General features: G+C 33.6%; 5 protein-coding genes and 2 pseudogenes across 7 annotated transcripts; 6 read left to right on the top strand and 1 right to left on the bottom strand.

The window, feature by feature from the left end:
- The window catches only part of LOC142626119 (glutathione hydrolase 1-like), a 4,765-nt pseudogene extending 4,558 nt beyond the window's left edge, over window positions 1–207 (top strand).
- Window positions 208–9,572: 9,365 nt separating this feature from the next.
- LOC142624608 (pentatricopeptide repeat-containing protein At2g22070) lies at window positions 9,573–15,600 on the top strand. The gene is made up of 4 exons (XM_075798255.1): window positions 9,573–12,322; window positions 12,825–13,298; window positions 13,394–13,655; window positions 15,308–15,600. The coding sequence occupies exon 1, from the start codon at window positions 9,701–9,703 to the stop codon at window positions 12,056–12,058; it is 2,358 nt and encodes a 785-aa protein (XP_075654370.1). The 5' UTR covers window positions 9,573–9,700; the 3' UTR covers window positions 12,059–12,322; window positions 12,825–13,298; window positions 13,394–13,655; window positions 15,308–15,600.
- On the top strand, window positions 12,075–15,600 carry LOC142624610 (glutathione hydrolase 1-like; annotated as a pseudogene).
- Window positions 15,601–18,383: 2,783 nt separating this feature from the next.
- LOC142624609 (alanine--glyoxylate aminotransferase 2 homolog 1, mitochondrial) lies at window positions 18,384–24,325 on the top strand. The gene is made up of 9 exons (XM_075798256.1): window positions 18,384–18,933; window positions 21,085–21,315; window positions 21,563–21,733; window positions 22,309–22,452; window positions 22,556–22,735; window positions 22,897–23,122; window positions 23,662–23,775; window positions 23,897–23,983; window positions 24,205–24,325. The coding sequence occupies exons 1-9, from the start codon at window positions 18,676–18,678 to the stop codon at window positions 24,246–24,248; spliced, it is 1,455 nt and encodes a 484-aa protein (XP_075654371.1). The 5' UTR covers window positions 18,384–18,675; the 3' UTR covers window positions 24,249–24,325.
- Window positions 24,326–27,120: 2,795 nt separating this feature from the next.
- Window positions 27,121–30,389, top strand: LOC142625254 (uncharacterized). The gene is made up of 4 exons (XM_075798942.1): window positions 27,121–27,335; window positions 28,456–29,174; window positions 29,439–29,563; window positions 29,790–30,389. Exons 1-4 carry the CDS (start codon window positions 27,121–27,123, stop codon window positions 30,387–30,389), a joined length of 1,659 nt encoding a protein of 552 aa, XP_075655057.1.
- A 6,929-nt stretch (window positions 30,390–37,318) lies between these two features.
- LOC142623284 (uncharacterized) lies at window positions 37,319–38,596 on the top strand. Its single transcript, XM_075796672.1, has 2 exons — window positions 37,319–37,764; window positions 37,850–38,596. The coding sequence occupies exons 1-2, from the start codon at window positions 37,384–37,386 to the stop codon at window positions 38,447–38,449; spliced, it is 981 nt and encodes a 326-aa protein (XP_075652787.1). The 5' UTR covers window positions 37,319–37,383; the 3' UTR covers window positions 38,450–38,596.
- An 11,868-nt stretch (window positions 38,597–50,464) lies between these two features.
- Window positions 50,465–58,211, bottom strand: LOC142624560 (transcription factor TGA1-like). 3 transcript variants are annotated; one of them, XM_075798169.1, is made up of 9 exons: window positions 57,914–58,211; window positions 56,222–56,385; window positions 56,065–56,139; window positions 55,439–55,498; window positions 55,278–55,355; window positions 55,099–55,162; window positions 53,025–53,296; window positions 51,742–51,975; window positions 50,465–51,091 (listed from the first exon to the last, which is right to left on the bottom strand). In XM_075798169.1, exons 2-9 carry the CDS (start codon window positions 56,375–56,377, stop codon window positions 50,939–50,941), a joined length of 1,092 nt encoding a protein of 363 aa, XP_075654284.1. In that variant the 5' UTR covers window positions 56,378–56,385; window positions 57,914–58,211; the 3' UTR covers window positions 50,465–50,938. The 3 variants fall into 3 exon arrangements, with proteins under 3 accessions (XP_075654284.1, XP_075654286.1, XP_075654285.1); XM_075798171.1 differs by having other exon boundaries at window positions 53,025–53,287; XM_075798170.1 differs by having other exon boundaries at window positions 56,222–56,418; window positions 57,914–58,142.
- Between the last annotated feature and the right edge of the window lie 13,878 nt (window positions 58,212–72,089).

Genomic DNA, 72,089 nt, shown 5'->3' with positions numbered 1-72,089 from the left:
ACAGCTGTGAGTGGTGATCACTTTGAAGTTCTTGCTGATATCAGGGCAGCTCTTCTAAAGAAGGGGCATGTCCTACAAAGCCTCACTGGAGGAACTGCTTGCCAGTTTATAGTTCAAGATGAAGGGACTTTGAAGAAAAATGGAGGCATTGGAAAGCTTGTGGCTGTGAGTGATCCAAGAAAAGGTGGGTTTCCTACTGGTTATTGAAATACTGTAGTATTAGGCAATTCATTGAGGTTTGTGTCTTTTGTTTATTCTGCTGGTGTTGGGCTTTGTGGAACCTAGTTGTATTTGATCCGGTTGACGACCTGACCAAACCCGAAATAATGTTTTGTGGTTTTTAATGAGAGATTTTTTTGACGCTTAGGATATTGACGTAGGACAACCACAATAGTATAATAGAACAGAAAATTGATAGGATAAACCCTAGGAGTTAGCACCTAAGGGCTGCTTGGAATCAGCACTAAGCAAACTAGAGTCGGCACTAGTGTAAAAGAAAACAAATGTTTTTTATAATTCTCAAAAGCTGTGTTACAATAATCAAAAAAGTGTTTAAATAGCTAACAACACAAAACTCTAATTATTAAATGTTCGGGCTTGCTTAATCTCAAGCCCAATAACTAATAGGCTCCATCCATAAGGCCACAGGTTGGGCCGTCTTCTTTTTGCTCTTCCTCCCATACGTGTGTATAATTGGGGACCTATATCTTGTGTCCGCACCCACTCCCCCTGGGTGAGAGGAACTCGACTCTGTCGAGTGGAAAGCTGAAGAGCTTTGATAGTACTCCAGTAAGTTAGGATCCAGTCGCTGTAGCTCATCTCTAGTAATCCATGTGCAATCAGAATCTGGTCGCTCGCGCCACCGAACTAGGAAACGGTGAACTCCTCCATCCCTGGTAGAAACAATTTGCTCATCTAAAATAGCATCAATAGATTCTTTATGTGCATAGGGCAAATTTAAGGGTAAATGGGTAGGCATAGGGGCATCAATAAGATTAAGCAAAGGCTCATCAAAAGGAGTATCAGGAATAGCTGTAGGGCTTTTATAAGCAACTAGATCCTCAATATTAAAGGAGGAGCTAATACCATAATCATGAGGAAGGTCAATGACATATGCATTTGGGCCCATTCGTTTCAATACCTTGAACGGACCGACACTACGAGCCTGCAATTTCTTAACGGTCCCAGAGGGAAACCGTTCAGGTCGGATCCGAATCATGACATAATCTCCTACCTGAAACTCTGCATGACGCCGATGAGTATCAGCATGAATTTTATATTGAGAATTACTTACTTGAATTTTTTTGTGAATCTCAGTATGCAAATCATGAACATGTCGTTCGAATGCCTCAGCAGATTCAGAAATCCTAACATGTGGGGACATGGGCAAAAGATCTAAGGGCTTCCTAGGTATATATCCATGCACAACCTCAAAATGACTAACGCTTATAGACCTATTGACAGAACTATTATATGAAAGTTGGGCTATAGGAAGAATTGAATCCCAATTCCGATTGGCTTCACCCACTAGACACCGAAGAAGGTTCCCTAGGCTACGATTAACCACCTCAGTTTAACCATCAGTTTGAGGATGAAAAGCCGTGGAAAATTTCAATTTGGTGCCTACTAAATGCCACAAGGTCTTCCAAAAATAACTCATGAAGCGAACATCCCTATCAGACACTATGGTTTAGGGGAGACCATAAAGCTTGACAATCTCATCAAAGTAAAGCTTTGCAATTTTAGAAGCATCAGAAGTCTTAGAACATGGTAGGAAATGAGCCATCTTAGAGAAGCGATCAACAACTACTAGGATAGAATCATGCTTCCTAAAGGTGCGGGGTAAACCTAGCACAAAGTCCATACTCATGTCCTGCCACGGGCGATTTGGCACAGGTAAAGGCGTGTACAGACCAGTGTTTTGCTTGCGATGTTTGGCTAGTTGACATGTACGACACTGACCAACTATCTTGGCAACGCCCCTCTTAAGACCAGACCAATAGAATTGACGTTCTACTTCCTCAATTGTCTTATCTCGGCCAAAATGACCTGCAAGGCCTCCTGCATGTATCTCCCAAACTAGGAAATCTCTCACTGACGACCGAGGGATACACAACTTGTTGGCTTTGAACAAGTAACCATCTTGAAGGGTATAATCATCCAAAACGGGACGTGAAGCATTACTTAGGCTAGTGTAGAGCTCCCCAAAATCTAGGCATGACTGATAGTCATCCTTAAGTCGTTCAAACCCAGTGACCTTAACACTCATGACTGATAGCAAAGACACTCTTCGACTCAGTGCATCAGCAGCCTTATTCTCAACTCCCGCCCTATGTTTCACTACAAAGTAGTAGCGTTGCAGAAATTCAACCCAACTACCGTGCCTAAAATTTAGTTTCTTTTGGGAATTGAGATAGCGCAAAGCTTCATGATCAGAGTAGATAATAAACTCTCGAGACAACAAGTAATGGCGCCAATGCCAAAGAGCTCGTACAATGGCATAAAATTCGTTGTCATATGTGGAGTACTTTTGCTTAGCATCATTCAACTTCTCACTGAAATAGGCAATTGGATGGCGCTCTTGACTAAGTACTCCCCCTATGCCAATACCTGAGGCATCACATTCCACTTCAAAAGGCTTGGTGAAATCAAGGAGACGCATGACAGGTGCCTCGGTCATCTTCTGTTTCACCTCCTTGAAGGCCTTAGTAGCAGCCTTTGTCCAAGTAAACTTCCCATGTTTCAAACAGTCGGTGATGGGGGACATAATGGTACTAAATCCTTTGATGAATCGGCGATAAAAGGAAGCGAGCCCATGAAAGCTTCGAACCTCATGTATAGTTTTGGGCTCGGGCCAATCCATAATTGCTTGAACCTTTTGGGGGTCGGCAAAAACTCCTTCAGATGACACTATAAAACCTAGGAAGACAACTTTATCTGTAAAGAAAGAGCACTTCTTGAGGTTACCATATAAACTCTCCTTCCTAAGGGTTGTGGAAACTTGAGTTAGGTGGTCTAAGTATTGCTCCCTAGACTTACTATAAATGAGGATATCATCAAAGTACACAACCAGGAATTTTCCCATAAAAGGCTTGAGCACTTGAGTCATCACTCTCATAAAGGTACTAGGAGCATTGGACAATCTAAAAGGCATAACCATCCACTCATATAAACCATCTTTCGTCTTGAAGGCAGTTTTCCACTCATCACCAGGACGAACCCTAATTTGATGATAGCCACTTTTCAAGTCTATCTTGGAGAAGATTGTTGCTCCAACCATCATATCCAACATGTCATCCAACCGAGGGATAGGAAAACGATACTTTATAGTGATCTTGTTGATGACACAACTATCAACACACATCCTCTAAGTCCCATCTTTCTTTGGAGTTAAGAGTGCAAGGATTGCACAAGGGCTCATGCTCTCACAAACAAAACCCTTCCTAAGTAATTCTTCTACTTGCCTTTGCAACTCGGCATGTTTTGCAGGGCTCATCCTATAATAAGGCAAGCTAGGTAGGGTCGCTCCGGGCACAAAATCTATGGCGTGTTGGATATCACGCATGGGTGGTAAATGATCGGGGAGTTCATCAGGGAAAACATCCTTAAATGACGTAGGACAACCACAATAGTATAATAGAATAGAAAATTGATAGGATAAACCCTAGGAGTCAGCACCTAAGGGTTGCTGGGAATCAGCACCAAGCAAACTGGAGTCGGCACCAGTGTAAAAGAAAACAAATATTTTTTTATAATTCTCAAAAGCTGTGTTACAATAATCAAAAAAGTGTTTAAATAGCTAATAACATAAAACCCTAACTATTAAATGTTCGGGCTTGCTTAATCTCAAGCCCAATAACTAATAGGCTCCATCCATAAGGCCACAGGTTGGGCCGTCTTCTTTTTGCTCTTCCTCCCATACGTGTGTATAATTGGGGGCCTATATCTTGTGTCCGCACCAGATATAGCCCATTGTGGATCCTATATGCAGGATATAGAAACTGCTGTTTTGGTAATTAAGGTTCTTATTGTTGTTTTTGAGAGAGTGAAAAACTGTATGGCCGTACTCTATATTTTTCCCTGATAATAATGAAATCCCTGCAACTCCGTGGATGAAGGCAAATTGCCGAACCACGTAAATACTGTCTGGTGTATGTGATTATTTTTCTTTGGCATGTGTTTCTTCTATTTTTATTTCTCATAGGTTTAGGAATTTCGTGTTAATTCCCTACAGTTGGCAGATGGTTTTCCTTCCAATTTGGTGGAATCAGCCAATGTTCCGCTTCATTTTTTTTTTTAAATTGATTGTATTTCTCTCATGTATAGACGGTGTACTAGGTTTGCTTTTTCCTAATAAAATTTTTCGTTACTTATAAAAAAAAATGTTATAAATTCATTTTAAAATATTTGATAATAAATTATTTATATGACCAATTTATAATACTCATTAAATATTACTATTTCAGAAATAAATTTCAATTACTTTGAGAAAGTGTAAAATTTTAATATTAATATAATTTGGAAAAAATGCTCATACACCCCCTAAACTTTAAACTAGTGGTCAGAACACCCCCTAAACTTTTATTTATGCCAATTTACTCCATAAACTTTATACAACTGTCAAATCAACACTTCTGTTAATCTTCTGTTAAAATCACAAACGGAATGCTCACGTACATCATGTGAAACTTTTAAATGCCTTGGTAAACTGAATCGGGAGAGAGAGACGATCAAACCAAAAGAAACACCATTGTCGGCCAGCTTACCTTTGACTACCACCATTGTTACCGTTGTTCTGCAAGAAAGGGAGACAATGCAAGTGCATTTATTCTGGTTTTGGTGGCGATTTACTATAATTTTCCCTGATGGTTGGTTTGTTCAAATTTTTTGTTGGGATTTGGTTGATTTCGGACTTGGTGGTTGACTTCTCTTGCTAGCTATATACTGGGTTTTTGTTAAAGATCTTGTGCTTACTATATGTTTGTCAATATTGCTTTGCAAAAAAGTGTCCACTAAACTGTCATTTTGATATCTGATTTCATCTTGATTTTATGCTTTATTTTCACATTGTTTCTTACGGGTTTGGTTTGATTTGAAACGAAGTGGGTTTTCCCATTTTGTTTCTTTATTTTTAGCATCAATATTATTATTCGTTATTTGTTTGTGGGTCGTGGAGGATTGGGAAGACAAAGAGCAAAACAAAAAAAAAAAATTAAATAAAAAAAAGAGGATTGGAAAATAGAGTGCGAGAAAAATAAAAAGGCATACTAGCGTCTATACGAGACGGTAACAACGGTGGCTTTTTGACGGCGAGGCGGTCGGCGATGATGATTCTTCTTGTTAGATCATCTCTCTTAAGTCTCAACTGAACCCTTGGTTTCTCTCTCCTCTCAACTGGTTCAGCCCTTGCTAATTTGGTATTTTTGAAGTTCACGTGAGATGCACATGAGCATTTCGTTTGTTATTTTAACGGATATTAAGAGAGGTGTTGATATAACAGTCATGTAAAGTTCATGGAGTAAATTGGCCGAAATAAAAGTTTAGGAGTGTTATGTCCATTAGCTTAAAGTTTAGAGAGTGTATGAGCATTTTTCCTATATAATTTAGAACTGAACCTATTGTAATATTGATAATCATTCTTTTTATATTCTTGATTGTGTGTTAAATATTTTTTGTTAGATTTTGTTTAAATTTATTTTTTTCTCTAAGAATATGTCACAATCTCACATGGTATAACCTTAGGCTAAAGGCATTAAACGGACTAAATGCTAAACTTTGATATAAGTAGAAACTTTTTTTTTTGACTGAAGAAATTTCTTTTTTTGAGAAGATGATAAAGTAGAAGCCTAAATGAAATGAAAATAATGTGATTGAATGGGCCACATACATGGCAGAATTGAAAATTTGGCTCGTCATCACATGTTATTCAGTATAACATAGTTTTTTATTTAACCTGTGCAATTGGTAGCATATTTGACATTTCCATTTTAGAAAGTATATAAGAGCATCCGTTGGAGCAAAAATTCCTATCTTTTTTAGCATAGAAATTTATTTTTTCTATTTTATATACTTATTTAACAAAACACCCTACATTTTATCTAATTTACACTACATTTCATTAAAATATCAAATTTTATTAATTTTTTTAGTTGTTTCTCTTTCTTCACACATTTGACACAACAACCACCATCCACACCCTCTTCCTTCATCCTCCAAATATGCTAAAAAAGAATAAAAAACTTAATGCAAAATGAATATTGCTAGTATAAATTTACATGATTGTTGTAGCAACCATATATTTTTACACAACTTTGCACGAGCTGATGTGAGTGAATTTCAGGCTTAGAGCACTTACAAGTTACATCAATGCTTGTTGTATAATATAAAAAAGGGAAATGCTAACAAATGCTCTTAGGACATTGGTTAACAATTCATATAAAAAAATTTATAGGAAAAGAAAAAAAAATTAATGTTTTGACTGCTTTTTTCATTTCACATAAAAGTGATGTCAAAACTTTCTTAAAATAGATTGTTAACCAATGCTCTAAGAGTACTCGTTAGCATGACCCAAAAAGGTAACTAATGCTCTAAGGGTACTCATTAGTATGACCCTATAAAAAAAACCACATTTAGGCAACCAACCCAAGATTCACGCACATTAGGATATTAAAAATTGTGTAAAAATATATGACTGTTATAGTAACCTTGTAAATTTACATTGACATTATTCATTTTATTTTTTTCTTTACATGTCCTGACTATGAATGAAGGGAGTGAATAGCAGTTGTTATTGTGTGAAAAAAGAGAAACAATTAACAAAATCAAGAAAAATTAATTTTTTAATGAAATGAAGTGTAAAATAGATAATCTGATGTTGGGTGTTTTGAAAAGTGAATATATAAAATAAAAAATAAGTTCTTATGCTAAAATAGGCAAGAATGTTTTTACAAGCTAATGCAAAATATGATATTTTTTCCATTATACAAACATTAACGCAAGTGCTCTTGTCCAATTTAAGACACCTGCGATGTTGACCTCACTACTATCCTGGAATCGCATTGAAATACAACAATTCCATGATTTCAATAACAATTATCTTTTTCAAGTTGAGACCTTTGATCTGATTCAACCATATTGTTCAACTAATTAAACTCTCAGAACAATAAAAACTCCATATGGAAATCATTCGAGCACTATGCCTATATGTATCCACATGTGTCTGCGTGTGTTTACGCCAGTGCCTCAGCTGTGTTTTAAGCAACTGTTAAACTCAAGCTGCTTTTATGAACGATTGTTTGGTTGAACAGCTGCCAGAGCTTTCTAACTTCTTGATATCGGTTTCAAGTTGGGAGTAATGACAGGTCTTCTTGTGAATGCACTTGAACTAGGAAAAATTTCAGGTCTAAATTCAACACACACACACATATATATAATGTTTTTCGGAAGCTGAAAAATAGAAAAAAATCATAAGAATTCAAAAAAAGCTCTGAATGCCCAACCAATTGCTGGAAACCCTCTCTAAAATCTTGGAATGAATTTAGGAATATAATTTGGGAAAAAGGCACGAGTCATTTTAACTAGCGGGCAAGGCGAGGCGATGTAGTGTGCACATAGGCATGCCAGTGAGTACGCTAGCATACCTAAATAACCTCCTTTGGGCATGACATGGCCTAGGCAGCGTGTTCATGCCAGACTGTCATGCCCTTGGTAGCGTGCACATAGGGCTGCCATTTTCTACAATACTTTTAACAAATAAACAATTAGTCTCTCAAACACACTCAAAAGCATCTACTTTTATGATACTAGAATACATTCTTCTTTGAATTTTCATATTAGGGTTTAGAGAATCAAAAGTACTTGGGTGTGGCAAATAATGTCTTAGCAATAACTTTTAAGTTAAAAATGATTAGCTTTGAGCAGCTCAATCAGCAGCTTGAGTGGTCTTTTGCTGATGTAAATCAAAGAACTTTGACCTAAAGGGGAGCACTTTAACAAGACTAAAATGTTGTATCAAAAAAAAAAAAAAAAGATTAAAATGCTTAAAAAATGATGTTGACAAGTGACATGGTAATAGAAGCAAACATCACAAAATTCATGTAGGCAAATAAAACCCCGAGTTTCTAACTTATTAGTTGTTAATCCAAAAAATAAACTCCCGAGTTTGAATACAATTGGAGCTCTGCTGCCTCAATCTTGATCTAATTTTATCCAATTTAAACACCAACAACCAACTCTAATTTCAAATTAGCTCCCTTGCAATCATAGTTATAATGTTGAATATCTACATAAATCGTGGAAGCTACCTAAATAGCAAAAGCAAACTGGAGTGAGCAATTTACTTCTAAAACATACAAGTAAATTATTTCATTGTATAGAGGAAGAATGTTGTGGAATTGGACCTAATTCAGCCGACAAATCCTTAATATTTTATTAGTCCAAAACCAAATCCGGTATTGTTTGGCTGAACTTATTTTATTTATAGAATAAAGTATGTAACATAAATAAACCTATTTGCTCCTCGAATAGGTTTCTATGAGGAGGAAAAATAGACATTTAAGATTTGATTATTAAAAAATTAAAAAAAGATACGTTCTACTTCAAATTGATCCATTTATGATTTAAATTAAATTTAAAATAATATGATACCATATACTCTATTAAAAACCTAAAATAAAATTTTTAAGTGTCGTATAAAGTTTGAAATATAGCTTGTTAAGTTTTACACAAAAAGAAACCTAAAATAAAATTTTTAATTGTAAAATGAAATCTTAGAGAATTTTAGCCTCTAACATCTTTAAAGATAAAAATTGATGTAGGTCGACTAGTTTTCTTGTCATTGAATAAAATACTTAAGTTTGAATCTTGCGTACATAAATTGGTGTCGGAAACCTACCAAAAAAAAAGTAGAAAAATAAGCCAGTTGATTTGTTATATAAATTCTTCTAAAAAAAAAAATTGTTATATGGAGCACTTTTTTTTTTCAAAATTTTTTATTTTTATTTATTTAGATACAAGTAAAACTCTAATTTTCAAGGTAAATATGATTAAAAATCTCATGGTTCAGCAATACTATTAGATTCTTTAATTTAATAGATGACAATTGAATGTATTATGTTTTGAGAACACATGATTTATTGAATTAGAATCTAGATTTAAATCCCTTCTCTCCCTCTTTATTAATTATAAAAACAAAAAACAAAAATATTTTAAAACAAAATAAAATCTTTAAGACTTTCTCTCCCTCTCCCAGCATATTAAAATAATTATTATTTTTAGGAAAACAAAATATCAAAACAAAATAAACTATGCATGTAGGTAGTAGGTTAAGGGCTTGTTTGGTACATATGTTTAAAAATTGAAAATTGTTATTTGAAAATATTATGAAAATATACGCGAGTGAAAAAGTATTTAAAAATGCTTAAAATATTATTTAAAAACTGAAAATAATTGTTTGGAAACAACCACCAAACACCCCAAGACTGCAGTAGTTTTGCTGTTCCCAAGTTCCCACTCCTTTTAATTCACTGAGCCACCGTTTCCTTTTCTCAATTTAATTGACCGTTGCTAAAATAAAATGTCCTGGTTCTAACGGCTTTTTAAGTTGACTCCTATCTCAATTTCCCGCCAATTTATTAGTAATTCGAAATTCCAAAACCCAAAGACAATTGGGTTTAAAGCTCCACTTTATAGTAAGTCTATAATGGAGGCCCCAAAACCACCCTCTCCTACGTCTACTTCAGATTTCTATGCTTATCTCCTCCAAACAAGCCTGAAATCCAAAGACCCATTTGCCGGAAAATTGATTCATGCTCGAATTATCAAAGCCGGGCTTCACCTCGGCGTGTTTCTGATGAATAATCTCATGACTTTCTATGCAAAAAGTGGGTTTGTTTCCGATGCACATCGCGTGTTTGATGAAATGAATGTGAGGACTATATTCTCTTGGAATACAATACTATCAGCGTATGCGAAACAGGGTAGGTTCGATAAGGCACACCGTGTGTTTGAGGAAATTCCTGACCGTGACTCCGTTTCGTGGACTACGATGATAGTGGGTTATAATCAAATGGGTCGTTTTGAAAATGCGATTCAGATGTTTTTAGAGATGGTTGGAAGTAGAGTTGCGCTAACACAGTACACAATTACTAATGTTCTTGCTTCATGTGCTGCCGTTGAAGCTTTGGATATTGGTCGGGAGGTTCACTCATTTGTAGTTAAACTTGGGCTCAGCAGTTGTATTCCTGTGGTGAATTCCTTGTTAAACATGTATGTGAAGTGTGGCGATCCGGTAACGGCAAAAGTTGTTTTCGATATGATGAGATTGAAGAACACATCAAGTTGGAATGTTATGATTTCATTACATATGAAGTCTGGTCGGGTTGACCTTGCTCTTGCCCAATTCGAACAAATGGAAGTACGAGATATAGTTTCGTGGAATTCAATGATTGCAGGTTGTAATCAGCATGGTTTTGATCTTGAGGCGCTGGAAATTTTCTCAAACTTGTTGAAGAATTCTTCATTAAGGCCCGATAAGTTCACATTGGCAAGTGCTTTGTCAGCTTGTGCCAATCTTGAGAATTTAGATCCTGGGGAACAAATCCATGGCTATATCATTAGAACTGAGTTTGGTACGTCTGGGGCAGTGGGGAATGCTCTGATTTCAATGTACGCCAAGTCTGGTGGGGTTGAAATTGCACGAAAGATTGTAGAGCAAAGTGGGTCTTCAGACCTTGATATTATAGCTTTTACATCATTATTGGATGGCTACATCAAGCTTGGGAATATGAACCCAGCTAGAAAGATATTTGACTCACTAAGAGACCGTGATGTGGTTGCATGGACGGCGATGATTGTAGGTTATGTGCAAAATGGCTTGAATAATGATGCTTTGAAGCTCTTCAGATCAATGATTACAGAAGGCCCCAAGCCAAATAGCCACACACTAGCAGCCATGTTAAGTGTCAGTTCAAGTTTGGCATCTTTGTATCATGGCAAACAAATTCATGCAAGTTCCATAAGAACATGGGAAGTATTATCAGTTTCTGTGAGCAATGCTCTAATCACCATGTATGCCAAATCTGGAAGCCTTAACAATGCAAAGCAGGTATTCAATTTAGTACGGCAGAACAGAGATACTGTCTCTTGGACTTCCATGATTATAGCTTTGGCTCAACATGGCCATGGAGAAGAAGCCATTGAGCTTTTTGAGCAGATGCTGGCATATGGTATGAAGCCTGACCATATAACTTATGTTGGTGTGCTGTCTGCCTGTACACACGTGGGATTGGTGGAACAGGGTCGGAGATATTATAATTTGATGCAAGATGTACACAAAATTGAATCCACCTTAAGCCATTATGCATGCATGATTGACCTTTTTGGGCGTGCTGGATTGCTACAAGAAGCACATGATTTTATAAGAAGCATGCCTATTGAACCAGATGTCATATCTTGGGGTTCACTTTTATCTTCTTGTAAGGTTCATAAAAATGTGGAGTTGGCAAAAATTGCAGCTGAAAGATTGCTTCTTATTGAGCCTGATAACAGTGGGGCTTATTCAGCCCTTGCTAATTTATATTCAGCTTGTCGTAGATGGGAAGATGCTGCTAAAATTAGAAAGTCAATGAAGGATAGAGGGGTGAAGAAAGATCAAGGATTCAGTTGGCTTCAGATACAAAACAAAGTCCATGTCTTTGGGGTCGAAGATGGTCTTCACCCACAGAAAGATGCCATATATGGTATGATGGAAAAGATCTGGAAGGAAATAAAAAAGATGGGTTTCATTCCAGATACAGAATCAGTATTGCATGACCTTGAACCAGAGGTGAAAGAGCAGATCCTTAGACATCACAGTGAAAAACTTGCTATTGCATTTGGGCTAATAAGTACCCCAGAGAAAACTACATTGAGAATCATGAAGAACCTTAGAGTTTGTAATGACTGCCACTCTGCCATAAAATTTATCTCCAAGCTTGTGGGCAGAGAAATTATTGTGAGAGACTCCACTCGTTTTCACCATTTCAAGGATGGTTCCTGCTCATGTCAGGATTATTGGTAGGAACAGGAGTGGGATTTTAAGAAAAATCTCCTGTTATCATGGTGCTGTTGCCACTGATGATTGTCGATGTTCCAGAATAGGAATGTGAGTTCTTCGTGAAGGAGATCATTCTATTGATGCATCAGTGGCTGCTGCTCTTTGCTTGGGATCGTAAGCCCAGCATCAAGTGGCATTGGTGGAAAAGCCTTTATGCTTCTCAGGTTAGCAATTGGGAAGGCACAAGCCTTTGATATGAGAAAAACTGCCCCCTTGAAAGCTTCTGAGGTAGTCCAAATCACTTTACTCAAATCCTCTTTGGATTGGTTTTTGAACTTGAGTGCAAACAGTTCCTATTTAAGCATAATATTGTGACTTGTGCCAGAAGAATCTTTTGGGGTTTCTTTCTTTTTATACTTCCTTACAAGGGTTACATTACAATTGGCACTTTTTAGTAAAATTCTAATTTATCAAAAAAGAAAAATCATTATATTTTTATTTTTTCTACCTCATTCATGTATAATGTTGTGGAGCAATTGAGTTGTATGATTTGGTTCAAAAGCTCTTATTAGCCAGTACTCGATTTATATTACAATAATTGGCAATGTTTACTCGGTCAGAAGCTTCTACAAGTGTTTGGCTAGATAAAATTCTTCACTTGGAAGACCCAAGTTTGAGTAATTTTTGTAATTATGAACCTCATATTGCTTGTTGAACTGTATGGTCCATGTAAACTATTCTTGAAATCATTCTCTTACATGGTTATTCATTATCAAAATATGTATGCCAGCAATGCTGCTCTGAAAGCAGATGGTGCCCTCTCCATAGCACTTTCAAAGCTTGGAAACAACATGGAAGGCTTCCTTGGAAGAGGCTTGAAGGCCAGCTGAGTGTCTCACTCAGTTGGGATTTAAGATATCACCATATCTCCGCATGCAGATGGTCATGACAGAATGATCTTAGCAGATAAGGGACTCCGAGATATATTTACTTCAAATGGAAGTCTTTTGCAGCCGGGCAAAACCTGCTGGAGTGCGAAACCAGCACATACACTAGGGAAAGTTTCAAAATTTGGTCCAGTGGCCTTGTATAATGCCTCAATTGAATTATATTTGATTAGACATGTTCAGAAGGTTGGAGGGTTACTGAAAACGAAGGATTTGCAAAGATATAAAGTTAAATTAACAGAATCAATATCTGCTAACATTTTAGGGCTTAAATTGGTTGCTGTGCCTCCTCCTTCAGGGCCCCCCCAATGGTACTTGTGAGTATATCTCTGATCTGCTTTGGTCGTAAATTCTTCTTTTAATATTTTTACGGATTTTTTTTTGACCCAGCTTTCTTTGTCCACTGCCACAGATGCTAAACGTTGTTTCTCATGATGCAATTCTTTTGGGTGTTTCTGGCTCCCGTGGGTTCCATCGAGCAATTGAAGCTTTGAAGCATGTGTTTGCTGTGAGGATGAATCTTGGTGATCCTGTCTTTGTTGATGTGTTAAAATTTCTATCCGATATGCTCTCTCCTATGTTAGCTAAAGAACTAAACAAAAAAAAAATGACAATATGACATTTGATTTCAGTCATAATGGCAGTAGATAAGCTGCTTCATTGATAGAGACTCGGTAAGTCTATAAGATTTTAAAGAGAAATAATTCATAGCCAACCATAAGATTTTAAAGATTTTTTTTTTTTTTTTTTTTTTTTTTGAAAAGGAAATTTTTTTTTTTTTTGAGAGCTTGAGAAGGAGATTTTAAAGATATATAATATCCAAAAAATTTTATATTAAATTATAGTATATTGATTATTTGAGAAACTTACCTTTATGTTGTCCCAAAATCTTGTATGTAATTTAACAGAGTCCAATCATGTTGTGTCATGTTAGTGCCAAAGCTGAGGTCTTAATTAGTTCACTTTTTGGTTATTGAATGAAAAAAAATTAAAGTTTCTAATCTGTAAAAGCAACAGTTACGTGTCAAATATTGAAGTTTCTCTAATTTATTTTATTTTCCTGTTGATGGTCCTCAGACACTGAATTAATCATCAAAATTTGTGGTCTGCTTTATTTGCGTCACAATTCAACCGGTGACGAAAGTGTACATTTATGGTTCGTTTGGATTGAGAGGGAAGGAGGGGGAGTAGAGTAGATTTTGCACAAAATTAGCTCATTTTTAGCCAACTCTACTCTACTCTACTCCCCTCCACTCTCCCTCTTCCCCCTCTATCCAAACAGACCATTAAGCATACATAGATTAGTGTACATCTTAACACTATGCATACAATTTATTCTAATTAGACATTCAATGTTTCTTATATAGAAATGTTTTTTGCCTCAAGATTCAAATTGGTAGGGTTTGTTTTTTCAAATGGTCACTTCTCATTCATTTGAGTGACTGAAAATTGCATGAAAATTTTATAAAAAAAGGCTGCAATTTAGATATTATGGGCAGAAGTTGATGTTTAACTAGAACTGTGATTTGTCCTTACCTCTTCATGTCTATCATTTTTGGTTGCAGATGACCTATCATATATATTCACAATTTATAACCCAATTAGTTATACTAAATGCTGTTTTCTAACAGATGAAATGAGATCCGCGATCATGGCACCAGTTATCTGCCTATTATAGATCGCAAGTGAATTGCCGTAGCCAGGACTGCTACTGTAAATGGCTTATTTTGGTTCACTAGCACTTTCACCAAGTACGGGAATACTTCTAAATAATAAAATGGATGATTTCTCGATCCCTAGAAATGTTTCTGCAGATCTTCCACCACCAGCACCAGCTAATTTTATCAGCCCATGAAAATGGCCTTTCATTATCTTCCATGTCTACTACTATAGTCTTAAAGGTTTGCTTTAAGAGGGTTCTCCAATCAAGTTAGGAATGGGACCATTTTCAAACTACTAGATTAATTGCCTAATGGCCAAGACTTCCTGTTGCTTGTTGAGACCTTCAGAACAAACAACAGAATAGTAGAGTAGAATACACTCATACAGTACAATATTAGGCAGATATTTTAATTTTAGGGAATGTTTTTTAGTGTCCATTTGGGAACAATTTTCAGTAGTTTATTTGCATAATAAGAGACAAAAAATTAAAAGTTAGCTTATTTTTAGATTATTTGAAATAAAGTTGAGACAAAAAACATGCATAACTTGTCTACAGTATGAGCAAGTGCAAGCTGTTATTCTTTATATTATGCATAAGTGCATAACTTATGGAATATATTCATGTGCAACAAATGATGTGACCTTTCTTCTATTCTTTCTACAGGATGGGCAAGTACAATCTGTGGTAGGTGCTTGTGGGGAAGGCATGTTCATTGCTGAACTGCAGAGTTTCTCTCGAATCATTGTGCCAGGGGAATGGATTATAATAATGCATGCATAACTAATGGGTCTCACACCTTATCAAAAAAAAAAAAAACTTATGGGTCTCACATTTGTAGAGCCCGCTTTAAGCTTATGAGAGGTAGACTCCATGTAACAAGAGTAAGTAATACTTAAGGGGTGTTTGATTTATGTTTTCAAACAATAATTTTCAGTTTTTAAATAATATTAAATGTATTTTCACACACTTTTTCACCCACACTTATTTTCACAAATGTTTTTAAATAACAATTTTTAGTTTTTAAACACATGTACCAAATGACCCTTAAAACTCTGGAAAATGATTTTAAAACAATGTTATTTTTCCTTTTAACGCCAAGGTTTAGGTTAATGATTGTTGAAGTCATTAGTTAGACTTAAATATTTTTTTTTATTGAAATTGAACATTTCTTTTTATAGAGTCGCACAACATTAAGTTAAAGAATTATTTATTTGCTTATACCATTTTTTCAATACGGTGGTATCTGGTGACTGCAATTGAATCACCTATTATCGTATTCCTAATTTTAAAACCTTGCTACTTTTGATGGTACTACTGATAATGTTATCGAAATTTTAAGGTCACAAAAAAAAAAAATGTCACAATTAGTGTTGACTATTATGAGCAGTAGCAGACAATTAATTACAATTCGATGAATAAGATAGTTGTGATTTTTTTTTTTTTTTGAAAAGGAGCTTTTATATCCAATAAAACCAGCATAAGGAACAACAGCTTACAACAAACCCAGAAAACTACGTCATAAGCAGAGAGTCCATTTGAACCCACATAAAAACAGCGGGGGGGGGAATTCCTTTCCACAGGCCAGAGGACTCATTCCTATGCGCAAGCTGTGCAAGCTCATGCGCTACTACATTATACTCTCTGCTCAGGTAATTAAACATACAGCTTACTGGTACACCCAGTAGTAGCAGGTACCTAAGCTAGGGGCCACAAAATATTCTCCTACCCCTTTTGTCTTCGTACGGCGGGTGAATGACAAAATGTAAAAGCATCCATTTATATATATAAATAGGTGAGATTAAAAAAAAAAAACTCAAATTAAAATATTAAATTAGAGTTTCAATTTTACTGCATGTGTTATAAATTATTTATTCTTAAAAAATTTTATTTCTAAATTTTAGAATCAAATGTGGGACCATATCATAAATATTCATTATTATATATAAAATCGAAACTTCTGAAACTCTCACAATTTTCTACATCAGCATAATATTTAAATAAAATTATTTTTTTTAGTCCAAACTTAATCAGAAGTGAAACTCTATCTCTCTAATAAGTCCAACTTAAACTCAAATTCATCATTATTATTTTTTTAAAATAAAATTATTTTTATTTAATCAAAACTTAAAAAGAGTGAAACTCTATCTCTAATAAATCCAACTTAAACTCAAACTCAAACGTTGATAAATTTATATAAAAACAAAAATTATGATAGGACTAAAAAAAAAGACTCACGTTGATAATTGTGGGTTTGGTTTCACAATTTTTTACACAATATTTAAATAATTTTTTTTTTTTAGTCCAAACTTAACTAGGAGTGAAACTCTGTCTCTCTAATAAGTTCAACTTAAATCAAGCTCATCATTATTATTATTTTTAAATAAAATTATTTTTATTTAATCAAAACTTAACAATGAATGAAATTCTATCTCTCTAACAAGTCCAACTTAAATTCAAACTCAAACGTTGATAAATTTATATAAAAAAAAATTATGATAGGACTAAAAAAAAAAACTCACGTTAATAATCATGGATTTGGTTTTGGGTTGAAATTTCTACTAATTTTTTTTTTATTGTACATGGCAGATAAAGCATCTCTATTGTTTTGAAGAAAAATCAAAGATGCAACTTATGTCTTTCAGCTTAGGAAACGATAAATTTTTATTTGGTATGTTATATATAAATTTTTATTTGAAGTAGAATTTGAGAATTCTATAAATTTTGAAGTTTTAAATCTTGGGGTTGATCTTAATTCTCACCTTAAATGTTTTTTATTTAGGTTCATGTGATTTTTTGTTTTCTTATTAAAAGTTATATTTTTGGTTGATTAATTATTTGTTTGGATTAATTTCAATTAATAATTTTTTTTCAAAATGTCTATTTACACATTGTTGGATTTTTTTTTCAGAGTCAATAGTTTTTCCATGCATCGCACAGGTTAGCGACTAATTAAAGACAAAAACTAAAGAATCTAGAATAAAAAAATCGTAAAATAATAAAGTGCTTCACAATAATTTTAAAAAAAATGGAAAATTAATATTTTATACCTAATAATATCCTTACAATTTTTTTTAAAGAGTTAACAAAATATAAAAATGTCTATCAACAATATTTAAATTATATATATAAGAATTATATTATGCATCTTATTGTATATTTTTAAGTATATCTATACATATGCATGAGTTACAACGGGTTTTATTAATGCATAAGCATTGGTTTGTTTCTCAAAAAAAAAAAAAAAGCATTGGTTTAAAAATTATTATAAGAAATTTTTTATTAAATAAAAAATTTAATTTTTTTTTACAACATCTTATATTTATTCTAAAAACGGTATGAAAGATTTTTTTTTTAAAATAATTAATTAACAAATATTTTAAGAATACTCATTAGTAAAATTCATTGATTTATAACAAATTTTATAAAAATAATCAATTAATAAAAGCTTTAAACTAAAATCATCTATCCATAAAATCCATTTATTTATAACAAATTTTGTGGAAAAGAATGGGAGGGTGAGAGTTATTTTAAAAAGTAATATTAAAGGCACATAAAATTTTACAATTTTTATTATAATTTGTAACATAATAAATTATGAGTGGTGAAGGAACTCACTCTTTTACCTTTACTATTCACGACTCACGTTAATACGCTATTGCAAAAATTACGAGAGTTGATGAGTCCCTAGCATTTTTCTTATTTTAATAGTATTTCTAGTCTGACTGACAGGCATTGAAAACTAGAAAGTAGCGTCAATCTTTTCCTTGTCTTTTATGCAAAGCTGTGTCAGCTAATAAGCTTGCTCACCTCCTTCTCTCCTTGTAGTTCCATGCTTTCTTTCTAAATTTCCACCCCCAAATCAAACAAACAAACTCTCTGTATGGTATAATATTAAACGCCAAACCCACCACACATCTCTATACTCTATCCTCAGAATCAAATCTCTAAATAATAATCTGTCACTAAACCCTCCACTTCCATTTCCACAACCAAAAAGAATCAATCTCTGTGAATTATCGATCAGCGTAGCGATGGCCTTACAGAGGCAAATACTGAAGAAATCACTTGGAGAAGCCAAAGCAAAAGCAAAGTTATGTAATTACCAGAATACCCTTCCTCTCTTCTTCTCTACCGCTCCTTCTTCTTCAGCCGATGCCGATGATCGTTTGCCTCAATTGCCACCATTCGATCACGCGCCGAGGCCGTACAATGGCCCACGCGCCGACCAAGTCTTCCAGAAGAGAAAGAAATTTCTCGGTCCTTCTCTCTTCCACTACTATCAGGAACCTGTAAGTATTTCTTTTTTTTTTTTTTTTTACAAAGCCTTAAAATGACTGTTGGATCGGATTCTTTTTGTTTAATTTTCTTTGATTCTCATTCTCTTCTACCTTATCTTAAATCTTGTTATATACAGATGCCAATATTTGGAAAGTTTAATACCGCTTCTATAGCTAAAATAAAAAGCTGTAAAAAAAAATTTTGTTATTTTTTTCTCTTTTCATTAAAAAAATTTATCAAAATAGTTCATAAACATTATTTTTTATAGTTATTTTGGTTAATCATAACGAGGGACATATATATATATATATATATATATATATATATATATATATATATTTCCTCTAAAATATTTATCCTTTAATAAAAAAAAATGTTTTCCTTTGACAACTCGTGATTAACGGGTTAAAGTTACTATAATTGGTAAAATTTTTAACAGTTGAATAAAAGATTTAGAATTTAATTCCAACGTACACTAAAACCAAAAACCAATTAGTGTCTTGATATGATGATAAAGAGCATCATCAGCGGATGCGGACGCCACGACGCGTGTCACATGAATTATTAAATATAAGTCATTTTAACAAAAGTACATGCGGATGCGGATGGATTTATAGATTGCTCTTTCTCAAAAAAGTAGAGAAAACTCAAAATAACTAAAAACTTAGTTCTTTCTCAAAAAACTAAAAAGCTAGTTTATCATCAACCCACTAAAAATACCCCCAACATTTTGCTATACTTATAAAATTTTAACTCTATGGCAGCTCACTGTAGCTTAAACTAAGAAAAAAAAAAGTACATTGCTGTCTTTCTTTCTTTCTTTCTTTCTCTTTTTAGCGTTTATTAGGTAGAATATATTATTTTAATGTGTTGTATGCTAAAATAGAACATTTGATGTTTGGTGTACGTGAGTTGTTAAAATAGATAATGTGACTTTTTGAGTTGTTTAAATCTTTATTTTTTAATTGTTTTGTTGTGAATGCTCTTAAGGAGTCAATATCGATTTAAAAATTAAAAAAAAAAGTAGAAGAAGGAAAAAAAAGATGATGCTATGAACACTACAAAATTCACTAAAGAAGGTTTAGAAATTGATGAGTTATGAATCATAGAAAATAATTTACACATTTATTTATTATGTTGACGTTGATGAGGTTCCACCAATTACGTAACCAAATAGTGTCAACCAATATTTGCCTTTTGTATTAAAAACATGGATCCTATTTAGTATAAAAAATGGGTAAAATATTATTTTGGTCCCTAAACTTTACCAAAATTTTTTTTTTCTCTAAACTGTAAAAAATTCTTTATTCATCCTTAAACTTGGTGAAGAGTTTTTTTAATAGTTTATAGAAAAAATAGGGATGAAAAAAGAACTTTTTTCAATAGTGTAAAGGTGAAAAAATGTAATTTTTTAAAGTTTAAGGACAGAAAATAAAACTTTTTCAATAATTTAGAGACAAAAAACAAACTTTTCAATAGTTTATGGACAAAAACAAAATTTGAGTAAAGTTTAGGGATCAAAATAGTATTTTTACCATTAAAAAGTCACACTCTGACCTTTCTTCTTTATGGTATGTATTTTTTGAGGTCCATGCAAATTATAATATTTTGTAATACAATTGGTTGGAGACCATGCCTCGTGAACTAGAGATCACTAGTTCAATTCTTTGAGTAACTTCAATTCTTGGTCCTAAACTAGGAAAAGCAATATGTCCAAACATGATTCAATTTCTCGCATATCCTTGATCACTTCTCCTTATGCAGTAAATCATGGTTTGCAGAAGCAATTAAGTCCATGTTCTTGTACAATTTATTGCCTGTGGTAGTACCGTACTACCATCAGATGATTCAGATCTTACTTTCATAACTAGTAACCTGTTTTTTAGTCTCTTGGCCAAAATAACATTCTTCTCCCATTTGTACCTTCTTTTTTTTTTTTTTAACCATCACCCTCTCCTGATTGTCATTTAGCGTCCACTGTTATACTTAGCTAATATATGGATGCGAAATTAGCACAGTCGAGTTATTGAAGAATACCACCTAAAGCTGATAAAATTGGTGTATTTGATGATAAAATTGGTGAATTTGATGGTTAACATCCAAATCTTGCAAGATTTAATGATAACTTGCTTTACGTTTCTAACTTTAAATTTTGTGAACAGCTAAATATTGTTGAAGGGAAGATGCAATATTTGTTTGATGAAAATGGGAGGCGTTATCTTGATGCTTTTGCTGGGATAGTTACTGTATCTTGTGGGCATTGCCATCCTGAAATTTTAAATGCTATCACGGAGCAGAGCAAGCTTCTGCAGCATGCTACAACCATATATCTACACCATGCAATAGCTGATTTTGCTGAGGCATTAGCATCAAAAATGCCTGGAAACCTTAAGGTTCTTTCATAATTGATGTTTTATTCATTTCTCTCTTATGCGGTTATGCCTACCTTTTATTGTGTCATTCAGTCTCTCGTTTCCTTTTCCATTGTAATTGAACATTTAGATCCCTTTTTATTTTTTGCTGAAGAATATTTAGATACTTTGATATTCTAACCTTGTGATTGGTATGTTTAGTTTATGGACTGTAGCGTCTTCTAGATTAGATTGTGTGGACTGTAAGTTGAATATTCTCAAAATGCAGGTTGTATATTTTGTAAATTCTGGGTCAGAAGCAAATGAATTAGCAATGATGATGGCTCGTCTATACACGGGTAATCTTGGTATGATTTCATTGAGGAATGCATATCATGGGGGAAGCTCTGGTACCCTTGGACTGACTGCTCTGAACACGTGGAAGTACCCAATACCACAGGTTTGTTTAAGTAATATAGCTTCACAGAATGCAGGCAGGATCATATCATTTTAATTGCCTGAGGGTAGGCTGCTTATTAGTTGCATGTAAATCTCAGGTAATATACCTCTGTTTGACTCATGGCTGTAGCAAATCTTTCTTTTTGACCTAAACAATTGGTATATTTTCTCTATGAATTTCAATAAGATTAGGTTGAATTGAACAATGGACAATTAGCAATGAGTGTTCTATTCCATATCTTTATTTTAAATTTGTTCTGGTATTGGTGAAACATTCACAAACTCACAACAAGTTTATTGTAGGAAATTCAAAGTTGGTAATCTCTTATTATCAAACACTTGCTGAGACTAATAATGGCAATGTCTTTTCCCAATTCTTCTGCACATTGACCACAAACATGTAGAAAAACTCACTGAAGCTCTGTTGTTTGCAAGTAGTTATAGCTATTGTAAATTATCACTGTCACAGTGAAACTAGTATGTGAAATTCATCATGTACACTTGTGTAAAAGATATTTGTCAAAATATGCCAATTATTCTGATCAATCTGCTAAAAATTACCACGACATTTTGCAGGGTGAAATTCATCATGTTGTAAATCCAGATCCATACCGTGGAGTTTTTGGCTCCGATGCCAATCGTTATGCCAAAGATTTGCAAGATCACATTGATTTTGGTACTTCAGGAAAAGTTGCGGGATTTATAGCTGAAACAATTCAGGTTATCTTCTTTTCTTTTCGTTTCTTTTCTTTTTTGGTGTTACAACCACCATGTTAAGGACACTGAAAATTTTCTAACTGGTTGTACTTTCCACTTACTTTAGGGAGTTGGAGGAGCAGTTGAATTGGCGCCTGGATACCTGAAACTGGTTTATGACATTGTACGTAAGGCTGGTGGTCTTTGCATTGCAGATGAAGTGCAAACTGGCTTTGGTCGAACAGGAAGCAATTACTGGGGCTTTGAAACACAGGGCATCATTCCTGATATAGTTACCATGGCAAAGGTCATTACCCATTATCTATTTTAGGAAGACATGTAAATCATGTTAGTGTTGCAAGTGTCAATAGCTTTTTCCTTTAAATAACTTACAATTTCAGTTAATCAGTTTTTGTTTAATAATCTTATGCAATCATTACATTAAATCTCACAATTAATATCTATCAGGGTATTGGCAATGGTTTACCATTGGGAGCAGTTGTGACAACCCCAGAGATTGCAAGTGTACTGGCCCAGAAAATTCAATTTAATACTTTTGGAGGAAACCCTGTATGTTCGGCTGGGGGGCTAGCAGTGCTGAGAGTTATTGACCAGGAGAAGCGTCAAGCTCATTGCGCTGATGTTGGTTCTCATTTGCTCAAGCGTTTGAGAGCTCTTCAGCAAACACATGAAAGTAATTACTCTTGAATTTAACATTCATAGAAAAATCATCACATTTTTGTCTGTATACGGGTATCTATTGTAATTTAATAGATAATGTAGGCCTTGCCCTTTTAGAGCATTTCTTCTAAGTCTCCAAATTACATTGAAATGTGAATCCTGTGAAACAATTGTTAGGTTTCTTTGCACTAGTGGACTTTCTTTCCTGAGTTCTAAAAACCCATATACGTAATATAGTATTCCCATTAATCAATGAATGCAAACCTTAAGAAAGTCACTGTTAATTTAATATTTGTTTTCAAGCATCATGCTGATGAAAATTGCATGAGGATTTTAGTCTTCAGGCAGGAGCTTGCATGTAAACTTAAACAGAGTTTTATCAAGTTTTACTTGATGTCATGGGCCTCAGTCGGTACTTCCCTGTATCTGTTAGAATCAGTTTTTAGCGGTAGCTGATGTGTTATCTATATGGGTTTCCTTTCCAATTCAATATCTTTAAACTGGTTTTTTATGTACATGGTTCTCATCTTCCATTTTTATATTTTGTTTCAGTCATTGGAGATGTGAGGGGCAGAGGCTTAATGGTTGGTATAGAACTTGTGACGGACAGGAATGAGAAGACACCTGCCAAGGCTGAAACTGCAGTTCTATTTGAGAAACTTAGAGGTATTAGGACACACCTCCCTATCCAAAAATTAATGGAAAAAATATCGTACTTAACATTTTACTTCTTTCTTCATTTAAATTCCCTTTGGTATGCTAATCATGTAATGATTCCTGATCACAGAGCTCGGTGTTCTTGTTGGGAAAGGGGGACTACATGGAAATGTTTTTAGAATAAAGCCACCAATGTGTTTTAACAGGGACGATGCAGGTACATTTTTTTTGTCTCATACAGTTTTGACGATTTATGTCTATTTTCTTGAATAATCATCGCCCGTTGATCAGAATGAGTGTTCATCTTATAACAATAAGAAAAAAGATTCTGAACTGAGAAAGAAAGTCCAATTTACAACAATTTTGCTGTCTTAACCAAATGTTTTTTTCCCCTAGAACAATATGTGGTAACACTAATACATGTTTGTGTATGTGCAGATTTTCTGGTTGATGCCTTGGACTATGCAATATCAAAGTTGTGAGGATACATACATGACATGAGATGCTTATGTACTCAACAAAAACTTATTTTCAATAAAATCAAGTGAATTTTAAGATATTTGAGCCCATGCTTAGGAAAAAGTAGCTTGTTTTATGTTGGATTTAGATGTTGTCTTACAATGTCTGCACCTACAACCCTTTAGGCCTTGACCCCTTAGAATTTCCGTATTACCCTGGTGAACTTGAATTGCTAGAAAACATGTATATGGAGTATAGGTAAAGAGAGGCTGGGCTTACCATTGAAGGAACAATGGTGCTGCTGGACAATAGTGTCTAGAGAGAGCAACCATTTAGAAGGAACTTCTCCATGAAAATTATGCAGGATGCCACACTTTCTAGCGTGTGTGTAAGCCATTCTTTGTGACAGGTCATTATTTTATTACCAAAAAAAAAAAATGCAGAATGGATTTACCGGGCAATCCTTTCTTCCTATTTTATTGTTATTCTAGCTGCCATTATCAGGTTCTTGGAATTCATCAAAAGGAGAGAATCCTAATTACTGTTTTTTGAAATCGTTAATAGTAAATCATTTAACAATTTTAAATGTAAATCGTTTGAACTTATAGAGTAATTTTAGAATATTAAATGTACTCTATAGGTTCAAACGATCCAATTAATATTATTATTTTTTTTTTTTTAGAGTTTCAACCCATGGCGTTTACTTCTGATGATAGCTCTTTATCATCAAATCAAGATACCAATCAATTTTTGGTGTAGACGAGGATTGAACCACAGACTTCTTATTCAACTATCAGAGACTTTACCAGTTGAGCTAACTGGAACCCACATCCAATTAATATTCTAAAGACAAAATCTGAGCACAAATAATTAGTGGAAGAGGCTTAGGATGGCCATGCATATGGATAATGGACCAACAGTGGACAGAAAATAAATTGAGAATGGTGATTCTATCATTCAATAATATTACCTTGTTCTTGATTATAAATTTTAGGTTAAAATTATGATCCATCACGACAAGAATGAGAATGTTTCTCTGTCAATAGTGAAAGTTTCTCTGTGAACTTCCACTAGGCTGTATAATATTGTGTCCCTAGTTTTGTCCCTTAGGGTAACAAGTTTATCCTTAAGGTTAGTGGTTTTTTTTTTCTTTCGGGGGTTTGGGAAACAGTGTAATCATGGATGAGCTCACAAACCATTGTAAAGGTTTGTCAATTTCTGATAGAGAAGGGCCAACCTTCAATCTTGAGGAGGAAATGGCTATGCCAGAATTTATCATTGCTGGCAAATTCTACACAAGAAGGGCTCTGAATATGGATGCTATTGCTTCGACTTTTATGCCATTGTGGAGATCAAAGAATGGTTTTAAAGTAAAAAATATGGGCAATCACATAGTCCTCTTTACGTTTGATAATAAACAAGAAGGAGACTCCATTTTCTCAAATGAACCTTGGAGCTATGACAAACACCTTTTGGTGTTGCAACGGTATGATAAAGATACTCAAATTGAGGATTTGAAATTCAGTAATACAACATTTTGGGTTTTTGGGTGCAAGTACACGACATCCCAGTGAGATTCATGAATCCAAAGGTGGCAGAAGGGATTTGTAGTACTGTTGGCACGGTCATCCTGAAGGCTAAAATGGAGATGAATGGAGGGAGTTTCATGAGAGTAAGAGTCAGTGTGGATGTCACTCGTCTACTAAGTCAAGGAAGAATGGTGTCAGTTGGACAAGGCAAAGAAAAGTGGGTCTCTTTCAAATATGAGCACCTACCCAATATTTGCTACTGGTGCAGCTGTCTTAACCATGACGATAGAGCCTGTGAGGTGTGGTTGGACAGTGAAGGCTCACTCAAAGTTTAAGAACAGCAATTTGGACCTTGGCTTCACGCACCACCTGCGAGTCGTATACAAAAAAAATGTCATTTCAGTGCCAGGCTTTTTTCACAAAAAGAAAGGAAGTTCGGCCACCCAAAGGGCTCCGTTTCCTCCAAGGCGAGCTCAGGCAAACTCCACGATGGTCCCTCCATCTCCAACGGCACCTGCTGACGTGGAACAGAATAGAGGGGAGCAGTCAATGGATCAATTAATGGGATCGGTTACAGCTTCACAGAATAATTCACCCTTGGTTTTGGCGCAAGATAATGATGAGGTAGAGTCATTGGTGAATCAATTAGAAACCGTGGATTGTGAATTAAAGAATATTGAATTGCCACCTGAACCGGTCCTGAAGAGACACGATCTGCTAACCCACCAGCAATGAATCCGATTTTAAACTCTGTCCCAAAGGACCCATTGCACAATAATACTTTCCTTTCTAAGTTCGCTGAAATTGATGTGGGTTTGTCAACTTAAAGGCCGGGCCAAGCACAATTAATGACCCATTGAATGCTGATATCTCAATCAATGAGCACGTGATCACTGAAGGAGCAAATGAGGTGGCTAGGGTTTCTCAAGTCCAAGGAGCCGTAACACATGCAAGCACACGTGTAGCCACAACTGAAACTCAGAATACACAACCTCCACGGCAACAAGGATCATGGAAACGTTTGAACAAGGCAGATGCACCTAGTAAGACGGACAGAATCACAAGCACAGTAGAGTCCATGCTATCGACCAAAAGAGTTTATGAGGAACTCTCTCATCCCAATCGTTTACCAAGGAAAAAACGTGTGGTTTCCGTTGAGATTAATTCTTCTACTTTGGCAGAGACTGATGTTCAGCTAGTGGCGGCACCACGTTGATCCCAGGGCGTTCTTAGGAACACCTTATATTGAAAAAAAAATTATATATAATAATTAAAATTATTTTATTTGTTTACCCTTAAAAAAAATGAGGAACAAAATAAAAAAACCCAAACAAACCAAAACCCAATATACTGAAATCAGAAACCAATGGATCGCCGGATCGGAGAAGGAGATCGCCAGATCGGGCTTCAAACTCGAGCTCCAGAATGGCAGAACACATCGGATTGGAGATTGGATCGGTCTTCCTTGCCTCAACGTGCTGCCCAAGTCCCGATGGCACCGCCCCTCAGCCTCAGGCCTCCCTGCTCCCTCAACCTCAAGATATTTCATTTCTGTCTCAGTCTCTCTCAGTTTCACTCTCAGTCTCTCACTCTTCATCTCAATCTCTCTCTCTCTCTCTCTCTCTTCATCCCAGCCTCTCTTTTTTAACATTTACCCTGTTTGTTTTTGGCTTTATCCGGTGTTAGTGTTGGTGTTGGTGTTTTTTTTTTTTTGATACAATGTTGGTGTTGGTGTAAGTGCAAGGTGTTCGTGTTGGGGAGATTATTAATTGTCTTTTAGTGTTGGTGTTGGTGTCTTTTGGTGAGATACAATAAATTGGCTTTATAAAAGACAAACAAATTAATGAAACAACTAAACAACAATACATTTGGGAAAAATTTTTGGAGCCGCCATTGAGAAAAATTATGCTTCTTAAGGAACACCTTGGGAAAAATTCTTGGAGTCGCCACTGTATTCAGCCTCGCCCAACACAATGAGTCTCTTAGTTTGGAACTGTTGTGGACTTGGGAACCCACGTACAGTGAGGAGCTTGGAGATTATATTCGGGCAAAAGATCCTGCTGTTGTGTTTTTAGCTGAGACATGGACAGACGATGCAAGGCTAGATGAAGTGTTACGCAATTTTGATTTCAGAAATAAATGATCAGTACCCAGTGACCATAGAGGCAGTGGTTTGGTTTTGTTGTGGAAGGAAGATATTCAAATCACAGTGGAAGATTCATCAAAGTATTGTATTGATGTACTTATTGAGAAGAATACACCTCAAGAATGGCGTTTCACAAGTTTCTATGGTGAACCAATGACAACCAAAAGGCATGAGGCATGGACAAAGCTTTGAACCCTAAATGATAAGCCACATATTCCTTGATTGTGTGCTGGGGATTTTAACGAAATCATAAGACATAAGAAAAGATTGGAGGAGTACATCGTGAAAATAGTCAAATGCAAACCTTTCGGGATGTTATAGACGAGTGCGGTTTTATGGATTTGGGTTTTATTGACCCAAATTCACATGGAGAAGACATTATAATGAGGGACACTCGATTTGGGAGAGACTAAACCACGGATTAGCAACCAACCCGTGGTTCTTAAGGTTCCCTAGCACTCGAGTTCACCATCTACCTTGTCTTTCTTTGGATCATTGCTCGTTGCTTATAAACCCAACAAGAATTAAAATTCCCTCCTACAAAAAACCCTTCAGATTTGAGGAGATATGGCTGTTTGATAGTAGGTGTGGAGAGGTGGTTGAAGTAGCATGGAGATCATGTGTATCACTAGATCCGAATAAGGAAATCCTTGGAAAAATAGAAAAGTGTGGCAAAGATTTATCATGGTGGAATTACAATGTCTTTGGCAATGTAAGGAGGGAGTTAAAAAAGAAGAGGGACATGCTAGTTGAAGAGGAAGCCGCGTCATTGAGAATTGGTAGCAATGTACAGATTAAAGAATTGCTAAGAGAGATAAATGAGTTGTTGGACCGAGAAACAAGGATGTGGAATCAACGCTCCTGTATTCTTTGGCTGAAAAATGGAGATGGAAATACAAAATTTTTTCATAGTCGTGCCTCCCACCGGTATAGGAAAAATGTGATTATGGAAATAAATGACCTCCATGGAGTATGGACGGAAGGGCCGAATGATATAGCAGATGTTCTCATCCAATACTATAGTGAACTTTTCACTACCTCAAGTCTGACTATTCACCAAGAAGCTCTACACCATATCCCTCAAGTGATCACCGAAGACATGGACAAAGAATTGACAAGTAGATTTGAGGAATGGGAATTAAACCAAGCTTTGAAACAAATGGCACCAATGAAGGCTCCTGGACCAAATGGAATGCCCCCTTTGTTTTTTCAGCATTTCTGGCCAATGATTGAAGGTAATGTTACTCACTCGGTGCTATCTTGGTTAAATTCAGGTACTCTCCCAAACCCACTGAATCATACCTTTATTACTCTAATCCCAAAAAAGAAAAACCTAACCTTAGTGTCAAAATATCACCCTATTAGTTTATGCAATGTACTCTACAAAATTTTTGCAAAAAACCTCGCTAATAGGCTGAAAAAGTTCCTCAATTCTGTCATAAATGAAAACCAATCAGTTTTTGCTAAAGGCTGCCTCATATTGGATAATATCCTTATTGCCTTCGAAACTTTACATTGCATGAAAAATTATAATTCAGGTGCAACGGGTTTTATGGCTCTAAAGCTTGACATGAGTAAAGCCTATGATAGGGTTGAATGGGTGTTTTTAGAAAATGTGATGAGGAAGATGGGTTTTTCTGAAAAGTGGATTGGGTTTATTATGGTGTGTGTGAAAACAATCACCTACTCTATACTAGTGAATGGAGAACCAAAGGGTCTGATTCATCCCTTAAGAGGTCTTAGACAAGGAGATCCCTTCTCTCCTTTTCTCTTCCTCCTATGCACTGAGGGCCTTCATAGCCTAGTCAATAAGGCAACAAGCAATGGTGATATCCATGGATTCAGTTTGTGCAAAAGAGGACACAAACTAACCCATTTGTTTTTTGCAGATGATAGCCTTCTTTTTTGTTGGGCCAATTTCAAATAATGCAGCAAGGTTTTTGGACCTTCTATCATTGTATGAAGAAGTCTCAGGTCAAAAAATAAATAGGGAGAAGACATCCTTATTCTTCAGCAAAGTAGTTATTGAGGCAAACCGCCAAATCATCAAAGGGATTTTGGGGGTTTGTGAAATCCACCACTATGAAAAATATTTGGGGTTACCATCATTGACCGGAAGGGGTAAAAAAGCAAGTTTCAATTATCTTAAAGAAAAAGTGTGGAGGAAGTTGCAAGGATGGAAAGGTAAACTCCTTTCCCAAGCTGGTAGAGAGGTGCTCATTAAGGTGGTCATTCAAGCAATCTCAACATATGCAATGGGATGCTTCAAATTACCATTAGGGTTGTGCAATGAAATTGAGGTAATGGTAAGGAAGTTTTGGTGGGGACAAAGAGGAGAGAAGCGAAAGATTCATTGGCTAAAATGGGGTGAGATGACAAAAGCCAAAACGGAGGGTGGTATGAGATTCCGTGATTTAGCCTTACACAATGATTCCCTCTTGGCCAAACAAGCTTGGAGGTTGATGGAGGATAAAAATTCACTATTCTAGAAGGTCTTCAAACCACACTTCTGTCCAAATTGCACGATTATGGAGGCGGCGGAATCAGTTGAGGTTCATATGCTTGGAAAAGCATAATGCATGGTCGTGATGTGATTAAACGGGGAGCATGTTGGAGAATAGATAATGGGCAGAAAGTCAAGGTGTGGCATCATGCATAGCTACCAACTAAGCCCACTATCGCCTGTTTTGGAGGGGTGGGAGGAAGCCACGGTTGACAAACTCATTAAAGAAGACACAAGGACTTAGGATGAAGATGTTATTGATGGTATATTTGTTTCTGAGGAAGCTGCCCTCATAAAATCAATTCAGCTGTTAAGATATCCAACCGAAGACAAATTGTTTTGGCCGTGGACACAAACTGGGAAATACACCTGTTAATCCAGGCACCGCTTTTTGAAGTGCGAGGTTGAAGAATCCGGGGCTCTGGAAACACAGGTGGAGGAAAGGAATTTTTGGCATAGCTTCTGGGTTTTGAGAGTTCCAAATAAGAAAAAAAATTTTGTGTGGCGAACTTGCCGTGAAGCTATCCCCACAAAAGCTAACCCGAGTCTGCGGCACATTGCTGAAAACGCACTGTGCGAGCCAGTGGCGGAGCCAGAGGGGGGCGAGGGGGGCACCTGCCCCCCCTGACTCCACCTCAAATTTCCTTCTATATGCAATTGTAATATTAAGAGACTGACCATCTGACATAGGAAAAAGAAAGGAAAAAATGACTACCAATCACTTGAAACTTAGTGATTCTGACACAAGAAAAAGAAGGTAAAAAAAAAAAAAAGTTTTCTCAAACATCAAATCATATCCCCTTTTCACCTATTTTATTGTTCTTGTAAGCTTTTGTCTTGTCCCACGTTTGACACCTATTTCACAATTTTTTTCTTTTTTAATTTCCATCATTATTTTCACTATTAATAAGTATTTTATTTTTAAATAATGCTAGAGATATTGCAAATTTTACTATTTATATCTTACAAATTGGCGTGTCACCAATCACAAAAAATAATCACAAACATATATTCATTATATTGTTTAAATAACACTAATTACATTTTTACTACATCAGTTTGTAAACTTTTTGTTGTAGATTTTATAGTAACTATGAATTTGTTATTTTTGTTTATTTATTTTAATGATATGAAATATATTTATTTTCTTATAATTTTTTTTATTTATTTTGTTATTATTATTGATCAATATTTGTTAGATTTATTTCACTTTAAATGTTGTCTTTTAATTTTGCCCCCTCTGAACCAAAATCCTGGCTCCGCCGCTGGTGCGAGCGGTGCCTGTTGGAAGAGGAGACCACGTTACACGCACTATGGTCATGCAGCAAGCTCAGTTCTGCATGGACAGCTTCGGAGTGGAGTGCTTGCCAGAATATAAGACCCACAAACTTCAAGGAACTCTTATCTTGGATACTCAACAACCATGGCTGTCCAGAGCTTTTTGCGATGATGACGTGGGGCATATGGCACCAGCGGAACCAGGCTCGGCTTCACAGACCGTTCTGCCCATCGGACCTGATCGCAGTCCAGGCGAAGGAGAGGCTTGATGAGTTTAATGCCACAATTCCTCCTCAAACACCAGTGATGCCACCTGAAGTAAGCGGTTAAATTTTGACGGGGCGATCTTCAGACAGGAAAATAAGAGCGGGATAGGGGTGGTAATCCGGGATTACTCAGGAGCTGTTATTGCATCTTTAGCTCAACTCACTGCACCAACACTTCAACCAATTGAGATAGAAGCAATAGCAGCTGCACCGGCTCTGGAGTTTGGACAGGAAATAGGCATCACAGAAGTAGTACTTGAAGGCGATTCTGAACTTATAATTAACTCACTCAAGGCAGGCGGTCAATCAATAGCGTCAGTGGAGCCACTATTTCAGGACACCATTGTTTTCTCAAATTGTTGTTCAAAATTGCCATACTCTCATTGTAGAAGAGTAGGCAATAGATTAGCACATAGTCTAGCACATTGTAGGCAAATCCAATTTCAATAAAGAACCAAGTTGCTTCTCAAAAAAAAAAAAAAAAATCATTCAATAATATTTCTAATAGATAAATTTTTGGGTAGGCCCATTGTTAGAGTATATTAGATTATCTTGTCTCCTTCTTTCATTCATGAATAACGCATTATGCTTGCAAAATGCCAAGAAGATTAGAATCAATAACTATCTAATCTAGAAAAATGTTTAATTATGTAGTTTTTTTTTCTGTTTTAAAATTACACACAAAACAAGAATTAATGTATAAAATAGTAAATAATATTTGATTAATATAAAACAAGAATTAATGAATTGGCTGGAAAATAACATTCATATTAATATGAAACTAGCCACGGACCCGAGCGTTGCGCGTGGTAATTTTTATTTTATGATCGGGTTATTATTTGAAATATTTACTTAAGCTGCATTATATATTGTCTTGGAATTAGATGTGGAAAGGATACAACTATAATTGGCCTTGTAGTCAATCCAGAGTTGATCAACCGTCTTCCTAAGTTAGTAAAATTTAATTAACTTTTTTTTTTTAGAAACAAAATTTAATTAACTTAAAATTAGATAGAAAGGATTTTATAATTTTGAAGTTAGCGTCATGCTAGGTGAAAACTTTAGAGGATTGTAATTAAGTTGTTGCAAGTGTTTTTAATAAATATTAATAATAAATAAATATCTATTCCTTTAAAGATGGAGATTAGTATTATAAATAGGATGGGGAAATTTTATTGTATTATGTTTTTTGGAAACATAATTTCTACCAAACTCGGTTGGCTAATTTGTACATTTCCAAGCCAATTGAGCACATTTTGCATGTTACATGTAATTCTTCATTTCCATAAGGGTAAGGGTATTCACGATTCCAATGACCCACTCCATTTTTCTTGCATGCTTGGTTTTTTGGGATGCAAAATGAGTTTGTTCCAAAAATTGTATGTCGAAGGATTTGTCGATAGTCTTGCAGCAATTTTTTTCCATTTGGTTGGTTTAGAATTGATAATAGTAGTTGTATTCCTTCATCATTTGATTCGCATAATAATGCAATTGCCAGTCCATACTTTGCATTTTTGTCTCCTTCTTTGTTTGCTTGAAGAAGGATTTCTTTTCCCACTTTAGTTTGATCTTGTACAAAATATTTGTGAGCTCCGACCCAAAATAGTGCTTGTTTGTTTCCAACCCTAAAGCATTGATGAATGAGTTTTTCTTCATCGCTTCGAAGGAATAAGGGATTTTGGAGTAGTCCAGTTAGATTGATGTGGTGAAGAACTTTTTTCCTTTTGGTTAGCCGATTGAATCGCTTGTAGCTGATTTTAAAAACGAAAACACATATTAAGAAATCAATGTGTTAGAAAAAATCAGCTAGTGACAAAACATGACAATAATCATATACTAAGAATTATAGATGAACATTATTATCATCACAATTGCAATATTTGATTGATGAAGTTATAATTTTTTTTTTCTTTTAGAAATATAACAATGACTAAAGAATTGCGCACTACTTTATAGTAAAAAGTTAATGAAAAGTTAATATGGACTCGTTGCACTTGTTCCTAAGGTATTGAACATGCCCAGATATTTACACCTCTATTTGTCCTGTGCTTCCAATTAATTCTATATCAAAAATCATATATAATTATAGTAATAAAATTTAAGAAGGAATCCTGAGTCTATGCGGTTAAGCTGTTCCTAAATAAATAAATAAAAGTCTCTGATTTTTTATTACCAGAAAACCTAAACAAAATACCAATTCAATTATACCAGGGCTGAATATATATAATATTGTTTCTATAAAGAATAGAATTCGAAAAAGTGTCTAATAGAAAAACTCTGCATCTGTTCAGCCCTAGGGAGTGTATAAACATTTTTTTTTAATTGCAATATTTGATTGATGAAGCTATAAATTTTTTTTGTTTTAGAAATTTATGTGGCGTTTGGTATGGGGGAATGTTTTAGGATTCCCAGGAATGTTTAAAGATTCCTATGTTTGGTTGCAAATTACGCTTGGGAATCAGATGCCAAGGGAATCTGGATTCCCCTCTTAAACCCCTCTCAGTGGGAATGTGAATTCCCTTTAAAACAGGTAGGAATCCAGATTCCCAAGCTTAAAAGAAATTATATTTTTTATAAATTGACAATTTTAACCCTTTTTCCTTATCATTTAAACAATTAAGATAAACTATAAACAAATTATCAATATCTTTTCTTTTGTCTTTATCTTTTCCCGCCAAAACAATATAAGGATAAACAACCCTGTTAATATATTTTTTAACAAAGTTCTATTTAGATTTTACGTGTGAAAAAAAAAGTTTGAAGGAGACTCTCCATTATTGCCAGGTATTCAGTTTTACTTTTTTTTTTTTTTTTGAGAAATCACATTTACTGTTGTGTGTATTGTTCAACAAACTTTAATGAATTTATTTTCATGAGAATTTGTTAATGTTTCTATCCGTATCTCAGATCTTAGTTTTGTTTAGTTTCTAGAAATATAGATCTAATTAGTAGCTTCATGTAGTTTTTTTTTTTTTTTTTTGGATTTATAGCTTTGTTTCTAGATTCATATGTTACAGTACATGTCAATAATTTGTATCCTCTCTAGTGCTTTTGATTTTTATTTTACAATGATACAAAATGCATAAATTTTTAACAACCCATGAATAAAATTGCATTCATATACTATTCACCAAAATGGTTTTTAAAATGGTACTATTCAACAAATTTTGGCCTACAACGTGCTTCTAGATGATACACGGTCCTTTTTTTTTTTTTTTTTTTTTTGAGTGAAGAGATGGAACATGATACACGGTCTTAAAGTCTAACTTCTCCTCCACTTTTCCAAAAAAAAAAGAGTCTAACTTCTCCACCTCATCACCTTCCCTGAACCTTGCGTCTTTTGCACCTATTCTATCACGTAGCACCTGTGACTCTCTTTCTTCTAGATCTGCCACGCTGGTATATGACTCTACGTGTGCAACTAATCTAAGACAAAATAATTCTCTGCCGCTATAATATTAGTAGCTGTTTTATGATGCTTGTAATTTCGTTTGTAATTAATTGTTCAGCTGTTTTATGATTCATTGGTTTGATATTATTGTGAGAATATATAATGGAGGAAAGTCATTTTACTCTTTTTGCACTGGTCATTTACGGGCAATAGCTAGTCTAAGATTAAAAACAACAGATTTTTTTAGCTAATAAGAATTTATTAGTAAGTATCCCAAGTAGTTTTCTTCCATTATATTAGTTATGTCACACTGGTAGCTAGTTTAGTAGCAGTTGTTTTCATAATTTGTAATTTTCTTAAATGTCAAGTTTTTATTTCTTGTGTATGATTGCAGTGATGGCTCGACCACCAAGGAATCATAAAAAGAAAATTTTAGTTGTGTTGCTACATCAATTAGATTTACTACGTCAAATGTGGATGATGTTAGTGCACATGTGTGCAATAGTGATTCTTTCTAGGAATAGGAGAGTTGGAAGAATTGGAGGTTGGGGTGACCAAATATTAGAGAGAGCAAATGTGAGAGTTGTGAATATGAATCAAATGGTTTGGATGGATGATACAACATCCATAAACAATGTACGAATGGATAGGAGAGCATTTAGAAAACTTTGTGACATGCTCCACATACATGGGGGTTTGAGGCCATCTAAGAATATGGAAATGGATGAGATGGTAGCGTGTTTTCTACATGTACTTGCACATCATGCAAAAAATAGAGTTATAGCACGGAAATTAGCTCGGTCGGGTGAGAGTATAAGTAGAAACTTCAATGTTGTATTGCATGCTGTCCTTCGTCTTCATAGCATCCTTTTTAAGAAACCGGAGCCTATACTTGAGAACTGTACTGATGAAAGATGGAAATGGTTTAAGGTACATTACTATTTAGATTAGAGTGTTTCTATGTATTTCTTATTATTGATTTAAATTTAATGAATAAGTCCTATAATAGAATTGTCTAGGTGCACTAGATGGAACCTATATTCCAGTCAATGTGTCAATTGAAGACAGGCCTAGATATCGAACCAGGAAAAATGAAATAGCCACCAATGTGCTGGGAGTGTGTTCGCAAGATATGCAATTTATCTATCTATTGCCTGGTTGGGAGGGTTCAGTTGCAGATTCTAGAGTTTTGAGGGATGCAATTTCTAGGAGAAATGGATTGAAAGTCCCTCAAGGTAAATAAATACTTATTAATCAATTTTTTTTGGACACGTCTATTTAAATTCTTATAGTTTAAAAATGGTGTTAGGTTACTACTACTTGTGTGATGCTGGTTACACCAATGGTGAGGGATTTCTTGCACCTTATAGAGCACAAAGATATCACCTGAATGATTGGAGGTAGGGCCACCAACCTACTTCTCCTAAAGAGTTTTTTAATATGAAACACTCTTCTGCTAGGAATATCATTGAGAGAGCCTTTGGCCTACTAAAAGGAAGATGGGCAATACTTAGGAGTAGATCATTTTATCCAATCAAGACCCAATGTTGGATCATTTCAGCTTGTGCACTACTCCACAACTATATAAGAAGAGAGATGTCACTTGACCCTAAAGAGAACTCTCCCTTGTCTGACAACTTAGGTGCTCAAGAGTTGGATGGTGAGCATATAAGGTATGTGGAGACATCTGATGCATGGAGTGATTGGAGAGATAAGTTGGCTGAAGAAATGTATGAACAATGGAGGGCCTCTAGGCATTGAATTGGAGATGATGTTTACTTGGTATTTTTCATTCTATTATATAGTTAGGTGCTCCTCAATTTGACATTACAGTTACGTAGTTTGTAATTTTTTCATTTACAATTTATGTTCAATTTGGAATATGGTTTTTGTTATTTATTTAAAAATTCCAAGAATTTGTTTTATAATATAATTTCAGTTGGTGGTATTTTTTTGTCATGTTTTTTGTTCCTTTACACAGTTTGTTGACCTTAATTACCATCATGAATGCAGTACTTACATTTTTATTTGGATAATTATGTATAATGTTCAACTTTTGCATAGACATGGAAAATACATATAGTGAACCTGTCAATGAAGGAAAGAGAGGAACTAAATTCCAATGGACAGCTGAAGAAGATGATAAGTTGGTTGAGTGTTTATTGGAACTGGCTGGTGATGTTAAATGGAAAGCAGAAAATGGTTTTAGGGCTGGTTTTACAGCTAAATTAGAGGAATTGCTGGAGAAAAAACTGCCAGGATGTGGTATAAAGGCAAGTCCACACATAGAATCTAGATACAAAACTTTAAGAAAACAATATCGGGCAATAGCTGACATGCTTGGTCCAAATGCCAGTGGTTTTGGTTGGAACGATAATGAGAAAATGGTTGTGGTTGAGAAACAAATTTTTGAAGATTGGGTCAAGGTAATTTTTTTTTTGTTTGTCATTCATGTTTTAAAGACCAATTTTTATTTTATTATTGAATTTTTATATTTTTGTTTCCTATCAGGGTCATCCAGATGCTAAGGGATTGCGGAATAAGCGCTTCCCTCATTTTGATGACTTAGCACTTGTGTTTGGTAAAGATAGGGCCAGTGGGGATAGAGCTCAACATGCTATAGATGCAACAGAGGAGCTAGCTAGAGGTCAAGAAAACCAATCTCCTACAAATGAAGCTGAGACAGAAAAAAATGCTGGTATAGGAGAGATCAATGGAAATGATTCTGGTTCCCAAACAGAAATACCCAATCAAGGTTCTAGCTCAAAGAATCTAAATAAGAAGAGGCCAAGATCCAATGATGAACTAATTGAGACCTTAATGGAGACAATGAAAGACTTTGGGAAGAAGTATGAAGAAACTAATGGGCATATGGCCACCATTGCATCTTGCTTCAAGATTGAGTCAGAGGAAGCTGAGAGAAGAATGAAAGTATTCAATGAGCTATTGAAAATCGAAGGACTTTCTATATCAGAAAGAATCAAAGCTGGAGAATTGCTTACAGCTGATACACGTAAATGTGATTTTTTTTACTCATTGCCTGGGGATGTTAGGTATGACTATGTTATTCAAGTACTCACAGATGCAGGGGTGAATACATTATATATGTAATAGGCATTTTTTTTCATTGTTGATGAACTACTTTTACTTTATTGCTGCTTCTATGGTCTTATAGACCTAAACATTGTTAGGTTGTTTTGTTATGGATTAAGCTTTTAAATATTATTATTAAGAATAAAGCATTTGAGGATTTAAATAGTTATTTTTGTATTGTTCTTGTCATTTTAAAGGAAGATTTTTTTTTAAAGGACTTGGTATTTGAGTTAGCTTTGGAAAATTTGTATTTGAGGTCTAAATATTCACAAATGTCATACGTAGCACAGCTGGAAAATAATGTCAAGATTAATTTATAGCAATATATAAATTAAAGTATAATATGATGAAGTTTCTAAGGTTTGATATGAACATCTTTATCATTTTCTTTGTCCTTCAATGGAGGCTAGAAAAAAAAAGACAAAATTGAAAATGAAGCTATTGTATGGCTTATATCAATGCTTTGCGACTTGTCTTAGGAAGTGAAGATAGTGACTTTGGAAAAAATGAGGAAACAAAGGATAGAAGGGCACAAAAAAAGGCGAGGCTCCTAAACTAAGAGAGTCCAGCCTCATTCTGAACAACATTTACAAAAGAAGGACCATCTTGCTAAGTTATGGCAGCCAAATTTCCAGCTCTAGGCATTGAAATTCCAGCTAGATTGCTCCGAAAGGTCCGAAGGGCATCCTTTGCAAAAGTGACAAGCCGCCACTGTGAGACAGGCTTTGACTTACTCAAAGCTTCAATGCAGGCCTTAGAATTCCCTTCAAACACCATCTGATCTACATTCAATTGTCTAGCCAAACTAACCGCCTAAAGGATTGCTTTTGCTTTTGCTTTAGCTTGGACATGGATGTTGGTTTTTTTTTTTTTTTCTTATTTCATAAAAAAAAGTTTTGAAATCTATGCTCTTAGTTAACTATTAATTTTTCCCAATTTTGTAAGGAAAAAAATTAATGGAAAAGAAAATTTTAAATTTCTAGAAACTTGTTAGGAATTTTTTTTTTTTAAATTGATTTTTTCTGCCATTTTTTTTATACATTTCATAAAAGTAGTGTCAAAATAATTCATTAACAAAGGGGTACCATTAATTAGTTCAAATTAGGTGACACCCTTGTTTACCTGTCGATTGAGCAAATTACAATATCATTGATTAAAAACGTTAATTTCATATTAATTCTAAAATATTTTTTTTATCTATCTATTTAGAGGAAGATATTTTTAATAGTTTATATATATTTTTCATCATTTATTTAAAGGAAGTTTTTTTTAAAGGACTTAGTATTTCACATTCAAATCTAAGGACAAAATGGGAAAAATAAATAATTCACTTAAGATTTCTGGGAATACACCAAACATTATCATCTCACATTCCTAGGAATCTCCAAATGAAACCAAACATAGGAATAAATACATTCCTAGGAATGTGATTCCTAGGAATCACATTCCTAGGAATCTGGATGCCAGAAGTAATGTGGATTCCCCCGTACCAAACGCCACATTAATGATGACTATAGAATTGCTCACTACTTCACAGTAAAAAGTTAATAAAAAGAGAAAATTGAAACTTGGGATATATAGATCAACATTGTAACGAGAAAGAAAAAAAAAAAAAAATATATATATATATATATATCTGCATCACGCTGACTATGTAACATCATTCATGTCATGACTTTGGAATACACCATCTGTCTAATGCAGGAAACTTTAATGTGAAGGGTCATAGCCGTAAAGAAAAACTATGCATTTGTTCGGCTCTTAGGGAGTGTATAAACATTTTTTTTTAATTGCAATATTTGATTGATGAAGCTATAATTTTTTTTTTTTTTAAAGAAATATAACAATGACTATAGGATTTCAATATTTTGTGCCACAATTTTGGATGTGGTTGATTGTGATTAGTAGAGAAAAAGTGGGGAATTCATGTGAAAGAAACAAACATGAGATTTGAATTTAAATTTGTGTACATACCTGATTTCAATGTTGCCTAAAAATTTTGGCGATTGTCTTCCAACATTGGAAAATATTTCGAGCAATAAATCTATTGGTAATTCATGTTGCAATCTCATTTTTGTGATTGTGGAGAGTGTATTTTTATGCTATTTTTGGTGTGTATTTTTTGGTTGTTTTGTTTTGTAATTTATAGTGTTTTGATTGTTGTATGGATGAGTGATTGTTGAATTTATTTGCAATTATTTTTAATTAATTTTTTTTTGGTTTTTTTTTTAATAGAAGCCTTTCATATACCCTTCTCTATAAATCTTAAATCCTGTAAATTATGTTTGACTGTTCAGTGTTCATTTGTTTTTTTTTTTTTGGCATATATATATATATATATATATATATATATATATATATATATATATATATATATATATATATTTATATTTATATTGTGTGTGTGCGTACAGAAGATGAAGGTGTAAAGGTAGAAGCTGAATTAGGGGCTCCCTCAACCTTCTCCTTTTCTTTTCTCACAATTTCTAATCAACCAAATAGATAAAAGAGCAGAGTAACTGAGTAATATACTGTTATCTTATAAATAAATAAATAAATAAAGGCACGTGGAATTTGAGTGGATCTCAATTTTTTTTGAAAACAAACAAAAATCATGGAATGCATGGGACTCCAATCTACCAAACCTTGTAAACCTTAGTTCAACAAAACAAAATATAAACCGCATCAGATCCTTTTATTTAATAGCAATAAAATCACCAAATTATTGTTGCAATATTACTATTTAAACGGAAAAAAAAAATCAGCAATACAAATACATTCACTCCGTAACTGATAAAAGAGTTTAAATTTAGCTGTCATCTGAAAATTATAAGAAAATAATAGAACACTGAACAATGAACGTTACTTTTATTAATTACAGTCATAATGCATAATCTTATCATTGTCAATATTATAATAATTGAAAACATTATTTGTGACGCAGAGTGAACCCTTATTGAATAGCCAAAACGTTGCTTGGGAGCAACTTCAAACTATATCTGCTCCCACGTTTGGTATTTCAAGTTCAGCTTCTGTTTTCCATTCCAAAAAAAAAAAAAGTCAACTATTGGTTTCAGTTTCCTTGTGATCTATCTTCCTCTTTTTTCTTTTTTCTTTTTTCCTCTAGATTCCCCTAAAGTGGCTTCACTTGATTGCATTACTGAACTCTCACCATTAGTCATGTGTGAACTTCTTGAGATTATAATTGAATAATAAGTTAATATTGCAATGTGGAATAATTTGGCATCCTAACAATATTTTTAAAAATATAAATGAAGCATGTCAGTATGATGTTTTATGTTTAATCGTTATTACTAAAATGACTATTACCTGGAGGAATTCGGTCTTCAGATACATTTGTGGTGACATCACCATTTTCATTTAAAGTAGTGCGTATATAGATATTAGAATTTTTGTTCGCAGTCTCACTATTATAATCATGTCGTCTCTATCAAGTGCTCCTCACAAATGAATCATCCTCCATATCTCTTGAATGGCCTAAAGAGTAATCAAATATAAGTAAATCCATAATTTATACACACACACACATGTATATATATATATATATATATGTTAAATTGAAGACTTTAATAATATATAAAAAAGAATGTAACTTTTTGAAAAACCTACCTACAATACGATGTGAAGGTGACACAATCATAAATGAAGCAGATCCTTTTTCTACAGAAACCTCTCCTCTCAAAGCATCAACATTGTTGAAGTTAGCATCTACTAAATGACTTCTATTAGTTGTCCAGTAACTCATATTCATTTGCCTATCCAACACAGTACCCCTATTCAACTGTAAGTCAGTACAAATACGTTGAGTTGCAAGAGCATGAATATTCGATGGATAATTGCGATATCTCCTGGATGCAAGAATCATCCTTCTTCTCAATCGTGCATAATAAGAAGACTCCATAGTACCTACAAACCATCAGTTACTAACTGTCATTATAGTAAAAAATAATTTGAAATAAATGGTGGATAATATGAACAACATACACTACCAAAAATAATATGACGATAATTTTAGAAAAAACATTTCATTTTAGTTACAATTGACATTTGGACATACCAGAAGAAAACTTCCAACTTTTGAACTTGCAATTTGATAGATAATCCGCAATAATATGGTAGACAATATGAACAGCCTACACAACCAAAAAATAGTATAAAAATAATTTTAGCATACCGAAACAAAATATAAAAATATTTTACCATAGCCTTTTCATTTTATTTATAATTGAGAGTTGGACATACTTGACGAAACAATCCAACTTTTGAACATTTAATAGAAAATCCGTAATCAACTGGTAAAAAATATGAACAACCTACACAATCAAAAGATAATATAAAAAATATTTTAGCCTTCGCTTTTGGGGTGCATTCATTTTGCTGTCATCTATTTATAGTGTCTTCCTGGTTGGTAAGTAAGTTCACACATGTAACATGAAGGGCATTTTTCTAAGACTATTTGGAGATTCCTGCGTTTATGCAATTACATTCAAAATGTAAATATAAATAAAATATTAAGTATTGTGGTTGCAAAACATAAATAAAAATTATGTGATATTTTTGCACCAGTCATGTTTTTCAATAGAAAATATCTAATCTTTGAACATATTACAATCTCATCTGACTGTTTTCTCAAAATTTGAACAAAATGTGGTTCTAAAAAATTAGGAATTTTTACTAAATTATTTTACAATCTCATCTGACGGTTATCTCAAAATTTGAATATCATGTGGTACTAAAGTATTTGGAACATTTTTTATTTATAAAATTCCCCCATTTTCCCAATTTGTCTGGGTTTTATATTCTTTTGTATCATGGGAATGTAATTTAGTAAAATTTCATATTGAAAGATAGACACCATAGTTCCTTACGTGACTCCATAGTACCTACCAACCATCATTTACTAACTGTCATTATAGTAAAAGATCATTTGAAATAACTGGTGGATAACATGACACCTTACCAATAATATGAGGACTATTTTAGCAAAGCATTTCATTTTAGAGAGACCTGAAGAAATATTCTAGCTTGTGTGAACTTGCAATTTAATAGCTAATCCATTATAATTTGGTAGAAACCAAAAGTTAATATAAAAATTATTTTAGCACACCAAAAGATAATATAATCTCAATTTTATAATAGCCTTTACATTAATTGAGAGTTGGACATACTTTACGAAACAATCCAATTGTTGAACTTGCAATTTAATAGATAATTCGTAATCAACTGGTAGAAAATATGAACCACCTACACAACACAAAAAATATATAAAAAATATTTTAGCATAGCCTCTTCATTTTATAGCTGTTCAACTTGCAATTTAATAGATATTCAGTAATCTATTGCTAGAAAATGTGAACAACCCACACAACCAAATAAAAATTTAAAAAATATTTTAGAATAGCCTTTTCATTTTATTTATAATTAAAAGTTACAAATACTTGAAGAAACAATTCAGTTTAAAAATGTGTAAATTAACAGGTAACATGTGAGTAACTGGTGATTAAAATAGTAATCAAAACGATGACAGGTGTCCACATCATTCAATACCAAGACCTTTTATGTGATATTTTAGCACCAGTCATGTTTTTCAATAGAAAATATCTAATCTCTAAACATATTACAATCTCATCTGATGGTTATCTCAAAATCTGAACATCATGTGATTCTAAAGAATTTGGAATGTTTACTGAATTATTTTACAATCTCATCTAACGGTTATCTCAAAATTTGAATATCACGTAGTTCTAAACTATTTGGAACATTTTAGTATTATGTGTGGTTCAAGTTTATTTGTACCTACCAACCATCATTTACTAACTGTCATTATAGTAAAAGATCATTTGAAATAACTGGTGGATAACATGAACACTCTACCAATAATATGAGGACTATTTTAGCAAAGCATTTCATTTTAGAGAGACCTGAATAAATATTCCAGCTTGTGTGAACTTGCAATTTAATAGCTAATCCATTATAATTTGGTAGAAACCAAAAGATAATATAAAAATTATTTTAGCACACCAAAAGATAATATAATCTCAATTTTATAATAGCCTTTACATTAATTGAGAGTTGGACATACATTACGAAACAATCCAGCTGTTGAACTTGCGATTTAATAGATAATTCGTAATCAACTGGTAGAAAATATGAACCACCTACACAACCAAAAAAAAAATATAAAAAATATTTTAGCATAGCCTCTTCATTCTATAGCTGTTCAACTTGCAATTTAATAGATATTCAGTAATCAACTACTAGAAAATATGTACAACCTACACAACCAAATAAAAATTTTAAGAATATTTTAGCATAACCTTTTCATTTTATTTATAATTAAAAGTTACAAATACTTGAAGAAACAATCCAGCTTAAAAACGTGTAAATTAACAGGTAACTTGTGAGCAACTGGTGATTAAAATAGTAATCAAAACGATGACAAGTGTTCACATCATTCAACACCAAGACCTTTTATGTGATATTTTAGCACCAGTCATGTTTTTCAATAGAAAATATCTAATCTCTAAACATATTACAATCTGATCTAACGGTTATCTCAAAATCTGAACATCATATTATTCTAAAGAAATTGGAATTTTTACTAAATTATTTTACACATCTGACGGTTATCTCAAAATTTGAATATCATGTGGTCCAAAAGTATTTGGAAAAATTTTTATTTATAAAATTCCCCCAATATAATCCATTATAATTTGGTAGTAACCAAAAGATAATATAAAAATTAGTTTAGCACACCAAAAGATAATATAATCTCAATTCTATAATAGCCTTTTCATTAATTGAGATTTAGACATACTTTATGAAACAATCCAGCTGTTGAACTTGCAATTTAATAGATAATCCGTAATCAACTGGTAGAAAATATGAACAATCTACACGACCAAAAGAAAATATAAAAAATATTTTAGCATAGCCTTTTAATTTTATTTATAATTAAATGTTACAAATACTTGAAGAAACAACCCAGCTTTTGAACTGAACACCCTACACAACCAAAAGATAATATAAAATTATTCAAGCATACCAAAAGATAAAATAAAAATATCTTAGCATAGCCTTTTCATATTATTTATAATTGAGCGTTGGACATACTTGAAGAAACATTCCAGCTTTATTTACAATGGAATTTCCCAGCAAAGCAACTCATTCAATAATGTCCTTTTTTTTTTCTTCGGTTACACCAATTGTTCTAGCAACAATGGAATTTTCCAGCAAAACAACTCATTAAACAATACACTACAGAAAAGTAGAAGTAATATGTTCTGACTATGTGCAACTTTATCAAGCTCTAACCGCTTTTATATGTGTTTTTTTATCCAGATAGACTGCTACCTCTGCCTCCATAGTTGTAATAGCTCTGGATCTATCTATGACACTTGTGGACCAAGGAGGCACATGGTTGATGTACTTCGGTTATTTATTGTGTGTTACAAAAGAGAATCTACAAAATCATATCCCAGAAGGCATATGGGATACTATGGAAGGTGATGATGTGGCTCTTGCATCACAGTTTGTGACAAGATACGATGGTTCGGATGAAAGTTTACAGGTATAAATGATGTATTGGGAAATTTTCTTCAGCTGCTACAATATTGCCTAATTTTGCACTAAATGATTCTCACATTATTTTTGGCTTATCCCTACCTAGTACTACCCCACACGTTAACCAAACCAAATTGAACCAAATCAACAAATTAAGCTACAACCCAACTCAACTTAATAAAACCAACATACAATTACTTAAAGCGGCTATACAATTAACTCTTAACAATAAACCGTAATTCGTTCCAAAAAAGCTACCTACCAAAGCAGGAAAATGGTGTGCAATAGATTTTTACATGTACAAAATTACTTTAATGTCTTTGTAAATACATTATCATAAAAGCAAATATCTTTTGAGACATGGTCCAGGCATTACAATCCAGTCAAACATGCTAAGCACCCAACAAATATGGGAATCGACGGAATCCACATATGATGAAAAAGAGTGATACAAACTTGTCAGTTGTCTAGGCATTCATTTTACTTGAGATTTCATCAATTAATTTTCTAATGCCAGCAACCTTACAAACCATTCTTTTCAGGCATGTTGTTCTGTCCTTTAGAGTTGGGTTTCCAAAAAGTTTATGACTGGATGGTAATAAGCCGAGTCATTGCTTTTGAAGCACTTATTGCTTATTGTTTTCTTATCTCCAAGCCCAATGTTGCATTGAATTGTGAAATTCCAAAAGAATTTCAAAATATGAGCACCTGATGATGCAAAGAAGTCTTCTTTTTTTTGAAAAGTTTTTTTTTTAATTTTTTTTTCTCAATCATTAGATGCCAATTCTTAGGATAGAGTCATAAAATAATTGGCCAAAGTCAACTATGTTGAACTTCATATTTGTGGGTTAAAATTGTTTTTCCAAGTTGTCCTTCACAAACGTTAAATTTTCTCATATTCATTTTGTAGTTGTGTGTGGCTTTTTTTTATAACCAATTCTACTGCTTAATTTTACTTCAGCTCAAGTGAGTCTAATTATGTAACTTTTGCATTTTTTTCCCCCCTCTTTAAAAGTAATGTAAGTTGTTGGGTATTCATATCTCCACAATGATTATAAATGATGATACAATATAGCATATGATGAAAAAGAGAGATGCAAACTTATCAGTTGTCTAGGCATTCATTTTACTTGAGATTTCATCATATTCATAACACTGTGTTGCGATGGCCTTGGTTAGAATTATTAAGTTTGTTTTAGTGAAAATTATAAGGACCATATTGAATCACGGTTCATCATTCAATACCTTTCCAATCTATTCAACTTTTTAGTCTAATAGATTGGAAAGGTATTGAATTATGTTGAATTATGCAGAAAACTTACCACAAAAAATTGAAACACCAAAAACAATTTGCTTTGATTCTAGCACTATTGATCAACATAAATAGGTCCTTTTATTTTTGAAACAACATTCAGGCAATCTCACAAACACATCAATGGCATGCCAAGGATGCCCGTCTAATATAAACACAAACACAAACAAACGATAAAAAAAGGGTATGATATTAATATAAACAGAATTATGCAGAATTATGTAGTAAAACTATGCCGTAAAATTATGCAGAAAACTTACCACAAAAATTGAAACACCAAAAATGGAAAAAAAAGAAAAAAGAAAAAAAAGAAGGTATGATATTAATATAAACAAAATTATGCAGTAAAAGTATGCAGTAAAATTGTGCAGAATTATACAAACACAAACAAACGGAGAAAAAGGGTATGACATTAATATAAACAGAATTATGCAGTAAAATTATGCAGAATTATGCAGAAAATTTACCACAAAAATTGAAACACCAAAAACAATTTGCTTTGATTATGCAGAATTATGCAGTAAAATGATGCGGTAATTCTGCACAATTTGCTTTAATATAAACAGAATTATGCAGTGAAATTATGTAGAAAACTTACCACAAAAATTGAAACACCAAAAACAATTTGCGTTGATTCTAGCACTATTAACCAACATAAACAGGTTCTTTTGTTTTTAAAATGACATTCAGGCAATCTCACAAACACATTAATGGCATGCCAAGGATGCTCGTCTAATTTAAACACAAGCACAAACAAATGGGAAAAAGGGTATGATATTAACATAAACAGAATTATGCAGAATTATGTAGTAAAATCATGCAGAAAACTTACCGCAAAAATTGAAACACCAAAAATGGAAAAAAAAAAAAAGAAAAAAAAAGAAGGGTATGATATTAATATAAAAAAAAAATTATGTAGAATTATGCAGTAAAATTATGCAGAATTATACAAACACAAACAAACGAGGAAAAAGGGTATGATATTAATATAAACAGAATTATGCAGTAAAATTATGCAGAATTATGTAGAAAACTTACCGCAAAAACTGAAACACCAAAAACAATTTGCTTTGATTTTAGCACTATTGAGCAACATAAACAAGTCCTTTTATTTTTTAAACGACATTCAGACAATCTCACAAACACATCAATGGCATGCCAAGGATGCTCGTCTAATATAAACGCAAACACAAACAAACGGGAAAAAAGGGTATGATATTAATATAAACAGAGCATAGAAGTTTTGCACCCAAAAAATAGAATTGAGATGTAGAGATCCTCAACCAAAGCAGGCAAGTTCTGTCAGTATTTATACACCGTGTGGAAAGGAATGAAGGAAGGAAGGAAATCAGATAGGCAGCTGTTACTGCGAAACGGTAGAGCAGGAAGGTGGGTAGGCTTCAACGTTTTTTTTCTCCTCCCTTTAAACTTCCCTCCACGTTACAATCTTCAAACTCTCTGTCTCCCTAGGCTTTTACTTGGTCACGCAAAACCCTGAAGCCTTCCACGTTTTTTTTTTTTCTTTTTTCTTTCTTTCTTCCTTTAAGCTTCAACATTTTTTATTTTAAATTTTTTTGTACCCTACGTTTTTAATTTTTTTTTTTTTTTTTTACCTTTTAAGCTAAACTGAAAAGGCTTTGGGTTGGGTTTGATAGTGGAACTAAATAAATAAAAGGTGGGCTAGATTAATTATACAAATTTATTATAGGGTGATAGTGGAAGTAAATAAATAAGTAGTAGGCTGCATTTATATGGCTGGGATTTATAGGGCTGAAAATTCTAAAAACCATTTTTAAATTGAAGGGAAATTTTTTTTTAAATGACATGACAGCTGATGTGGCGCAATGTGAGAGCAGCAGCATTAAACGCTACGCTTCAGCTTTTAGTAATATATAGATAGATTTGGTATCTTAATAACAAAGATAACATATAATTTTATGGTGAGATTATAAAATATTATATATAATATGTAGCGGTACAAAATGTTGAAATTGCAAAATTTTGGATTTAAGAAAATTGTGTGGCAATCGAATGTTCGGCCTAAAGTAGCTTTCTTTTCTTGGATTGCTACTTTAAGATTTTAACTACATGTAACTTTGGAATAGGCATATCGTAGTGTTAAATGGTGCTATATGTGCAAAAGATGTGAGAAATTGGTAGATCATCTTCTTCTTTATTGTCCTATAGCACATGAGTTATGGTCTATGGTATTTTGTTTGTTTAGTATCCATTGGGTTATGACGAATAAAGTTTTTGAGTTGTTAGCTTTATGGCAAGCAAAGTTTGGTAGGCATAGTAATATAGATTTCTGAAGGTTTGTGCTGCATTGCCTGTTTTGGTGCGGAATTGAATGCTAAATGCTTCAAGGATTATAGATTAAAGTCATTTTTCTTCCGTACACTCCTTGAATGGAGCTTGGTCTTGCGATCATGTTCTTGTTTGTCCTTCCCTATTCTAGTTGACTATTGTCATCTGAGTTCTTAATTTTTGTGGGTACATGCCCAGTGTACTAGGTTGGCTAATTTTTTAATATACGTCATTTAATTAATTAATAAATAAAAGCGTTGAGAGTCCAAATTGTGCTGAATGCTTTAAAATGAATTTGTTTTACAACGGATTTTTGGGAGGTTCTTGCGCCAACGTATCGCATTATTAGAACAGCATTTTCGAGGTTACCGACTTACCATATTTCATTTAGAATTCATGCCCCAGACTTCCCAGCTGCAGATTTTAACAGATTGTCTCTTATATCCTTTACTAATATAACAACTACAAAACCTTAGTCCCATATATATATTCTTGTCAGAAATGTCTGGCCTGCCTAAATCTATAGAAGTTTGGACCTTTTTACATAACAGGCAAACGCATGAGGAGCTTGGCTCCGATTAAACTATACTGCAACCAGTGCTTACCTTCTTGGCTACATGAAAATAGATACAATGTTAAAACACTTTTCTACTTTCAAATTTGCAGCATTTGATACATATTACAATCACAGTTGAGTTCAATCAACCCATATCAGTTCTTTTCTAAGAATGTCCACTTCAAAGCACAAAGAAGGCTTATGCATAATACACCGACAATTTTTTAGACACATTTGAAAGGCATCCAATAAATATTTACATGACAAAGCTCAATTCTAAACTTAAAATTTAAATCCTATTTATTGATACATATTACAATCACAGTTGAGTTCAATTAACCCATATCAGTTCTTTTCTAAGAATGTCCACTTCAAAGCACAAAGAAGGCTTATACATAATACACCGACAATTTTTTAGACACATTTGAAAGGCATCCAATAAATATTTACATGACAAAGCTCAATTCTAAACTTAAAATTTAAATCCTATTTATCAACTTTAAACAGAAGATAATGATGTACAAGCACTAAAAATTACCTTGATTACAAATTTCCTCTCAATAAAATGGCTATTAATATATACAACTTCTCAATGGTGGGAAGCCGATTGAAAATTTTCAGCAACTTGGATCATTTCTACATATCTTTATAACAGCATTACTGAAAGGCACCTCCGGTGGCTGAGGCATGACCCTGATTGTGATAACCTCACTGAGATTCTGAGCTTGTAGCCTCTTCCACTGTAAGACTAAGCAGGCTCACGAGGACGGGTAGCCCAAAGTGAGCTCAAAGCTCGAAGGCGTTGGAAGTACTCTCCCAAGGCAAGAAGACCTCGAGCTGCCTGCCGCACAGTGAGGATGCGATACATCTGCTGCAAGGCTTCCTGCCGAAGATGGTCAGCCTGTTCCAACAAAATCTCATTTAGCCAGTAAACTAGGTACAACTTATTACGCATATAATCTGAAATTACAGTCTGAAATAAACAAAAATGTTTCTACTGAGATTTGCTTCTTCGTGATGAATCCTATGGCCGCATGATATAGTGCAGAGATGTTTCAAAATGCACTAAAAACTTTAACGTTAACCACTGTATTGCTAGAGCTTAGTATCAGTCATCTGGCCTATTAAATTAATAAGAAAATTATACAATAAAAGGCCCAAAAAAATAAAAATAAAAGCAAAATCCAAATGGAGTCTTTCCCAACATAATTGCCTCAGAATCTATTTACAAAAAATCCAAAGTGCCTGTTGTTTTACATGGCCAAATGAAAAGTGCAGTCAGTAGACAATTTGAACCTTTTTTTTTTATTTTAATAACCAAGACCTGCCCAACACGCACCCTTTGGACTCATGGTGGCCAGAGCAAACTTTGGATAATACAGTCTTGGTTTATATATGTCAACAAGGAACAACTTCATGGAACTTTAATATATTTCAGGCAGGGCAAGAGCAAGATGCAGAAAGAAAGTAATACAAATATCAGTTGCACGCATTGAGGGTCAGAATTTGGAGTAAAACCATTTAGTGTCCTTGAGAAAATGCAATGCCTACCTGCATTACAAAGCCCACTAGTGATTCCAACTTCTCCATCGCAGAAGCCATGTGCTGGAGAGGAAGATAACTATCTTCAACCAGTCGTCCAGGTGCTACAGTCTGGGCCAGAGTTTGCTGGAGTTTCTCCATACCCTGCGTAAGAGCATCCTCTGCTTGCTGACATGATTGTTGAAGATTATAAACCTCCATTACCTGTTGTTCTGTCATAGGGTCAAGTTGAGGCAGAAGCACCTGTAATCAACATGGATTAGTAGCACATTACTTTTATCTTTCGGAATCTACAGCATAATTGCATTAAAAAAAATACAAAAATAAATGAAAAGACCAAATTTGAGCACAATAGCTACCACCCCCCCCCCCCCAAAAGAGAGAGAGAGAGAGAGAGTGAGTGTGATACCCCAAATTGTGCGGATTTGATTAGATTGGATTGTTTGACGGAATGTTGTGTGAGCGTGTGCTAAGTCTCACATTGGGTGTTTACTACGGGGACATTGGGTTTGTAAGTGATTAATAGGAACCTCAATTGCACTTGACTAGTTCTTTTGGGTGTAAGCACAAATGTGGCTAGCGCTTTCCTCAAGTCATTACAAATGTTATTAGAGAAAACCCTAGTAACGCCATGTGATTTGGTGTTGTTACAGAGAGAAAGTAGATCTCTAGATGATGACCCTTCTGTCTCATATGGATGAGAAGCCAAATTTGAGCGAAAAAGGAGGTTCCTTTTACCAAGTTTGAGTGCTTGAGCACCAAACACTGTTTTGTTGGCACTATTATGCCCAGGCAAACCTAAATCAGATTAATCACATAGTATAAATTTCTTTATGTCTGCAAATAGGTGGCAATGATCCTCTGTCCTTTCAACCCCAAGTACAGGACCCTAAGTACAGGATGAAGGCAGGACTAAAACCATGTTGCTCTTACAATGTCAAGAGACTAAGTGTTAGAGAGAGAGAGAGAGAGAGAGAGAGAGAGAGACCCTAAATAGGACTAATTGCATAGGAGAAGATTCCTTTATCTTTTCAAATAGTAATATTAGGTTTGTACGCATGTTAGGGGTTGGTGTGTGAGGGTGTGTGCACTTGTTGTATACAAATATATGCTTCTTGCTGTTCATAAAGATGACAAGCATTTCCTTTTACTTCATTGATTTATCTATGATTGGAAACTATGCAGGAGAGACTTCTAATTATTAGAATTCATCCAACCTTAACTAAAAACCCAAATTATAGAGTTGACATGTATGATTCCCACATATTAATTCAAAATGAACCATACATCACCTTAAGAAGGTCTGACGGGCGAAACCCTCCAATCCACGAGAAAAAGCGCTCAGCTGATGACTTCCACATGCCAGACATCACATAGAAGACGTCAGCACTTGCTGCAGATCCTTTCATACGGAAAAATTTAGTGTAATGTTCCAAGCCATTCTCTACTAGCATTCGCAGCTCTACATCACTTATATGAGCATTCAAAGCAGTTCTCAAGTCACCAATCTGTTTATTTTGTTCTTCCACCCAGTGTCCATACTCCATCTCAAACGCTGTAATCCCTGTAGAATCCTTAGTGTGGGCTAATTTTAGAATACAATATCATAAGAGAACAAAGAAGGAGGCCAAGGACATGATAGAAGAAGAAAAATGTACCTAAGGGAAATAAAACCACAAGTTATTCTCAGAGTGTCTGACAATTATACATGAGGCTAAATAGCTCATAAAAAATTCAATTGTGGTGTTACAACACTTCAACCTTCTGAAAGTTTTGTTTGTGCTTAGGGTGAAGACATCTCTTTTTGATGGTGCATTAAGATGCGTTGAGCATACATACAGGCATTTTTAGTAACAACTTATATTTCTAATCACTAATTTAATCTTCTTGGGCTGTTGAAATACGGTATCAGAGAGAACATTCTAAGAACATAAACTTTTAATTTTAGAATTTAGTAATTGGGAATAACTAATATAGTTGTCCTTGTACCAAAGAAGCTTATGAAGAATTCTAGGGGTTAAGATTCAAATAGAAAACTGTAAGTACATCCAGGAAACAACCAGTAAAATGACAGAGATGTAGGTATAGTTGCTGCCTGAAACTTTAATACTGTACACTATTTTGCTTTTGTGCCCACAAAAGTGAAATGCAGCACTATTATCTTTGCAAAGTTTCCAAAAGGAATAAAGGATAATTGGAAATACATGAAACAACTATTTTGACATGGCACCATATCAAAGTCTTTGGATATTTTTTCCATGTTCACATAACTTTTTGGACATTTTGTTTTAGACCATGTTTATAGTGTGAACTCCTTGTTTGGAGGTACCAAGGGAATTGGAATGGAAAAGAAAAGAGCATGGCCAGGGAGAGCAAAGGGATTTTGTGTGTGTGTTGGGCATAGTCAAGAAAGGAGGGGAAAAAAGGAGAGGAGTACGTTTCTACCTTATTTGGTTTGTGGAAAGATGAGAAGGGAAAGGATATTCTATATCTATCTTTTGCTTATATGCCCTTAAATAAGAAATATGGTGTAATGCAGTAACTTCTTCCTTTCCCTCATTTTCTGAAAAATTTGGGCTGGATACAAAAATGTGGGCCTAAACCGAAATTGCATCCCCCCCAAAGCATCTTTGTTTCTTTCCCCGTTTTTCTTTTTTGATAAGTTAAACCAAACGAAACTGTAAATGAAATAGCCACCTTATTCTCAAGATTCCTCTATTCCCTAGCAAGAATCAATAGACCTGATGTAGGAGGAAAAATAAAAGCAAGTCCTACTTATTTTGGAGAAATAAAGAACATCAATATAGTTTAATAACAACTCATGGAAGACAGCACGTGTTATTCTTCTGCTCACATACATTTTAACATCATGATTGCCTAGTTGGTGCAAATTCACTTCCTGCTTTGAAGCATTCATCTGCCCCCAAATCAGTTCTTTTCTTCATAAGATCATATCTTATTTACATCCTCTAAAGAGAGAGGGGTGGGGGGGCTAAAAATCAAGTTTAACTAAGATAATGTGCTATTGACAACCATCACAAGACTGCCACATCTTAATGCTTCAAACAAGTTATAAATTGGAAAAACACCTACTCCTTCTACCACTGCCCTTGAACTTTACTTGATAGCTTATTGCATGAAGCACATAATATTAATATTTGAAGTTGAAACTTTTATCTGGTCTCTTTCACTGGGAACTTAAGATCATAAAGCACTTCAGCATTTCACAGTATGTACGCTAAATAAGTCAGCTACCAGCCACCCACTATGTCTTAGAGCAATGCAATATTAACAAGACTCAGTAACATTTGAGAACGAGGATATTAGATTCAAAGATAATTTCTGACAGCATATTGACAAACAAACCTGAGTTTACAGTTCCAGAGAACCCCAGATGACTAGCATCTAACCCACCAGCCAATAACAAGCCCTGCAAAAAAATATCAACTGCTTCAGTTATCAAAGGGGAGGAAAAAGTTGTACTGATCGATCAAAATATATTAATGGCTCAAAGATTCCACATAAAAGCAAATGTTTTTTCATACCTGATGCCGGGCACGCTCAACCTCTTGCTCTAATTGAATCAGCCTCAAACGACTAGTTTCCAACTGCTGAACATAGGCCTGTAAAGCAAAACCCAAATCTAGTATGTCTAACCACTTCTTGCATGTGTATGGCTTCTGTTTCAATGTGTATGCCTACAAACCTTTTTCCGCAAACGGCTTTTACGAGCAGCCTCCCGGTTTTGTGCAAGCCGCCGTAGCACCTGCAGATTTATGAGTAAAGTTGTAAACCAAGGTAAAGATTGTTGGTGCTGTATTAGAGTTCATCCTCAAAATTAAAATATTAAAACTAATATGGCAAGTTTACAGATAAAATTGCTCAATTGTGAGCATATACATATTTTTTTAGATTGTCCATATCAAATGATGGGCTATCTGCATAGAATAACATACTGATGAACAATGACTGAACCCATCATTATTCTTAATGAAGAATACACACCACCAGATATTCATGCACAAAAAAATCATTTTCAAATAAACAAAAGTACAGGAAGATAAGAAAACTAAAAGGACAAAATTTCCAGCATGTGTGGGTCTCTGAATGAACAAGAATCATTACATTCCAATAACCATATGTAAGAGAGCAGAAATAAGAACGTGGTGATGGGGGAACTAGAACTAATAGTAGCACACCTTGGTCTAGTTTCAGGAGACTTGACCAGGCAAAAAAAAAAAAAGATTGGCCATCCAATGCAGAAAATGAGGACAAGAATATATAATCATATTGCAAATTTCATATCATACTTATTGATACAATCACTCTCACCTTATCAGCAGGTTTAGATGCTTCTTGGTCATATTGATTAGAAGGTGCCATTGTTCCATGTGAAGCATCCTCAGACTAGAAAAATTGCATAACAAAAATGAATTAGCTTAGCAATCAGAAGAATGCACCAAGATGCCTAAACTTTGAAGATTTTCACCTGATTATCAAGTTTTGTATCCTCCAGAATCAAGGATGAAGATGTATTTAGATTACCATTGCTTTTGAAATTTTCTCCCCATGTGCTAATCTGGTGGATAGGCTCATATACTCCTATCCTTCTTGTGGTAACAAACTGGGCTGAAGTAGAGTTCATTGTTTGGACTGATCATAAAGGTAACTTAATGAGCGTTTGGCCTAAATACACATAGTTAAGAAAGACAGAGAAATGCAGAAATTAAATAAAGAAAAGAACCATGTCAGGTCTTCTAAGATTGATATAAACACCATGAATATAAACGTGGATCTGAAATGTCTGCTTGTAAGTTGAATTGGAAATGGGTGTAGCAGAAAAAATGTAATCCCTTTGAAAACTTTATGAGTTACTCTGTTTTCACAATGTTTGAAGCACATTACTAAAGGAAATCCCTACTAATGTCTGATAAAAATCTTAGAATGACTTGAAATTATTTGATTGACATCTACACAGAGAATCAAAACACCATGAAACCAACCAGAAGTCCAAAACAGAACAAAGCATTGCTCCTTAAAATTAACAATCCAGTAACAAAGGTTAAAAAGATCCAGGTTCACAACATAACATCCAATTAAACTAAAGGAGATGGAATTTTGACATAGAGAAGCAAGAAGATGTTCTTTATCAATTCAACATAAAGCATGTCCCTAAATTTCTAAACTAGATGTAAAGTTCCATAACGATAAATTTTCAGCATCCAGATGAAAGGCAACAGATTGTCAATGTTGGAACAGTTATAATATCACCATTCTCAGAACTCCATAGTGACTGAAATGCATAGTACTAAGTAATCACACAACATACTCTTTTACAACAGTGAGGGCTATCCTTTTTTGTCGGGTTAGACTGAATTGAGGTAGGCATAAAAGAAATCAATCAGAAGAAGTTGAAGTCAAAAGCTTCCCCTCAAGGCCTTGTCTATCAACCCACAGAAGTATACACAAAGACTATTCAAATTGTTTTTTTTTTTTCTCAATTTTCCCATCCCAGAACAAATTCAAAACCCCGATGCCAAAAATAAAATCCATATCAAACCGTTTCATAACCTTGCTATTGATTTCAAATAGTTGATAAATGATCAATTCTATTACTACACCATAGTTGGAAACACAAAGAAACATAAAAAAAAATTCCCTTGGAAGGAGAATCAAATAGAATTATATATTAAGTTATGAACTTTCACTTCAATATACTGTTGATTTTGAAGTTTAAACGAGAACCAAATAAGATACATGTAGTTATGAACAGCAAAAACACTGAAAATCACCAATTAACTGCCTCTACCAAACGAAACCCCCAATCTCAATACATGATTTAGTCACTTTCTACTCCATCAAACCCAAATAGACACACAAAACAATCACAAATTCAAAAATTCCATAACCCACTTCATCACTAAAAAAATAGAAAGGTTCCTTTAAAAAAGAAAGCAATCAAAGTAATAATTAAAAAAACTCAAACATATATACCTTATATACTTGCCAAATGATTCAATTCTCAAAAATTAACCAAAAACACTCAAATTATAGCCAAGAAAAAAACTTTTCGTTTTACCAAAAAAACAAGTGTCTTTTTAACTTCAAATCGTTTGCTGAGCTTTACCAGCAACCAAACAGAATCAAAAGATGGAAAAGTTGAAAACAAACAGAGCCGAACCTTTGGGAATTTAACACAAAGGCCTAAATATATATTGTATATAAATCTTTTTTTTTTTTTGTTGTAGTAGTTATTTTTTCCCGCTCAAATCCGAGTTCTGCGAGTAGCACAAAAACGAAGGTGAAAGAAGCTTGTGCTGGTGATGGTGGTGGTGGTGGTGGTGGTTGGTCCCAATCGAAACCCTACTTCTCTCTCTCCCAAAACCCTAATAAGTCCCATCATCCAGAAGAAGCAGAGGAATCGAATGAGAACACGACAGCTTATTTAAAAGAACCATTTTCAAATTTTATCCCTTTATTATTTTAAATACATATCCTTTTTTATTCATATATATATATATATAAAAAAAGATATTTAGTATATGTGATTATGTGTCAGTGAGTGTGATCGCGAGGTACAACAGTCAAAGAGAATAATTGAGGCACAGTAATGATTATCATGCCCTCCTTATTATACATGATGTTTAAAAGTGTTTTTGAAAAATATGATTTTAACTAAAATATGACATTGTCACAATTTTAATTGGAATAGTGTACAAGTGAAAACACGATTTTAAAACTAATTTGTACAGAGTGTGTATCAAGATTTTGACATTAGCATAAAATAATATAATGTAATTGCAGTAGCAGAGCAGAGCAGTAGTAGTGGTGTTTATGTGTATCATGATTTTGAGATAAGCATAAAATAAAATAATATAATGTAAACGCAGTAGCAGAGCAGAGCAGTAGTAGTAGTAGTGTTCGAAAGTCGCCGTCAAAGTTCCACTACAGCTAATATGCGCACCAGGTAGACTAGTAGATTCACTGACTCGACTGGTATGGGGGCCTCTATTATCCTACGCACGCTGCTCTTGCTTAACCTGCGCACTACTCTGGGGTCTGTAATTGATGACGTTATGTTTGTTTTTTTTGGCGGGGTAGGATGTGAAGTACAAGTGCTACGTGAGCGAGTGGGGTGAGTAATGTGAGATTGTTGGTGTTGGTCGCGGGCATAGTAGTGGTGGCGGGGGATTTTTGACTATAGGGGACTGGCGAGTGGGGAGGGAGTGAAAGAACGCGTGGTGTTGCGCGTGGCATGAGTTGGATTCTATAATTTTACTTTTTCTTTTTTTTGTGTGCAAGGGTGAGTGCAAATGTGGAAATAGACAAATAGTAACGGCTATTGGAAGCACAGTTGGCCTACTTGAAAATTTGAGAATTTTTCTATCATCAAATTAAGGTATTTATTGGTTTTTAATATAAATTGAAATTAAACTCTAAATTTTTCAACTATCAAAAATTTTACCAATTGAGTTAATTACTTAAAAATTAAGATATTCTTTTAGTGTTTGTAAATTAAAAATGTGTCAAATTAATTATTGATAAATAAAAAATGGTGTTAGCAAAATAAGAAAAGAAAAAAAAAAGTGATTGACATGTTATTTTGATAAACTTTTTCAATGGAGGTTGTACAAGATATTGAAACAAATTTTGAAACCCCTTAATGAAAGAAAGCATAAATTTGCTTGAATATTTAGGATGATTGAAGCAGTTAAAAAATTGAGAATGAAAAGGGGAAAAGGTCAAGCGACCTAATGAAATTCTCATTAAAGTTTGAAAGTGATTGGAGGGCATGGGTATGGCATGATTGAAAAACATAAATAAAAAATAATAAAAGAGATATTCAAGACTTCGTAAATTACTATGAAATTAAGTGTATGAGTCACACTTTGAAACTTTAAGAGAATATGATTAAATGTAGGTTAAAATACAAGAGTATTGTGCGACCAAAATATATGTTAATGTAAAGAAAAAAAATTTGTGAGATTGTTATAAGACTATATGCTCTATAGTACTGATGTTGAGCAATTAAGAAGTAACACATTCATGAAACAAGTCTAGTTGAAATGAAGATGTTAAGATAAATAAGTGGAAGTGTGAAATACATCAACCCTCCTTAAGGTTTATCGAAATTACACTCTTTCAAACATTTGTATAAATGATACTTCTCCCTTAAATTTCTAAAAATATAACTAATTAGTTTCTCTAACACATTAATAACACTATTACAAAATGTGCTCAAGGATGCATAAAATAATTCTCTTAGTTCCTTATTCAGCAAATAAATAAACAAAAATTCTCTTAGTTCCTCAACATAAAATGTACTTTATAAGCACAAGCATAAATACTTTTTTTTTGGTAAGCACTAACATAAAATGCCAAAGCATATTAAATCACACATGCATGAGAAGTGAAACTCAACTTGATACACATATATATGTTTCAAAGCAAAAAGTGATTAACTTTAAATTGCATGTAAGTCAGTTCAATTTGTTTTTAAAATAAATAAATAAAGTTTCATTAATTGGCAATTTGTAGTGAAATTTCTCCAAATAGCTTGGAATAAGAATCTCAAGTTATCCCTTCGAACCCACCCAAAAAAATATGTCAAATCATTTATATCTGTCTTTGAATTTTATGTCTTTGGTATTATCCTATATATCAAGACCTTGATTTTCGCATCTTACATTGAACCCTACACCAACATGCATGACACTGTAATATTAGATTCTTACGTCAAGTTAACATGCAATGCTATAAAAAGGAAAACAAAACAAGATGCTTCGTAAGTTTCAAGGAAATATGGTATCAATTAAAACCTTTTTTATGTGTATGCATTCATCTTTATCTTGAGGTGAAAGGGTTGAGAATTTACCCGATGTGAAATATTACTTTGTTCTGCAAGTACTAGATGCTGTCAGAGTCAAAAGGTAGCTAACAAAGTGCTTAGGAAATCTAGACTACAAAAGTGTATACTGTATACCCCATTTTCTGTGGTACATAAGACTAGGAATGTAAAAAATAATAATAATAATAATAATTATACCAATAATAAGTAAAGTTTTATTAAATAAATTGAATTACATAGGAAGAGACACTAACCAGTGGACAAGTGGTACAATTAGACCAAAAAAGGAACCATGCGTTTAAAATAAAAGTTTCTTTTCAGTTCATCAAAAAAAAAAAGTTATATAATTTTCTATCAATCAGTTCTTTGATTTGAATATCAAACTCATCCTAGTCATCCACGTCTTCTTTTTTTAATACATCATGGGCTTTACTCTAATAGAGATTAATGACATTTGAATCTTTTAAATTTACACTACAAAAATGAAGGTTTCTCAACTTTATTTTCAGAGGGTCTTCACTAAAATTATCTTCAAAATTTTTATAAATCCAATGAGATGAATCTAAAGCGTTGATTGTTTTTAAATGACTTTGAAATTCACTACACTTTGTTGGCATGAAGATTAAATTCCTCTAATCATAACTTTAAGAGGGTCGATAAACCTTTTATCGATCTAGGCGGGTGATAATTTTAGAGCATATAAGCGTAAAACTTTAATTGACAAAATTAAAAACTTAGAAGCTAATATTAAATATAACATAAACTTTGATTTTCCTAAGAAATAAGCATATATTCCTTTATCAGTTAAAACAGAGTGCTTGGTGGAAACAAGGGTTGTGTCAATAGTCATTAGTCAATGCAAATTGGAAAATCGCTTCGCTCTTCAAATTGAAATCTATTCAAAAGTCGTAAGATATAGATCATTCTAATTCTAAATCTATGATGACTACAAGGCATATGCCATACACCAATGTGCAATTGGGGACCCCTTTTTATACCTTTCGGTTTTTTTCTGGTACCTGATCAAAGCCAGGTAGGCAACCACTGCTGAAGTTGTCTTTGTCATTTCCACTTTAACAAATTCCCTCCTATGTTTTTTCTTAAGTTAATTGGAAGTTTGGTGATCCCACCCAATTACATTCCTAAGCTTATATTGGCCTTTCAAATCCTATAGGGCCAGAAGTGACCTCAACACCTCAAAGTTTCTGCGTAGGTATTACAATTGTGGTTTCCCCCCTTTTTGGCTAGACAACAGACAATTATCTTGAAAGATTCCTCATTTTATATAAATATATATATATATATATATATATATATATATATATATATTTCATATTTTTTTCTTTTCTTTAGTCACACGTAACTAGATCTTTTTTTTTTTCTTTTTCTTTTTTTGCTCCTCTTCATGCACAAAGTGCTTGAAAATTTAAAGGGAAAAAAGTTTGAGCTGCGGAGTTATCATCATATTGTAATTATTTCTATAAAAAAACTATTTTTTTATTAATTTAATAGTTACGAGAAAAGATGATTTGAACTTTGAATGTCTCCGTTAAAAATACCAAAATGTGATAGTTAAGCTATAGAGCTCTTGACAAATTAACAATCTCTTTCCATCACTAAAATAGAATGTCAATTCCACCTATATCTTCACTATATTTAAACGTCCAATATCCTTCTTTTAAATTAGTCAAGTTGTTAAAGCAATGTATTAAACAAATTTCTTTCCCGGTCTTAGTTAACTCATTTTTCACTTCCCTCACCAATATCAAACTCTTTTTTTCCTTATTCTATTTAAATAATATTTATTTATTTTGTTCACGAACAAATTGAATTGACAATATTGATCACTCTTCTATTCAAAAGATTGCCCACCTCACGGCCAAGATCAACCATCTCATAGCCAAATCGGCCACTTTGTGACCAACTTGGCCACCGTATACCCAATCTCAACCAACCTAGCAACGATGATTATTGGCATCCTTGTTTGAGAGAGAGAGAGAGGCTTTTAGGAATTTTATCATTGCTTATATCCATTTCAAGGAACATTTGTTTTTTAGGAGAAAATTAATACTTTTAACCGCTTTATTAACATAGATATCTACATTTTACAAGGACGAGAAAAAAATTCAAAACGCCAAAAATAATGTTTTTTTTCTTTCACATAAATGGTAGGTGTTATCATAAATTGAACTAGTAAGAATCACTATTACATAAGAGGAATGAACATTACTTGTGAAGTATTGAATAATTATTCAAAAAAATGTATCAAGAATGTTTTAATAAGACTGTAACATCATTAATTTATTCAAAGTTTGTAAGCTAAAGTTAACCTATTAGTTTTCATGAGATGGTAAGCTACCTACAACTGTTAATTCTGTGGTTGGTAAGACGTTATAGGAGAGGATACAATGATATTATAAGTTTTTACTTGTGAAAATAATCAAACCGGAGAACTAATAGAAGTTCTATTTCTATTTTCTCTTCTGTGTTGCAATTCAAACTTTTTATTGAATTAACCAACACCCACCCAAAAAAATGGTATCACTAATGACGTTAAAATGCTCTTACGTTTTTTATTCAATGCATAAACTTGGACTATCAAAGAAAGATAATAATAATAAACATAAACTTGGCTCCGGAAGGCTGAACGCAATTTCCATTTTATAGACATAAATTTTCAATTATATCCTTCATTTTGATAATTCAATATATAGTTACAATGGAAGATTAAAAATTTGAATTCTAGATGTCTCCATTAACAATATCATGAAGTATCAAACAATGAAGGATCTTAAAAAGTTTCATGTCTCATTACTATATGTTGGGATGAGGCTGTGCATCCTCATCCAAGAGTCTGCTTAGTGAAATTAAAATTTAATGACAGAAGGCTCATTGAATTTAGCAATTTATAGAAAGCACTATTCCACTTATAGGAAAGAATTAGATGGCTTAAATTAGTGTCCTAGATGAAATTTATCAAATATAGAAAAATAGTCACACTTTCGCGGAAAAGAAAGTAGAACTTGAATTGGACAAGTTATTGAAGTTTGAAGATAAATATTTTAATTTTTATTAGGGTTAGATGGACCACATTTGGATAACTAATCCATTTTAATAGAGTTTGTTATAATCAATAATTGGTGTTAGTTGCTTTGCGTATTACTTTAGAACAGATCTATTTCTCTACTTAAGAATAGAAATATCATTGCAACCCACCTTTTCTTTTATCCATATCCTGCCAAGACAGGAGAGAATGAGTAGGCCCTAAATCTCACACAATGGCAGTGGATAGTACCCCATGGGTCTTCTTGACTTCAGGAGCAGAATTAATGTAACCTTCCTTTTGGGGACTTTTTTATTTTGTTGTTGGAGACAAAAATACAACAATCTCATGCACAGTTCAATGCAAAGTGCAAACAGTGCCATCACGCAACTTGGATAGCAGCATAGATGGTTACAGGCTTACAGCGTTAGGAGAAACTTGTGGCGTTACGTACCATGCAATTGCATGTACAGGAAATTTCAACAACAAAAAAAACATTTATATATGATACATATTTAATTAATAAACATTAAAAATAAATAAAAGTTAAATTAGATAATTTTTAGAAGGCATACCTAATTAGTTAGAATTTATTTAGAGAAAATCAAATCTAATTTAGTCATAATTTGTTTGGTTTTGAGTTGCTTTATCCAAACAATAAGCTTTCATTATTTTTAAACTGTCATAGTTTAGAATTTTATTTTATAAAAGATCAACTCTAATTTCATTAAAATTTGTTTAGTATTAGGTTGTTTTATCAAAAAAGAAAGCAATTATTTTAAACTATTAATACAGTTTAGCACTATTTATAACTTTAAAAGTTAATATTATATATATATATATATATATATATATATATATATATATATTGTGGGGAATAAAAAGACCTAAGTAAGTATTTGGGCATTGGGCTTTATTGATGGGCGCTAGTTCGTTTTAGACTAAAAGCCTCTAGAGCTACATGTCGACCCATAGGTCGAGAGTCCGAGGATTCGTCCGAAGACGAATCTCTCCTCGGACAGACCCGCGAAGACCCTGAGATTCGCCAAAAAGATCAAAGCAGAGTTCTGGAAAAAACGTTGATTAAGAGGGGGATTCAAGTACTCTCTAGACGCAACGGTGTGAGAGAAATATCTCAGAAAAATGCTGCTATCTCCACATTAAAGACCCTGCACCTACCTCCCTAGCCGCATTAATGGAGAAATGACCCCTGAATAGTAGAAGTCAGCCTTCTTGCTATCATTTGAAAACTTTCAGAGGGTGGTGAATGGGACAAGTGTCTAATAGGGTAATTTGCGCTACCTGTGGATAAAGAGGGAAGAAGAAGAAGTATTTAAGGAAGGAAGAGAGTAAAGAAAGGGGGAGGTGACTAGAAAAAGACTAAGAACTGTAACCTTTGAAAGAAAAAAGAGAAATAATATAAATAAATCGTCATTGGCTTACGTCCGAGGAGGTTCATTTGCCCTATTTGTCCATTGTTTGCAAATACTGTAACATTCTAGCCTGTTCATCAAGTTTCGAACACCACTAAACTAAATTGCGAACCCACACTCTACAAATTTTATTGTTTAAAGCTCATTGGGCCTAAGCCCACGTGTGTTTTTGGGTCCAAGCGCAATTGTGCACTTACATATATATATAAATCTGAATGATAAAGTGAAAATTTTTGGATTTTCAAAATTTTATATGTCAATATTAGAAAAAAATCAATAAAAAATATTCATTTTATATTATTATATAGATATCTTGGGTGGGATCAATTCTTTCTTTTTTCTTTTTTTTGGTCAATAGAAAGAAGGAATTGATCTAGTTTAAGTCACTAATTAGGGTGCGTTTGGATACCATTTATTTTGCTGAAAATTGAAAATAATAAAAGTAATAATAATAAATTTTCTGTTCATGCACGGATTACTGTTCATTTGCTGAAAACTGAAAATAATAATAATAATAAAAAAATTTGGTCAATAGGTGCTGGTTAAAAAAAAAAAAAGCCTGAAACGCGTTTTGCATCCAAATGTGGACGCAATAATCGGTATCCAAATGGGTACTTAGTGTGTTGAACTCGCTAGTTGCTACCATTAATGTATAAACTAAATTTCGTTTTAGGTGGTTCAGTGGCATCATCTATTCCAACTTCCAAGTCACAATTAACAATTATGATATGGCATGGACTATCTACTCATAGACAAGCTTTAAAAATTTGAAGATAGGATAAGTATAAATATTTATATAATTAGGTCATGGTGCTAATGATGTGTATAAAGTTACAATGATGGTGGTGGGTGCCCTTCAATGGTTGGCTGATTTGTTAGTGATTTTCCCTTTCATATTCTCTGTGTATTTGTTTGAATAAAGAAAAAGAAACGTCATACAAACACTTTGCTTTTTCCTATTTGTGGTGTTATTCTCAAGTGCATTCCAAAGTGGGTTGTCACTAAGAATGGCTATTGTGTAGCGTCACAAATTTTGAAGATTCAAGAAATATCATGAAAAATTTTAGATTCTCAACCAACTTTGATGCCATTTTGCTTTGTGTCTGATCGGTTGTGCGTCTGTCTGAACCATTTTGCTCACTACCTAAAAGGAAAGTTCTTTACATGCGAGTAAACGCACTTCGTGCTTGCATTAATAAACAAATCTTTGGCATTATTTGGGGTCGGTTTGGAGACCCTTTGAAGGAAAAGCGACTTTGATGGCTCATACACATATCATATGCTAATAAGATCTACCTTATTTTTTATCTTGATTCTGCAGATATAGTAATCATCGATCACATCATGCAGCATTTCTTCGAGATTATTGGATCTTTCCAATGAAACACTAGGATTATTTTAACCAAAATGTTATGCTTCAAATAGTTGTGCACGAATTACATTTTTTTCAAATGAAAAATCAACATCTAGTGCTTGGATCTGTGATATTTAGGATCTTGTAGAGGTTGGGCAAAAAGGAGGACCTTAAGTGAGTATGAGAAGCCAATCTTATATGGTTTTAACTAGCACAGAATCAGCCCAAGAGTCATTATGGCTACCAAGAAATTCAAATTCAATCACCTCCCACGGGTTGGGAATTCCCTAGGACAGTTAAAAAGAAATCCTTATTCCATAGGTTTAATTGTCTCTATTTGATAAAAAGTGACATGTTTATCATCACTTAGTTGTAGACTTGTCGAGAACAAAAGTGAATGAAAAAAGAGGTACCGAACCTATATGATGGGGAATATTTGTCATGGGTCAGATTCATTGTCCTAATCAAGACTGTTAAAATCTATAAGAAATCCAGCAATCCAAATGTGATGCCGGAACAATGAAATTTGGATTGTAAGTGATTGGATATGGATAAAGGGGCATCCAATACATTTGGTGAGCTATAGCAATGGCTAGAACCGCACTTAAAGGTAGGGGCATTCTAAATTTTTATAGGAACTTATATAATAGAAACATTTGTATTTCCAATTGTAGCCTCTTTGAGAAGTAGAATGTATCTTTTCTCCATCCATTCAAAACAATTGAGGAATGTGAGTCATCAATTTTTAATGATTTACTATAATAAATAACAAACTAATGTGACTTGTAAGGTACAACAATTATTAGAAATATGAATCATTAATTTTAAAAAAATTAATAATAATAATAATAATAATCTATATATATACATATATAATAATAGGTGAAGTTGAGAGAAACTCAAATTAGAATTTCAAATTAGAGTTTTAATTTTGTGCCATGTGTCTTAAATTATTTATTCTTAAAGAGATTTATTTCTTAATTTTAGAATCAAATGTGGGACCACATCATAAATATTCATCTAAGTAAGTTATTAAGTATAAAAACCAAAAAGTTTAGAATAAATGAATCATAAAAAAAAAAAATGCTTCACAATAATTTTAAAAAAATATATGGACAATTTACATTTTATACCTAATAATATCCTTACAATTTTTTTTAAAGAGTTAACAAAATATAAAAATGACTACCAATAGAATTATATTATACATCTTATTATATATCTCTAAGTGTATCCATGATATGCATGAAGTTACAGACTAGTAATAATAATAGATAAAGCTAAGAGAAATTCCAATTAGATTTCATTTAAATTCTCAATTTTGCGCCACATGTCTTCTTCTTTTTTTTGTCAAGTGAATTAATTAAATTTTCAATTTTGCGCCATGTGTTCTATCTAAATTTTTAAATTTTTTGTGCCAAAATAAATAATACATTAATACCTAATACAAAAACCAAGAAGACCACAAAAATAACCTAACAAGAACATTTCACTTGAACATTTCACTTGAACACTTCTATGAAGACTCTCTCTCTCTCTCTCTCTCTCTCTCTCTCTCTCTCTCTCTCTCTCTCTCTCTCTCTCTCTCTCTCTCTCTCTCTCTCTCTAAATATAATCTCAACCCCTAACCACTTGCAACCATCGGCAAACAACTCTTAACAACACACCCGCAACCCCCCAATGCACAACAAACAAATTTGTAATTAGTAAACTTACTGCCCCTTTTCTATTCATGTTCATTGACTTATGAAACATTGTCAATTCCTTTTCCCACTTTTATTTTTACGGTTAACAACTCTTTTGCTTCATAACTAACCATTGAATTTAACAATATCAATATTCAAATGTATAAATGAAACTTAAATTTCATATGAGGATTAAAATAAGCAACCATACAAATTTGAAAAATATGGCTTTTGGAAACAATACTTCATTATAATGCTATTTGGAGATTTTTATTATTAATTTTTTTGTAGTTGTATGTCTTTTTTGTTTTGGGTTGCATCTCAACAATAAACAAAGCCAGTAATCCAATTATTTGTGGTAAGAATATAAGGGTATGATTGGGCAAGACCAGTAGTTTTTTTTCTTCCAAAGTCCAATGTACATGACTTATTTTTTGGAGACACTAAGTTGAAAGTGATATTTCTTGAAATTTTTCATACTGCATGAGATAAGATCTATAATGAAATAATATATAGTTAAATTTAGTTATACAATTAGTAACAATGACCAGACTTTAATACAAGTTTTTTATACAGTTAGGTAGATGAGATTTATCGATTGGAAATTTAGATATATTTAGTTTCTCAATAGGTAAATATAGAGAGATAATATTTACTTAAATCCAATATGGGGGATGGCACTCAAAAGCAGTAAATATTCATCAATAGCTAAAATATAGCATTCCATATGAGTGTTGTTACTTATCTTTGAAAATATCATATCCAAAAACAAAGAAACCAAAAAAAAAAATAGGAAAATTATAAATTCAACCCATCATCAGATTAATTTGTTTAGTTTACGAGCTTTTATAATTGTTTTTTTTTTCTTAGTTCGTAATGCTCTTCAAAGTATATACTTAGTTATGTGTGACTTTTAACAAAGCTAAGCATTGCTAGAAACAATGGTATCATATAGCAGAAAATATAGTGGAACAAATGAAAAGAAAGCTATTTATTTGTCTTAATTCGTGAGCAAATTTTGGTTTGGAAGAATCACATATAAATGAATCTGGAAATATTTTATAAGAGAATCGTATAGCATAATATAATAGTGGGTCAAGGTGAATGCCATGGTTGAGAGAGAAGATACTTTAAAAGTTTGATTTGTGAGCTAGAGGATAATAGTGGATGCATGTCATTTGATAATTGTATCTTTGACCTTAAGCTTTACAAATCAAATGTACATAACTTAACCTCGACTCTTGAGGCGTTGTCATCATCCATAGTTCAAGGCAAGCTCAAAGTTTTAAATTTTTTAAGACAAAACCTTTTCTCCCGAATGTTGTCATTCATGGTCATTTTATGTCATGTTGAACTTGATATCAGAATCATGTATGAAGCATAGCTCCTACATGCTCCCATGGAATGTGGCTTATAGTGTAGCTTATTCGCCTTCTCAAAAAAAGTGAACACTAAGGTCCCTATTCAAGTGGAAGCCTTGTGGGCAGTGAAATTAACAGGTCAAAAGTAGCTTTAGAATGTGGTAATTAAGGGTAATTCCAAAAATTGAGTTGAGGTAGTGACCAATAGATCCAAATTAGTGCACTAGAGAACTGTTAATTTTGTTGTTGAAGTCAGATTGCTATATGCAAGATTTGACCAGCTGGAATTATGATTTATTTCTTTTCCAAGTTATTTTGGTGAAGGGATTGGTCCCTTAGGAAATGTTGTCTTGGCATGACTAATTCTCTTTTTACAATTATTATTCTAAATGTTAATTTCAATTTGTTTTTTAATTCATAATCAATAAGTAAACAATATATATATATATATAATTGTCATTGTTTTTAAATGTACCGTGCATATGCATGGAGTTACACACTAGTTTATTATAATAAATTACGACAAACTAATGTTACTTGTGAAGTACAAAAATTATTTGAAAATAATCTAGTTTCAGATTTTATAGTGCAACATATGACCTAAGAAGAGGAATGAGAGTGGTAGACATGAGTATAATTTGTGAAAACATCTAAGTAGGAAGCCCATCCTAGGAGAGATTATTTACTCTAATCAGAGGAATAATAGAGGTTTTGATAATTAATGTACAAATATTTTAAAATCAGAAGTGGCTCTAATATAAAAATAAAAAATAAAATCGTTGCAATTTAGTTAAATTGTGCCTTAAGACCTCTCCTACAAAAAAAAAATCTTCATGTATAATGCAAAACAATATTTTAATTATATAAAAAATAAATTAACGTAGTAATGTTCTTTTTCAGTTGGAAGTTCCTCCATGTCCACGTGCTCCTTCTTGGTGGCAGCCTTCTCCTACTCCCAGTAGTTATAAGTTGAATTTTGACACTAAATGTTCATGGACCTTTTTGCGATAGGTTATGGCATTATTATCAGGAATGATAAGTGTGGGGACGAGGATCCCACATCTAAGTTAAATGGGTGATTAAGGTTATTTCTGAGGATGCACCTTAAACTTCGGGGACAAACACTAGTTATGTAAGGCGCAAAAAGTTAAAATATCACAAATGAGAGAAAACGGACTTGGCACTGAATACGAGAAGAATGAAGAAAGGAGGGTGTAGAAACCATCTCCTCCGCATTAAATACAAGACAACCACTCCTCTGACCGCATTAATGAGGAAATGACCATGAATAATAGTGGCACAGCTAAAAGTGCAGGGTAAATCTTGTTAGTCTGTTCGGGATGGGACAAGGGTTCTAGGAGTGTAATCTCAGTCGTCCAAGTATAAGATTCAGATGAGTTGTGGCTGGATATAAAAGTAAGAGGAAGCCCCAAACGCAAGAGGAGGCAAGAGAGAGAGAGAGAAAAAAAAAAGAATCTATTCATCTGTAACTCGAATCTCGGACTGGACCCTAGGTCGAACACTTGTATTTTCTAACCAGTTCTAAAACTGTGAGGTAATAGAAGAAGCATTATTTTTCTTTCAATCCTATGTCGTAAACTTTATTTGCTTGCGCATTGGATATCACAATTAGATTTGACTTCCTATCTCTAAACAAATTTATTGTGATAGAACAATAGTAAAGTCTTTATTTAAGCCAACAAGTTGACTAACTGCTTTGTCCCTGTTACAATAAGGGTGAAGTGATGGTTGCTTCTTCTACTAGAGGTGCCTCAGCTTCTGGTTTTGAAAAGGCATTGGTTTTGGCTTGTCATCATGCGGTTGAGTTTGCCCTTGGCTTGGGGTTCAGAGAGTTAGTTATTGAAGGAGATAACGCCATTATTATGCGTAACATTAATGATTTTGGGACTTCCTCTTCTCACTTAGGCCATGTTTTCCTTGATATTCATTCCTCCTTGGCACTCTGGTAGACCTTTCTTGATTTTCTGTCTCTTTTATTCATTGAGAGATTAATTTTGTAGTTGACTCATTAGCTTGGTTTACTAGGCATATCTCTGATGATGTTATTTGGATTGAGGACTCTCCTCCTCCAGATTTGGAATCTTTGTACTTTGATTTAGTGCATATTGCTTCTTAAATAGAATATCGATTTGTTTTCAAAAATAAAAATAAGTCTATTACAGGCGTCACCCTTTGCTTCAAGAGATAATAGAGTCTCCAGTCCACCACAAGCAATAGGCTATCAAAAACCATTAAGGGCACGTTTGGTAGGCTGTAATAGACACTGTAATGTAACGGGTATTCCTATGGTTTAGCTATTCAATAGTTTGGTTATATTTTTATTACAGAGAATAGTCATTCCTTATAAATAGCTATTTTTAAAATGAGAAATAATTATTCCTCTCTAAAAAGGTTGTAATAGATATTCCTTAGTAAATGTAATAATTTATAACATTAATATATTTCCAAATAAATAAACTATCCATATCCACCTAACAATTATAGAAATAAAAAATCATCAAAAAAGAATTCATCTTTCTAAAATTTAAAATATATTATTTTTTTAAAATATAATTGTATGAACAAGATATTTTCTAAAATAAATCATAAGTTTTATTCTAATGTTACAACTT

Source organism: Castanea sativa, chromosome 2 (genome assembly GCF_040712315.1).
Source record: "Castanea sativa cultivar Marrone di Chiusa Pesio chromosome 2, ASM4071231v1".
Lineage (NCBI taxonomy): Eukaryota > Viridiplantae > Streptophyta > Magnoliopsida > Fagales > Fagaceae > Castanea > Castanea sativa.
Note: the sequence above shows the minus strand (reverse complement) of the source record. Positions and strands in the feature narration are given on the sequence as shown.

Coding starts and splice junctions, on each gene's coding strand:
- LOC142624608 (XM_075798255.1), top strand. CDS start 9,701: ATGGAGGCCCCAAAACCACCCTCTCCTACGTCTACTTCAGATTTCTAT.
- LOC142624609 (XM_075798256.1), top strand. CDS start 18,676: ATGGCCTTACAGAGGCAAATACTGAAGAAATCACTTGGAGAAGCCAAA. Junction 21,316..21,562: donor AAATGCCTGGAAACCTTAAG/GTTCTTTCATAA, acceptor CTCAAAATGCAG/GTTGTATATTTTGTAAATTC. Junction 21,734..22,308: donor GGAAGTACCCAATACCACAG/GTTTGTTTAAGT, acceptor GACATTTTGCAG/GGTGAAATTCATCATGTTGT.
- LOC142625254 (XM_075798942.1), top strand. CDS start 27,121: ATGGATCGCCGGATCGGAGAAGGAGATCGCCAGATCGGGCTTCAAACT. Junction 27,336..28,455: donor CTCTCTCAGTTTCACTCTCA/GTCTCTCACTCT, acceptor AAAACCCTTCAG/ATTTGAGGAGATATGGCTGT. Junction 29,175..29,438: donor GCTATCTTGGTTAAATTCAG/GTACTCTCCCAA, acceptor ATTATAATTCAG/GTGCAACGGGTTTTATGGCT.
- LOC142623284 (XM_075796672.1), top strand. CDS start 37,384: ATGTTCAACTTTTGCATAGACATGGAAAATACATATAGTGAACCTGTC. Junction 37,765..37,849: donor TTTTTGAAGATTGGGTCAAG/GTAATTTTTTTT, acceptor GTTTCCTATCAG/GGTCATCCAGATGCTAAGGG.
- LOC142624560 (XM_075798169.1), bottom strand. CDS start 56,377: ATGAACTCTACTTCAGCCCAGTTTGTTACCACAAGAAGGATAGGAGTA. Junction 56,140..56,221: donor ATACAAAACTTGATAATCAG/GTGAAAATCTTC, acceptor CAATTTTTCTAG/TCTGAGGATGCTTCACATGG. Junction 55,356..55,438: donor AAAGCCGTTTGCGGAAAAAG/GTTTGTAGGCAT, acceptor TTTGCTTTACAG/GCCTATGTTCAGCAGTTGGA.